The sequence below is a fragment of the Dipodomys merriami genome, unplaced genomic scaffold (genome assembly GCF_024711535.1).
Source record: "Dipodomys merriami isolate MVZ:Mamm:240054 unplaced genomic scaffold, mDipMer1.0.p SCAF_144, whole genome shotgun sequence".
Taxonomy (NCBI): Eukaryota; Metazoa; Chordata; class Mammalia; order Rodentia; family Heteromyidae; genus Dipodomys; species Dipodomys merriami.
The window spans coordinates 2,538,196-2,610,284 of record NW_027202760.1 but is presented as its reverse complement, the minus strand read 5'-3'; the positions used below and the strand labels follow the sequence as shown (position 1 = coordinate 2,610,284).

Genomic DNA, 72,089 nt, shown 5'->3' with positions numbered 1-72,089 from the left:
AATCAAGAAAATGTCATATATATTCACAAGAAAAATTCTATGCTTCCGTCAGAAAGAATGACATTGCCCCATTAGTAAGGAAAAGGAATCACTTGGAAAAAATAAGTCAAACAAGCCAGACCCAAAGAATCATAGGCTACATGTTTTCATTCATTTGGAAAAACTAGAATATGCCTAGGATATTCTTAGAAAAGATCACAATACCTTAATAGCTCTATGCATATCACCATACAAAATTATGCTTGTTGAAATGAGCTTCAAGAAATGAATACAAGATAATTGTGTAGTGAACTGTTTTCGTAATTTCTATTTACTTTTTGCTCTTTGGTTTATTCCCTGAAGTCACTGTTTTTGATTTCTGTACCCTTTGTCTTATACATAAGTTAATCTGATTTGGGGAAGAGAAGGGAAATCACAGAAATTGTGGGACAAAGATTAACCAAAGCAACAGTGATATACACTAGACACTATGTTAGAAATGAAGTTTACAACTTTGGGGGAGTGGGATGTCAAGGTTGGGGGAAGCAGGAAAAAAATGAGGAAGCAGTAACACTGTTAAAAAATGTACTCATTACTTACGTAACTGTAACGCACCTCTCTGAATATCAACTTCATAACAAAAAATACCGAACAACAAATAAGAGTACTCACCCAAATAGAAAAAACTAGAGAAAAAAATGAGACATCAAACATAAATAAGGAAAATTGATAATATTATAAGAAAGTACTTTGAAAACTGTATGCCCATCACCTGGAGAATGCTGGAGAAATTGATGCTTTCCTATACTTGAACTGAGCCAAGAAGTGATAAATAAGAAGTAATGAAAATTAAATCTCAATAAACAATTTCCCATACCAGAAATATCTAGTACTCAATGGATTTACCATGAAATTAAGGGCTGAAATGAACTTACAATATTCAGATTTAACTCTTCAATGGAATAGAAAGGGAAATGGAATTATTAAACACATTCAATGAAGCTAGAATTAGACTCTTTCAGGGGCTGGGAAGGTGGCTCAGTGGTAGAGTGCTTGCCTTGCATGCATGAGGCCCTAGGTTCCATTCCTCAGCACCACATTAGCAAAAAGAAAAAAAGCCGGATGTGGCGCTGTGGCTCAAGTGGTAGAGCACTAGCCTTGAGCTGAAGATCTGAGGGACAGCACACAGGCCCAGAGTTCAGGCCCACGACCAGACCACCCCTTCCAAAAAAAAGAATTAGACTTTCCCAAATTGATGGGAACTCATCAAAGAAAAAGAACTACGAACCCAACTCCTTGATAAGCATTGATGCAAACTTCTCAATAAATTTCTCACCAACCAATTTTAGCAACTAACAAAAAAATTATATGCTATGATCAAACAGTATTCATCCTAGGATACAATTGGATTCAATATACTTGTCAATAAACATAAAACATGACATCAGTAGAAGCAGGGAAAGAACCACATGATCATCTATATGGATGTAGAAATAGCTTTTAACAAGCTCCCGTACCCCTTTATGATTAAAGGTCTGAGAAGCTAGGAATGCATGGAGCTTTCTTAAATATAATACAAAGTATGTATATGGCAAAGAGATAATAAGTGTGTACCTAATGGTGGAAGCATGAAGTCATTAAAATCAGGAATGAGAAAAGGATGTCCACTATCTCTACTATTCTTCAATATAGTAGTGGACTTTCTAGCAAGAGCAATAGGCAACAGAAAAACATAAAGGGGATCCAAATAGCGAAGAAGTAAAACTATCCCTATTTACAGATGAAAGGATCCTATATTTAAAGGACACTATAGCTTCTTCCCCCCACTTTAGTAAAGGTGGTGCTAACCTTCAGCAATGTAGCAGAGTATAAAACTCACAAGAATCAGTAGTTTTTCTGTTTTACTAACAATGGGAAGATCCACACTTAAATCCAAAAAACCTCATATGTATTAGCTTCAAAATCCAATCAAATCTATACAAAACAAAACAACAACAAAACTAGGAATTAATAAATTTAAAATAGGAAATTTAAGGAGATTCAAGGAAATGGAATGTCTTTCAATGCTCCTGGTTGGAAGACTTAACAATTAACATTGTGAAAACTGCAATACTGCCCCCAAACAATTGACAATAAAATACCCATCAAAATCCCAACAATATTCTTCAATGCAGTAGAGAAAGCAATCTGAATGTAATAAGAAATTACAAAATTACAGATGAAACCAAAGGATTAGAAATGAACTCATGGGCCTATTGTCATTTTACACACACACACACACACACACACACACACACACACACACACACACACACACACACACACAATGGAATTCTATTCACCCATCAGAAAGGATGACTTTTCACCAGTCTTTAGGAAAATGAAAGGCTTGGGAAAATTATACTAAAACAAAGGTATGCACACTCAGAGCAATATAGTTTTCAAAGATTCATTCATTTATGGTAGCTAGAAGGTGCCTACAAATCTACAAGTACATGACAGATTCTACATCGCCCCAGATAGAATGGCGATTATCAAGAAAACTAACAATAGCGAATGCTGACAGGGATGTAGCCAAATGGGAACTCTATTACACAGTTGGTGGGAAATTAAACTTGTTCAACCACTCAGGAATGCAGTACGGACGTTCCTCAAAAGACTAAACATAGATTTCCCTTAAGACCCAGTAATTCCTGTCTTGGGCAGTAATCCAATAAATAACAAGCAAGCTCACATGAAAGCTACCAGCATAACTATGTTCAGGGACCCGACCCAGAGTTCAAGGACTGGAAAACAAGTTACCACTGCTGGTATTTTTTCCCCAAATAGGAACCTTTTTTTTTGGGGGGGCGTCTGGTCATGGGGCCTGAACTCTGGGCCTGAGCGCTGTCCCTCAGCACTTCAGCTCAAGGCTAGTGCTCTACTACTTGAGCCAAAGCGCCACTTCCAGCTTTTTTTCTTTTTACTTATGCAGTGCTGAGTAATCAAACCCAGGACCTCAGCATATAAGGCAAGCCCTCTACCACTGAACCACCTTCCCAGCCCTAAATATGAATCTTTTGACCTAAGATAACAAACCATTCTATTTGCAGCAGCTAGGATAGGACTTAAATGTAGTGGGTGATAAAATGGCTTCTTTATTGAATGTTAGGAAAAGATGTAAGCAGTCCAAGAAAAGTGTGATTTGTTGTTGTTGTTGTTTTAGGGGCTTGAAATCTGGGCTTGGGCACTGTCCCTGACCTCTTCAACTCAAGATAAGGGCTCTACCTCTTGAGCCACAGTTTCTGTTTTTCTGGTGGTTAAATGGAGCTGAGAGTCTGAGGGACTTTCCAGCCCAGGCTGGCTTTGAACATCAGTCCTCAGATCTCAGGTTCCTTAGTAGCTAGGATTACAACTGTGAGGCACTGGCACCAGCCTAAAAATGAGAGACTTTTATAAAAGAAAATCTAACTCTTCACCTGTGTCTAAACCTCAGATATCACTATTAGAACACTTCATCCTTGACTCATTTCATCAGACATTTGTAAATTTTCTCTTTTCTTTCATGTGAGAATACTGTAGTCAATATCAACTCAGCTGTGGGACTGAATCAATTGTATGCTAATTGCTAGCAGCTAAATCAAGAACATTTACTTCAAAACATATGAAACCCTCATTTGGAATAATTTTTTTTCACTTTTTATTACAAATCTGTGCTTTATTACTTCCTAATGTGATATTAGAACCCCTAACAGAGTGATGATATTTTTTTTTTCTTCAGCAATTGGCCTTCTCCCACATGTGGTCAAATATTTAATTCAAAGATTTCCATTGAAAATTCATTAAGCTGATGTTTAAGAAAATGTGCATTTCTCAAAAAAAAAAAAAGGAATGTGGTCTGCTCTCTTCTTACATGCACAGGACTTCTATGATTTATGTGTTCTACAAGGAATACTATTTTCCAATCTTTTTGTGACCAATTTTAGTCTGATCAGTCTTTCTGACCCTCTCTCTGGAGTCTCATTTCAGTCTGCCTCATCACAAATATTTTAATTATCATCTAAATTACTCTCAGCTTCTGTTTTTTGCCTGACTTCATGTAGGCTGTGATAGCAGCCTTGACTGGCAGTGAATACTGGAGTTTTTGTTTGTTTGTTTGATGTATTATCTTCTCTGGGCCCCAAAGATTCGCTGGCCTAGAGTCAATGGGTTTTTCTCCTAAACATACAAAAACAGCTGACTAAATTCCTGTTTTAATTGTCTCAAAATGAGGCAATCTGGCATCCTTGGAAATCCAGGAATAATCATCTGTAACCACTTACAGAAATGGTCTATCAAGATGGCTTTTCAAGTTTGACTGTGAAAAATGTTCATTTCCAACTCACCACCATAAAACAGATCACATCCCTGGGAACAAAATTTTGGAAAGAAGGTTCCCCTTCCTTCCTTCTCTTATGCTAGATCAAACCATAGTATTCTGCAGTTGTGGCCAGCCTGGAGCACATTTTCCCAAGAATATTCTGTAATGTAAAAGAGGATCAACTATCCTCTTTTACTTGAAAATACTTGTCTACTACAGATGGATTTATATGGCTTATATCTGTTGATATTTTCATTACTTCAAACACATGGATAATTTATATTGGGATTAGATAAGTGGCAAAGCATTTATGGAATAAACATTAAGTTTACTTTCATATATCCAATATAATACACTTATCCTCTTTTGGAAAATTCAATCCAACTTCAGAAACAAAGTCAGAAATATAAAATAAGCCTTAATACGTATAATCTGGCACAGATACACCATCATTTACTCAGAAATTCAGTCTCTCTATAAATATTTATTTGGTACAAAATAATAAAAATTTAATTAACGAATATGACTTTTAAGTACCATCTGAAATACTCCTCATGTCTATAATTGCATATACTTGTATATCTCTCCCCTAGACAAGAATTTAACATGCATGTAGAAATCAAATTTCTAAAAAATAAGCTAGATGAGAGGAGACATACCCTCATGTAAAGTGTGGTGAATTTTTACCACAATTCTGAACCGTTCCACCTAATACCAAGAGTCATGAGCAATAATTTATTATTTGATGTTAAGGACGATTACTAAGTGTAGAATACACTTTGAATTATTACATTAATTCACAGAAATGAAACAATAATGACATATTATTTGTTAAAATTCTAATGCTTGTCAATTATACAATTCATAAAATATATTATTAAAATTAGTTTTACTTTTTTCTTTTCTATAGGTGCTGAAATAAAAATTATATATTTAACATTGAATATTACTAAATCAGTAACATACTATGAAAATGATATACTATTAAACTGTGATTTGAATTATATTTCTAACAAATTGTGATGTAAACAACATTTAATAGAATTATGGGTAATATTTTTTATACTTACCAGCTTATTTGTTTTCTAATTGTGTCATTTGTTATTGTTGGTTCAAGTCATCTCTTCACCTTAATATTTTAGTTTTCTATTTTATCTATATTGCTTTGCTGATTTTGCATTTTGTTTTCCCTTTTCAGTGACTGACATTAGGCTGTAAATCTGTATGGTAGTTTATTACTTCCTATGGTAAAGTCAAATTACTGCTCTCCACAGCTTTTCTACTATACTATACTACAGTACTTCCCCCACTCCCATCTCCTGTATTGCTGCTCTCATATACTTTATTTTTATTTAAATTTTATTGTCCAGGTAATGTACAGAGGGGTATAGTTACATAAGTAAGGTAATCAATTAATTTCTTTTCTAACTTTTTTACCCCTTCTAAAATGTCTCTCCTTATTCATTCACAACAACCCCCCCCAATATCATTTCCAACATATTGTCTTATGAGTACCATTGTTGCATAGGTTCCCCCTTTTTTCTTTGTCTCACCATTTTATTTTTTCCCTTTCGTTTCCCTAGTTCCCTAGTTTTAACACCCAGGGTATCAAAATCAAATACAATGACTACAGGGGATAAACCATTGGTGGGTAAAACACAAAAGGATGAAAAAAAATCACGTAATACATTAAGAACAACAACAATAAAGAACATATCTTGGAGTTCATTTCATTTGGAAACACCTTATACGGTCCTATGTACATAGCTATTGAGTTATTCTGCTCATCTAATAAGGTTATATGTGATGTGAACAATAATGTTCCCCTTTTTACCCAATAATCCCACTTCTGAGCATTTAACCATGTGACCACAAACAAGACCACACTGAAGCTACCAGCACAATTATGTTTATCACAGTATTATTTACCAAAGCTAAGATATGGAATCAACTCATATGCCTCTCAGTAGATGAATGGAACAAGAAAATGTGACACACACACACACACACACACACACACACACACACACACACACATACACAAATACACATACATGGAATACTATGCTTCCATTAGAAACAATGATACCACCTTATCTGTAAGGAAATAGAAGATCTTGGAACAAATCATATTAACTGAAGTAAGCCAGACTTAAAGGAACATAGGTCTCAAGGTTTCTCTTATTAGTAATAATTAGTTTACATCAAGGAAAATTTCATGTATTTTAATTTGACATTTTGTTCTATGTTGAGGATACATTATTGTTATATTGCTTGTTATTGTTTCCTTTTTTTAAGGAGGTCTAACATTTATTTAACCAATAAAGTGAAGTATGTAGGCACTGTTATCAGGTGTAATATAATGTATCTACTTAATATTTTTACTGTGAAAATATTGTACAGAGCGGTTACAATTACATAGGCAAGGTAATGAGTACATTTCTTATCAAGCATTGTTTATTCTTCTTTTGTTTCGCCTTGCCATCCCTTCCTATAAATTCCCCTGCCCCGTGCCAAAGCTGTAAAGTTTGTTTTTTGACATAACATCTTATACATCTCATTGTTGCAATGGGTCCACCTTTATCCTTATTTAAATATTTTTTCTTTCCCCTCCACAAATTATACCTAAATCAAATACAGTGCAAACAGGACTTATACCGTGGGGGAGGGACATACAAAGCAACACAGAAATATCTTATAAATATGTTAGAAACAATAGAAAGAAAGATTTTTAAAAAAACGAGTTTTTATCTTGGGGTACTTTTCGCCTAACATCAACTTATCTGACCATTTCTGCTTGTCTCAGATATATACTAGTTATTATAAATAAAGGAAACCATGGGACCTATGTTTCTTTGTGCCTCGGTTATTTCACTTAATATAATTTTTTTCAAGTCTTTTCATTTCCTGACAAATGGGGCAACAGGCAGTTATACTTAAAGAATTATGTTCATTTTATCCATTACTGAAGGAAGAACAACTGAAAGAGCAAACCCTATGAGGAAGAACAACTCCTACTTACTTATCTTCATTCCTATGTAAGGCCAGTGTTGTCCCCTGTATCCTCATGTTGTACATTACAACTCTATACTTGGTCATCCTGTATATCTACTATCTTCTACACTGTGACCTAAATGCCCCAGCAATTCCACTTTGCTTTACTTTTTAAAAAAATTCTCTCTAAATGTTTGAGATTGGTGTGTGTGTGTGTGTGTGTGTGTGTGTGTGTGTGTGTGTGTGTGTGTGTGTGTTGTTTTACAATGATTAGAAGACAATATTTTTCTTGATTTGAATACATCATTCAGGTTATTGTAAGTTGTGGCTAATGGGAGAAGTCTCTTGCTATTTTAAGTATGAAACAGAAAAATATATTTGTGCATGCACCACAGTTGCTTTATTAGTCTGTACTTGAACACTTAACTTCGATTTTTATGTTGGCTGTTGTTGTGAATAATGTGAATAATAATGAACCACAGATATATTTATCAGTTATACATAGAGAAATAATCACATGATCGGTGGATCAGATGATATTTCAAGTTTGCATTTCTTAGAAAATTGCATACTACTTTCTACCATGAGAATACTAACCTGTATGTTGACCAAGAGTGTAGAAAATTTCCTTTTTTCTACATTCTCACCAACATTATTACCTTCTGAGTTTTTTGTAAGGGCAGGTTTTTACTATGTGTAGTACCCTAGACTGGCCATAGACTCAAATCCCCTTACTCCAACCTCTCCAATGCTTGGAATTACAAGCCTTAACGACCACACCAGGTTCCTCTGATTTTTTAATGAGTATAATAGTTATGAAGTAGTATCATATTAATTTTAAATTGCATTTCTCTAATGAATTCTGTTCAGAAAGCATTAAGCCAGCATAGAAGTGGTATTAAACATAATTTTGTAAAGCCACTGGCGATTTTGAGGCTATTGGAAAACATGTCTATTCAGAACTTTTGTCCATTTTTAATCATTTCTTGTTAATCTCATCTTTAATCTCTCTATACAAAATCAAGGTTTTAGAAAGAAAAAAATTAAGCAATTACTAACATTTTTCATTTTTCAATAACATGATATTGCCTAAATCATTTTCTGTTTACACTTGAGACTATATAACTCAATATAGTTAGACCTTTTATAAGACAATATGTACTTTATTTATTTTAAGATGATTGTTCTTCCAAAGCCTGCGTGTCTAATTTCCCTTAGATTCTTTCCATCTCATGTAGTTCAGATTTCAAATTGAAGAATAAATGTAAAGAAGCAAACAAAAAAATACAGTTTCTCTCATTTGATATTGCCTCTACAAGAATGAGGAAAGAGTTCATCCTCCTAAGGACCTATGATATAATACCAAAATTAGAATTCATTCTTCTAGGTATTCCCTATTTTTGCAATGTAACTTAAACGATGTAAAACACAATACACTTTTCAGATACTTTTACGTTTTATTAGTTTTGCACATTTTCGTATGGACTTCACCTCAGTCTACAACATTCCTTCATTATTCTGTCCCTGAAATTTTTATACTACCAAGACATAAGATAACCAGGGGCTGGGGAGATGGCTCAGTGGTAGAGTGCTTGCCTTGCATGCCTGAGGCCCTGGGTTCTATTCCTCAGCACCACATAAGCAAAAAAGAAAAAAGCCGGAGGTGGCGCTGTGGCTCAAGTGGTAGAGCGCTAGCCTTGAACTGAAGAGCTGAGGGACAGCGCCCAGGCCCAGAGTTCAGGCCCTACGACCGGACCCAAAAAAAAAAAAAAAAAAAAAAAAAGACATAAGATAACCAGTTTGATTTACAGCATGAGAAGTTATCGAACTAGCTTCCTTGGAAACAGAGCATGGTCAATAGATAACATTACTTCTGGTTACTCACTACCTGTAATTGTTTTTGTAATACTTATTGCATTCTATTTAGTATTTAAAAAACTGCTGGCTAAACTCAAAGCTCATTCATAGAAATTTATGTTAAACATTTCACAAGTTTTATTTCTCTCAATTCTTAAGGGAACATTTGCGATAATGCTAATATTATTATCATTCTAGTGTTGGGAAAAATTGTAATTAAAGGCACTAAGTGAATTGTCCAAAGACAAACAGTGAGCAAGGAAATAAGTTAATGTTTCCAAAAGTCTTTCAACAATATAAAAAAGGTAGGTAAAACCCCCATTCTCTTACACTCTCAATTCAATATTCATGTTGTCCAAGAAAAAATAGCATAACAATTACTGCCCATGGAGATTGCTTTCTGTTACAGTTTATCTTCAACACAGACTGTGTTGGTGACATTGGGTTATCCCGAACAGAACTGAACTTATAAATTGAGGTCCAAAGATAGTCAAATTTCTTCTGTCACTCAGTTCCAATAGCCTTTTTTAAAAAGTACTAAAATTTTAAATAGCTTCACTTACTGTCTTTTAAGAATCCCAAAAGGAAATAAATTCACATATATTCACTCCAAAATGCTTTAATAGTAGGAGATGATAAAACACGCCCCCGAGAAGTAAATTTTCTCCTACGTTTAAAATTATTCTGAAAGCCTTGTGCTGGCTGGTCACATCTGTAATCCTATCTACCGTAGATATCTACTCAGTAGCCTGAGATCTGTGGATAACAGTTGGAAGCCAATCAGGGCAAAATAAATTCATGAAATTATTTTTCAAAATTTATAGTGAACTAGCAAAGAGCCAGGAATGGAGATGTAGCTCATATAGTGCTCACCAATCTAGAGAGAAAAGGCCTAGCAATACCTTGAAGGACTGATTTCACTCTGAGCATGCTAATACACAAGCATGTGTGTTTGTGCACGTGTGGGTGTGTGCGCACACACCCACAGACACACCCACACATTTATTCAAAATAACATCATATCAGTGTTCTACATTAATTTCTTTGTTAATGATATTTTTTTTAAATTGTATTTTATTTTATTTGAGAACATACTGTACAAAGGGGCTACAATTACATGGGCAGGATAATGGATACATTTCTTACCAAGCATTGCAGCCTCCTCCTTTGTTTACCCTTCACTTCCCTTCCCCGCCTCCCCCCTCCCCCCACCCAATTTTACCCCCCTCCCCCCACCCAATTATACCCTCCTCCCCCCCCCACACCGGCATTGTAAAGCTGGTTTTGACATGACATTTTGTACTTCTCATTGTTGCAACAGGTCCACCTGAATCCTTAAACGACTTGTTTGTCCCCATCTACTCCACATGTTATACTGACATCAAATATAGTGAAAACGGGGGTTACACTGTGGGGGAGGGACATACAAAGCAACAAAGAAATAATCTTATAAATGCATTAGAAATACATGCATGAAAGAAACGAAAACATTAAAATACATATTTAAGGGTTCATTTTCCTAGCATCACATTATCTGACCTTTTCCGCTTGACTCATACGTATACTAGATATTGCAAATAAGGGAAACCATGGGACCTATGCTTCTTTGGGCCTGGCTTACTTCACTTAATATAATTTTTTCCAAACCTTTCCATTTCCTAACAAATGGGGAAATGTCATTCTTTCTGATGGAGGCATAGAATTCCATTGTGTATATATACCACATTTTCTTGATCCATTCATCTACTGAGGGGCATCTGGGTTGGTTCCATATCTTAGCTATGGTAAATAATGCTGCAATAAACATAGTTGTGCTGGTAGCTTTAGTGTGGTCTTGTTTGTAAACATTTGGGTAAATGCCCAAAAGTGGGATTGCTGGATCATAGGGGAGATCTATGTGAAGTCGTTTGAGGAACCTCCATACTGCTTTCCAAAGTGGTTGAACAAGTTTACATTCCCACCAACAATGAAGTAGGGTTCCTTTCTGTCCACATCCCCTCCAGCATCTGTTGTTATTGGAGTTCTTGATTTTTGCTGTTCTAACTGGAGTGAGGTGATATCTCAATGTTGTTTTGATTTGCATTTCTTTTATGGCTAGGGATGTTGAACATTTCTTCATGTGTCTATTGGCCATCCTTCTTTCTTCTTCAGAGAAGCTTCTCTTTAAGTCTTTCGCCCACTTATTTATTGGGCAGTTGTTTCTTTGAGGATTTGTTGTTGGGTGGTTTAATTTTTTGAGTTCCAAGTATATTTTAGATATGAGACCCTTGTCCGTTGTATGGCTAGTAAAGATCTTCTCCCAATCGGTGGGTTTTCTATTGATCTTGCCAGCTATGTCATTTGCCCTGCAGAAGCTCTGCAATCTTATGCAATCCCATTTGTCCAACCTTTCTTTGATTTGTTGTGCTTCCGGGTCTCTATTCAGAAAATTTCGACCTGAGCCAAGGAGACCTAGGGTTTCTCCTATTCCATCCTGTAATGTTTTCAGAGTGTCTGCTTTGAGTTCAAGGTCTTTGATCCATTTGGAGTTGATTCTGGTGCAGGGTGATATATAAGGATCTAGCTTTAGTTTTCTACATGTAGTTAACCAATTTTGCCAGCACCATTTACTGAAGAGGCTGTCTTTCTTCCATTCTATTGTTTTAGCTTCCTTATCGAAGATTAGGTGGCTATAGGTCTGTAGGTTCATTTCTGGGTTTTCAATTCTATTCCATTGGTCCTGAGGTCTGTTCTTATGCCAATACCAAGCTGTTTTGATTACTATGGCTTTATAGTAGAGTTTGAAATTTGGTATTGATATTCCTCCAGCAGTGTTCTTTCCGTTGAGGAGCGTTTTTGCTATTCGGGGTCTTTTATTGTTCCATATGAATTTTTGGATTGCCTCCTCTATTTCCTTGAAGAATGAGGGTGGAATTTTCATAGGAATCGCGTTGAATTTGTAGATAGCCTTGGGAAGTATTGCCATTTTCACGATGTTAATCTTGCCAATCCAGGAGCATGGGAGGTTTTGCCATTTTTTAAGTTCTGTGTTGATTTCCTTTTTCAAGATTTTAAAGTTTTCATCATAGAGGTCCTTCACTTCTTTGGTTAAGTTAATTCCTAGGTATTTTATTTTTTGTGGGGCTATTACAAATGGAGTTGCTTTCCTAATTTCAGCCACACTTTTCTCATTGTTGGCATATAGAAAAGCCATTGATTTTTGGGGGTTAATTTTATAACCTGCTACTTTGCCAAAGTTTTGAATCAGCTTGAGTAATTTGGGAGTGGAGTCTATGGGATTCTTTAAATACAAGATCATGTCATCTGCAAAGAGGGAGAGTTTTATTTCTTCTTTCCCTATTTGGATCCCCTTTATGTCTGCATCTTGTCTTATTGCTGTAGCTAGGCATTCTAATACTAGATTGAAGAGAAGTGGAGAGAGTGGGCATCCTTGTCTTGTTCCTGAGTTAAGAGGAAATGGCTTTAGTTTTTCACCATTGAGTATAATGCTGGCTGTAGGTTTGTCATATACAGCCTTTATTATATTGAGGAATGTTCCATGGATTCCTAATTTTTCCAGAACCTTCATCATAAAGGGGTGTTGGATCTTGTCAAATGCTTTTTCTGCATCTATTGAGATAACCATGTGGTTCTTATTCTTGCTCCTGTTGATGTGATGAATAATATTAATTGATTTGCGTATATTGAACCAGCTTTGCATCCCTGAAATGAATCCTGTTTGATCATGGTGTATGATTTTTTGGATGAATTGTTGAAGTCGATTGGCCAAAATTTTGTTGAGAAGTTTTGCATCAATGTTCATCAAAGAAATGGGTCTATAGTTCTCTTTCTTTGATGAGTCCCTGCCTGGTTTTGGGATGAGGGTTATGATGGCTTCATAGAATGTGTTCGGTAGTGAGCTTTCTCTTTCAATTTCATTGAAGAGTTGGAGGAGTATTGGTGTGAGCTCTGCTTTGAAGGCCTTGTAAAATTCTGCTGTAAAACCATCTGGTCCTGGACTTTTCTTAGCTGGGAGGTCTCTTATTGCTGTTTCTATTTCGATGCTTGATATGGGCCTGTTAAGCTGGTTTAACTCATCTTGGTTTAGTTTTGGCATGTCAATATTTGCTAGGAAAAGGTCCATTTCTGTCAAGTTCTCAAACTTATTAGCATAAAGTTTTGAGAAGTATTCCCTTATAATGTTCTGAATCTTGGTTGTTTCCGTGGTGATGTTTCCATTCTCATCTCTGAGTTTATTAATTTGGGTGTGTTCTCTCCTTTTTCTGATAAGGTTTGCTAAGGGTCTGTCAATTTTGTTAAGTTTTTCGAAGAACCAACTCTTTGTTTTGTTGATTCTTTCTATAGTTTTTTTGGATTCTAATTCATTTAATTCTGATTTAATTTTGATTATTTCTTTCCGTCTACTGGATTGGGGTTTATCTTGCTGCTCTTTTTCAAGGAGGTTTAGATGTGTCATTAAATTATTAGTTTCCGATCTCTCCAATTTGTTGATGTAGGAGCTCAGAGCTATAAACTTGCCTCTGAGTACTGCCTTTGCTGTGTCCCAGAGGAGCTGGTAATTTGTGTGTTCATTTTTGTTGAATAGCATGAACATTTGAATTTCCTTTCTAATCTCTTCCATGACCCACTCATGATTCAGCAGTGTGTTGTTCAGCCTCCATGTGATACCGGACTTTCTTTGGTGGCTTTTGGTGTTGAGTTCTAATTTTATTCCCTTGTGGTCAGAGAGAATGCAAGGTATAACTTCAATGTTTCTGAATTTAGACAAGTTTGCTTTGTGGCCTAAAATGTGGTCTATTTTAGAAAACGTCCCATGTGCTGCTGAGAAGAACGTGTATTCTGATGCTTCTGGGTGAAATGTTCGGTAAATGTCTGTTAAGTCTAGTTGATCTATGCAGCTGTTTAGATCTGCGGTTTCTCTGTTGAGTTTTTGCCGAGTTGATCTATCTAGTGGGGAGAGTGGTGTGTTAAAATCCCCAACGATTAATGTCTTTGGATCTATCTGGGATTTGAGGGAAAGTAGTGTTTCTTTGATAAATTTGGGTGCTCCATTGTTTGGCGAATAGATATTTAGAATTGTAATATCCTCCTGAAGGAGAGATCCTTTAATTAGTATGTAGCGACCTTCTTTATCTCTTCTCACGAATTTTAATTTGAAGTCTATTTTATCTGATATTAGGATTGCAACTCCCGCCTGTTTATGAGGGCCGTTTGCTTGGTAGATTTTGTTCCAGCCTTTAACCTTGAAAATATGTTTGTTTTTACGGGCAAGATGTGACTCCTGCAGGCAGCAGATAGAAGGGTCTTGTTTTTTAATCCAACTAGACAGTCTATGTCGCTTAATTGGAGAGTTCAGTTCGTTAACATTAAGAGATAGGACTGAGAGGTATTTGGGAGTTCCTGCCATGTTATCCACCTTCTTGGGGGCTGTGAAAACTGGGTTCTTCCTAAGGTTCTTGGATTCTCAGTTTGGGTGCAGTTTCTTGGCCTTTGTTGCGTTCTTGTTGGTTTTCTATGTGTAGGACATCTTTAAGAATCTTTTGCAGGGCTGGTTTGGTGGAGATGTATTGTTTCAATTTTTCTTTGCTATGGAAGGTTTTTATTTGGCCTTCAGTTATGAAGGAGAGTTTAGCTGGGTACAGTATTCTTGGTTGATAGTTGTTTGTTTTTAGGGCATGGCATACATCATTCCAGGCTCTTCTTGCTTTGATTGTCTCTGGTGGGAAATCTGAGGTAATTCTAATTGGTTTCCCTTTATAGGTGATTAACCTTTTCTCCTTGACAGCTTTAAGGATCTTTTCCTTGGTCTGGGTTGATCCTGTGTGGATTATAATGTGACAGTGGGATGTCCTATTCTGGTCTGGTCTATTTGGGGTTCTAAAAGCTTCTTGTATCTGAATAGGCCTATCTTTTTGTATGTTTGGGAAGTTCTCTGCTAGGATCCTGTTAAACAAATTTCCTAGACCATTAACTTCGGTTTCTAGGTGCTCCTCTACACCCATTATCCTTAGATTGGGCCTTCTGATGGTGTCTTCCAGGTGTTGGATAGACCTATCATATTTCTTGGACTTGTCTTGGATGGTTGTATGTTCTTTCTCTATAATATCTAGGCTGTCTTCAATCCCTGAGATTCGATCTTCTGCATGGTCTAACCTGCTGTCAAGACTCTCTACTTTGTTTTTTATCTCTTTTCCTTCTAATTGGTCAGCTTTGATGGCTTCAAGTTCTTTGTTGAAGCTCTGTTTTAGGTCTTGTATGAATTTCTTTACTTCCTTAATTTGGTGTTCAGTGTTTGTTCTCAAATCACTTAGTTGATTGGTTATGGTTTCTTTGGACTCCCATTCCTTCTGTTGGGTTCCATTCAGCCTTCCCTTTGTGGTCTCCCTGACTTCCTTCAGCTCTTTGTTAATGGATTCCATGAATGTCTTTAGTGATCTTTGTGTATTCTCTACCTGGTCTCTTAATTCGTGAATTACTCTTTGATTAGTTTCCTCCCTTCTGTGGGATTCCTGCAGTTCTCTTTGAGTGTTCTCTGCCTGCTCACGCCATTCCTCGCTTTCTCTTTGAGTATTCTCAAGTTGTTCACGCAAATCCTGTATCAGTTTTTGAGAAGCTTCCTCACGCTTATGATGTTCCTGTATAAACTTCTGGGATGCCTCCTCTCTCTCCCTATCACGCTCATACAGAGTCCTTTGTACATTGTCAAACTTCTCATTTATCATGTTTGCTATTAGTGTTTGTAGAGGTATTTGGGAACTCTCCTCTGGATTATTCTTTATCTGTTCTAATCCCTGATTATCAAGGTTGGGAATTGAGATACCCGAATTTGCCATTTTTCTTGTGTTTTTCCGGCTTACTCGGCCCATTTGAGATACAGATTGCACCCGTTTTGTGCTAGAACACTATCTTAAGGCAACCATCAACCAAAGTTTGCATTTGTACAGTCAATAGTCTACAGATACAATCTAGTTCAACAGATACATCTATTCAACATCAAATGACTATATGTTAAAGGACTTCGAACCGCAGAAAAGAATTTGGAAAACCAGAAATTATTAGGATTAGGGAGAGATGTGGGTAAAAAATAGGAATAGATTGGTGTGGGGAGGCACAGGGAGAGTTAACTATGTCCTAATCACAGTGCAGGAAATGGGTTGGGTAGGATGCAAGTAGAGAGAGAGAGAAAAAGAAGAGATGGAAAGGGGAATAAAGAGAGACCAGAAAAAGAATAGAAACGTAAAAATTAATGTTATTATAGAGGTTAAAAGACCGTCTATTTAGAGAGGAATGTGAATATGTTCAGAGAAGGGGAGGGACATAGAGGAGATGTGGAAAGCTTTAAGGATGGGAAAGGGAGAAGAAAAGATCAGAAGTTCAGTAGAGCTAGATAAAAAACAAAAAGATAATTAAGAATGAAAGAAAAAGAGAAAGAAGACAAGAAAAGAAAGGAAAACTCTCATTCACGTATTCCTAAAATAAAAATTATAAGATGAGAAAAAAAAATTACTGGAAAACAATTATTTTTTCAGAAGAGGCAAAAATTAAAGATTAATAAAAGTTTTAGAAGGGAAAAAATTTATATATATATATATATATATATATATATATATATATATAAGGTAACAAAAAACAAAAAACAAGCAAAAAAAAGAAAAGAAGAAGAAGAAAAAAAAAAAAAGAAAAAAAAGAAAAAAAAGTCTTTTGATTTTTTTTTTTGGGGGGGGGAGGAGTGGGAGGAATCCTGTATCTCCCTTTTGTCTGTGACCAGTCTCTTGTTGTAGTCTCTGGTCAGCTTGAGGTCCTGTGGCTTGATTGGTTTCTTAAGTCGGTTGGTTGGAAGAGGCAGAAAAATGCTCTGCTTTACCCAAGATTTTGAGATCCCCCTCCCAGGTTAGTTTTCTGGGAGGGTGGTCTGCTTTGAGAGTCACAAAAGAGGGGGATGTGGTTATGAGGCTAGGTTCTGGGTAGGGTTGAGGCCTTTCAACAAACAGTAGCTTTTCCCTGGGGCTATTTTGTGATAGAGCTCACAGCGCCCAGCCTGGAGCCATTCTCAGGGTTTCTGTTTTTCAATTGATTGTGGTGGCTGCTAGAGGGAGGGGCAGCCTCTGGCTCTGGTTACCCAGTGACGCTAGGCACTCCGATGGCTGGCGCCTGAGCTGGGTGACTTTTCCCTGGATGGAGCTGAGTCTGGCAGGTCACTTCGGCGTTAAGTTCTTGTGACCTGCTAAATGACTCGTTTTATTCCAAGGCCTGAGCTGGAGCTAGCAGCAACTCCGAGCTTTGTCGGTATCCAAGATGGAGATCACTGGTGCTGGGGGGGGAGGGGTGGCCTTCCCTCCTCTGCTCCCTGAGGAGTGAGGATGTCGGGCTTGTACTCACGCCGAGTCTTGGATCCTGGGTCGTCTCTGGTCTGCAAACAGCAGGATGAAGATGTTCGCTCCTTGTCGGTTATTGTTGGTGTTGACTAGAATCCACTCGTCCGCTGTGTCTGGCTCCTTTGTCCCCGACTCTCTGTGTCTCAGGTATGACTCCCGCGGCGGTGGTCGCCGCCGCGACCCCGCCGCCGGAGCGGCAGCTGGTGCGTTTCCTTGGCTTCCCCTCTCTTGTCTAACTCTCTGTCCTGTGATGGTACACTTGGTGTGATTCTCTGGCTTAGGACTGTTCACTGGAACTCTAAACCTACTTTCTATGCGAGAGCTTGTTCAGATTCCAGCTTCTCCTCCGCCATCTTCCCGGAACCCCTGTTAATGATATTATATGGATAAAGTAGAGTAAATAACCCTTCCATCTCAGAAAATTTGTATACATATTTTAATTGTAAAAATACTTTACAAAGGGGTCACATTTACATGAGCAAATAATGAGTACAATTCCTAACAAGCATTGTTACATCCTCCTTTATTTTTCCCCCATCATCCCTACCCTCCCACCTCCACAAATACACCCCCCTTCCCTGGCCTAAATTGTAACGTTCATTTTTCAACAGAATGTCTTGTGCATCTCATTGTTACAATGGGTCAACCTGTATCCCTATTTAAGCATTTTTTATTTCCCTTCCCCTCCCCAAATTAGTGAAACATATACATAGGATGTAGGGGCACCAACTTCAAATACAGTGAAAACCGGGCTTATAGTGTGGGAGAGGAACATACAAACAAAGAAAAAATATCCCATTGCACATTATAAGTACGTTAGAAACAATAGAGATAAAACTCCTTGTGTCCCTATCTTGGGGTTCATTTCCCTTAATATCATCTTATCTGGTCATATGCACATGGCTTTTGACCTTTTCTGCTTATCCCACACATATATTAGTTATTGAAAATAATGGAAACCATGGGACATATGTTTCTTTGGACTTAGCTTACTTCACTTAATGAATTTTTTTTCTAAGTCTTTGCAATTCCTAAAAAATTGGGCGATGTCATTGTTTCTGATGGAGGCACAGAATTCCATTGTGTACATATACCACATTTTCCTTCATCCATTCATCTACTGAGGGCCATCGGGGTGGGCTCCGTATCTTAGCTATTGTAAATAATGCTGCAGTAAAAATAGTTGTGCTGGTAGATTATTTGTGATCATTTGGTAAAATCCCCAAAAGTGGGATTGCTAGGCCATAGTGGAGCTTTTTATGGAGTCTTTTGAGGACCCTCCATACTTTCCAAAGTTTACACTCTCACCAAGAATGCCACATCCTCTCCAGCATCTGGAACACTTCACGAATTTGGGTGTCAACCTTGCGCAGGGCCATGGTAATCTTCTCTGTAATGTTCCAATTTTAGTGTATGTGCTGCCGAATTGAGCACAAAACATTTTTTTTTTTGGTCCGGTTGTGGGGCCTGAACTCTGGGCTTGGGCACTGTCCCTCAGCTCTTCAGCTCAAGGCTAGCGCTCTACCACTTGAGCCACAGCACCACTTCCGGCTTTTTGTTTATGTGGTGCTGAGAAATCGATCCCAGGGCCTCAGGCATGCAAGCCAAGCGCTCTACAACTGAGCCAACTTCCCAGCCCGCACAAAACATTTTTTATATATAAAGTGCAACTGATTTTCTTAAACTAGATAATTCAAAAAAGTAAGTTCAAAGGAATTTTCATGAAGTTTTAGAACCATGTATTTCTTACATAAGCACACATTTAAGAATAAAGTCAAGATTGACATGTCAAAAATTAAATAATTCCTGATAATTGTTGTTTGAGATGTGTGGGAGGAGGAATTCCATTATTCTATACAAGGCACCTGTCATAATGAACATGGCAGCAAGTGTTCAGGTTTGTTAAAATTTTAATGTTTTAAATGTATTTAAATTTGAGAATTTGCTTATATATGCCAAAATTAGGACGGTTTGGCAGGTCATAAAACTTTTCTATAAAGTATTTAAGATTTATGGTAGCAGTTATATGCTACTAAGTATGTACATTTCAGAGTTTATAGAAACATTACTAATGAGAATTTGCAAAGGTTTTGTGTAAAGAAGCAGAGTGAAGATTTAAGACTTTGTTAACTACACAGTTTCTGTTAAAACTTTAGAACTTCCATACATTACTTTATAAGTTCGTGAGGAACAAATGATGATACAAGCCATATAAAAAAGATGAGATGAGATGATCCATAAAAAGTAATCTTAGTGGGCAAATTTAAAGATTACTCATAGTCTATAAAACGCTTGTTCAACATCAAAATCTTAGCCAGTGTTAAATGTACAGGAATATGAGAAAATAGTAAAATCTAATTTGTAGTACCCTTCAAATACTTAAAACACTGATAATTGTTTTTTATTTTATTAATTATTAATATTTAATTATTAGTTTTCTTATTTGTGGCATTGTTCCCCTTGTAATATAATACAACTTTTTGTAAGTCGACATCAAGAGGTACTTTGAGAAGGTAACTGGGATGGCCAAGCCATTTTTTAATAGGTGCATGTGAATTTACAAAGAGGAAAATAAAGAACAAAATATTTATTAAAAATTTATCAAGTACAGTCTGAATCAGGAGGGATGATAAATGTCCACACCTAAAATCTTAGCCCTAGGCTGAAGCCGCGGTATTACAGAGTTCAGGTCACAAAAGTGAGAGGCTATGTTTTGTTTTGTTTTGTTTTTTATTTTGATTTTGTTGGTTATGGGGCTTGAACTCTGGGGCCTGGGTGCTGTCCCTCAGCTCAAGTCTAGCACTATCACTTGAGCCACACCACCGCTTTTGTCTTTTTCTACTTATGTGTTGCTGAGGAAACAAACCCAGGGCCTAATACATGCAAGGCAAGCTCTCTACACTGAGGCGCCTTCCCTGCTCCTGAGAGACAGTGTTTTAAAAAATCATCTAAACATTTGCTTTCTGCATTGGGTTATATAATGAAATATATGAATATCTTTTTATGTTTTTTGTAAATTGGTATACTTCTAAATTTATACTAACTTCAGCCACTTAATCCTTCTCAAAGTCATGAAATATCTCTGAGAGTTTGCTTCTGTGAAGATTGCTTTTGCATTTATAATTTCTCCTGAGTCTTTTTTATTTTTATCAAAATCATTTTATATTTTATGTTGATGGGTTATCATATATCAAATACCTTCAAATGTACATGAAGAGTTTAAAGATAGCAGTATGAATATTCTCATACAGCTCTTGTTTATCTGTTATGCATTTTCAGTATTATGATATTTCTCTCTCTCTTTCACTCTCTCTCATTTTCTCCCTTTCTCTTTCATGCTCCATGTCTGTTACTTATAATTCCTGCTGTCTTACTATTGTCCTTCAGGATCCACTGGTTTTGTGGGAACATGATAGGGACCAACAGTTTCCCCTGCATTCTTTAAGAATTATAAGAGTGACGTGATATTATTCTTTGCCATTCTAAATGGCAAAACAACATATCTAGGAATTCTTTTTCACTTTTACTACTATTATAAATTTTATTTCATATAAATCATAGGAACGGATAAGATACTTTAACTTGTGACCTAAAAGTTCTTTTTTCTTTTACAAACAACCTTTTTCTTTCATTATCAATAAGTAACTACATGTAGTGAAAACAAACCTATCCTATGGAAAGTAGAGTGAAGTTTTTCACAGGGATGAAAAACAAGGTAATGGGGGGGAGTTCTGGGAAGATGGCGGAGGAGAAGCTGGAGGCTAAACAAGGTCTCGCATAGAAAGCAGTTTTATAGTTCCAGTGAACATTCCTAAGCCAGAGAATCACACCAAGTGTGCCATCACAGGACAGAGTTAGACCAGAGAAGAAAATTCAGGCAAGGAGACAGATCTGAGCTCTTGACAGCAGCTGCCACTGAGACGGCAACGGTGGCAGCGGAGGCCGTAGCCACCATACCTGCAACACAGAGATTTCAGGACGAAAGAGCCAGACATGGTAGGCAAGAGGATTCTATTCAACACCACCAAGAACCGACAAGGAGCAGATACCTTCATCCTACAGTTCACAAACCAGAGACAACCCAGGAACCTAACGTCCTCAGAGGAGGGAAGGCCACCCCTCCCCCCCCACTACCAGAGATCTCCATCTTTGATACTGACAAAGCTCGGCTGAGCTGCTAAATCCAACTCAGGCCTTGGAAGAAAACTAGAGTCATTTAGCAGGTCACAAGAACCTAACTGATCTTCCAGACTCAGCTCTACTTAGGGAAAAGTCACCCAGCTCTGGCCAACAGCCCCAGGAGTGGGATTCTTCACTGGGTAATTAGAGCCAGAGGCTGCCCGATCCTTTAGCAGCCTGGACAACCAATTGAAATTCAGTAAACATAAATCCTGAGAGTGGCTCCAGGCTGGGCTCTGTGAGTCTCTCACATTCTAGCCCCTCAGGGGAAAGCTATTGTTTGCTGAAAGTCCTCAACTCTACCCAGAACCTAACCTAATCACAGCAACTCCAAACTTGAGGAAACACCCATCTCCCTCTTTTGTGATACTCAAAGCAGTACTCCCTCCCATTGAACTAGCCTGGGAGGAGGAACACATAATCCTGGGTAAAGCAGAGCATTTTTCTGCCTGCTCAAACAAATTGACTTAAGAAACCAACCAAGCCACAGGAAAATCAAGCACTGCAAGCAGACCAGAGACTCCAACAAGTGGCTGATTATGACACAAGGGAGATACAGAATCTTCTCAAACCTCCCAAAAAAAATCAAAGAACTTTTTCTTTATTTTTTGTACCTATTATAAATTTTTTTTCTAAAAGTATTTTTAAATTTTTAATTTTTACTTTTTGAAAAAAATTGTCTTCTAGTACCTTTTTTTTCTTCCTCTTATAATTTACATTTTAGAGGTTTATGTTTGTGAGCGTTTTTCTTTAATTTTTTTTACTTTTTTTCTTTTATGTTTAGCTCTATTGAACTTTTGATCCTTTTTTCTTTCTTTTTCATTCTTTTCAACTTTTCACTGTTTCGTTCTTCTTTGTGTGACTTAATTGTTCTGTTCATCCTCAGATATACCCGTAGCCAATTATTAGACCTTATCCCCCATTGTGTACACACTTAATCCACAAATTTATTACTCAATTTAAAACCACTTGGACTTAAATTCCTTATTAGGAGTACTACCTCTTTATATCTATATAATATTTTTTAAGTATCTTTATTATTAAGTTTTTCACATCCCCTTTATATCCCTCCCCCTCTCTCATTATATCCACATTCTTCTCTGAATATTTTGTTTTCATTTATGCATAATTTTTAAGGATTGCAATTTTTAATTTTGTGTTTTGTATTTTGTATTTATTCTTGTCTATTTTTCCCTTTTCTCTTTCTTCTTTTTAAACTCTACTTTCATCCTATCCAACCTATTTCATGCTTTAACATTAGGATTTAGTTAAGTTGTCTCCCCGTGCCTTCCCACATCTCTCTATTCCTATTTTTACTGCATCTCTCCCTAAATCTCATAATTTCTGGTTTGTCAAATTTTTCTTTGTGGTTTGGAGCCCATTAAAATATAGCTCTTTGATGTTGAATAGAAATATCTGTTGAACTAGATTGTATCTGCAGATTTTTGACTGTGCAACTACAGACTTTGGTTGATACTTGCCTTAAGATAGTGTTCTAGCAGAAAACTGGTGTTATTCTAATCCCAAATGGGCAGAGTAAGCCGGAAAAACACAAGAAAAATGGCAAGTCCGGGTGTCTCAACTCCCACTCATGATAATCAGGGGACAGAACAGATAAAGAATAATCCAGAGGAGAGTTCCCAAATAACTCTACAAAAAATGCTGGCAAACATGGTAAATGAAAAGTTTGAAAACATACAAACTACTCTGTATGAGAGTGATAGCGAGAGAGAGGTAGAAAACCAAAGGTCAATACAGGAAAATATTGAAAACCTACTAAGGACTCTGTATGAGAGTGATAGGGAGAGAGAGGAGGTAAACCAAAGGTTAATACAGGAATATCATGAGCATGAGGAACTACTCAGAAACTGATATAGGAATTGCGTGAGCAGTTTGAGAACACTAGAAGAGAAAGGCAGGAATGGCATGAACAGGCAGAGAACACTCAAAGAGAACTACAGGAATGGCATGAATGTGAGGAAGCTAAGCAAAGAGTAATACAGGAATTGAGAGAGCAGGATGAAAATACACAAAGAACACTAAAGGCATTCATTTAAACAATTAACAAAGACCTGAAGGAAGTCAGGGAGACCACAAATGTAATGGTGAATGAACCCCAACAGAAGGAATGGAAGTCGAAGAAAACCATATCCAATCAACTAAGTGATTTGAGAATAAACACTGAACAACAAATTAAGGAAGTACAGAAGTTCATACAAGATCTAAAACAAAGCTCCAACAAAGAATTTGACAGTATCAAAGCTGACCAATTAGAAGGAAAAGAAATAAAAAACAAAGTAGAAAGTCTTGACAGCAGGTTAGACCATACAGAAGATCGAATCTCGGGGATTGAAGACAACCTACATATAATAGTGAAAGAACATACAACCATCCAAGACAAGTCCAAGAAACATGACAGATCTTTTCAACACTTGGAAGACATCATCAGAAGGCCTAATCTGAGGAAAATGGTTGTAGAGGAGCACCTACAAACAGAAGTTAAAGGTCTACGAAATTTGTTTAACAGGATCCTAGTAGAGAACTTCCCAAACATGCAAAAAGATAGGCCTATTCACATACAAGAAGCTTTTAGAAGTCCAAATAGACCAGACTAAAATAGGACATCCTACCATCACATTGTAATCCACACAGGATCAATTCAGACCAAAGAAGAGATCCTTAAAGGAATCAAGGAGTAAAGATTAATCACCTATAAATTGAAACCAATTAGAATCACCTCAGATTTCTCAGCAGAGACAATCAAAGCAAAAAGAGCCTGGAATGATGTATGCCATGCCCTAAAGACAAACAACTATCAACCAAAAATACTGTACCCAGCTAAAATCTCCTGCATAACTGAAGGCCAAATAAAAACTTTCCATAGCAATGAAAAACAAACAACATTTGTCCAACAAACCAGGGCTACAAAAGATTCTTAAAGATGTCCTACACATAGAAAACCAATAAGACCACAATGAAGGCCAAGAAACCGTACCCAAAAAGAGAATCCAGGAACCATAGGAGTAATCTGGTTGCTGCTGCCCCCAAGAAGGTGGATTATATGGCAGTAACTCCCAAATATGTCTTAGTCCTATCTCTCAACATTAATGGACTTAACTCCCCATTTAAGTGGCATAGACTGTCTAGTTGGATTAAAAAGCCTGATCCTTCGCTCTGCTGCCTTGAGAAGTCACACCTTTCACATAAAAACAAACACATTTTCAATGTTAAAGGCTGGAACAAAATCTACCAAGCAAACGGCCCCCATAAACAGGCGGGAGTTGCAATCCTAATATCAGATAAAATAGACTTTAAATTAAAATTCGTAAGAAGAGATAAAGTAAGTTGATACATACTAATAAGGGATCTCTCCTTCAGGAGGATATTACAATTCTAAATATCTATTCGCAAAACAACGGAGCACCCAAATTTATCCAAAAAGAAGTAATTTCCCTCAAATCCCACATAGATCCAAAGACATTAATTGTTAGGTATTTTAACACAACCACTCTCCCCACTAGATAGATAAACTAGGCAAAAACTCAACACAGAAAATGAGACCTAAACAACTGCATAGATCAACTAGATTTAACAGAATATTTCACTCAGCAGCATCAGAATACACATTTTACTCAGCATTACATGGATCATTTTCTAAAATAGACCAGATTTTAGGCCACAAAGCAAAGTTGTCAAAATTCAAAAACATTAAAATTATACCTTGCATTCTCTCAGACCACAAGGGAATTAAATTAGAACTCAACACCAAAAGCCACCAAAGAAAGTCCAGTAACACATGGAGGCTGAACAACACACTGCTGAATCAGGAATGGGTCATGGAAGAGATTAGAAAGGAAATTCAAATGTTCATAATATTCAACCAAAATGAGCACACAAATCACCAGTTCCTCTGGACACAGCAAAGACAGGACTCAGAGGCATGTTTATAGCTCTGAGTTCCTACATCAACAAATTGGAGAGATCTGAAACCAAAAATTTAATGACAGATCTCCTTGAAAAAGAGCAGCAAGATAAACCCCAACCCAGTAGTCGGAAAGAAATAATCAAAACTAAATCAGAATTAAATGAATTAGAATCCCAAAAAACTTTAGAAAGAATCAACAAAACAAAGAGTTGGTTCTTCGAAAAAATTAACGAACTTGACAGACACTTAGCAAACCTTATCAGAAAAAGAAGAGAATACACCCTAATAAATAAACCCCGAGATGAGAATGGAAAAAACACCACAGACACAACCAAGATTCAGAACATTATAAGGGAATACTTCTCAAAACTTTATGCTAATAAGTTTGGGAACTTGACAGAAATGGACCTTTTTCCTAGCAAATATTGATATGCCAAAACTAAACCAAGATGACTAAAACCATCTTAAAAGGCCCCTAAGCATTGAAATAGAAACAGCAATAAGACAACTCCCATCTAAGAAAAGCCCAGAACCAGATGATTTTACAGCAGAATTCTACAAGTCCTACATAGCAGAGCTCACATCAATACTCCTCCAACTCTTCAATGAAATTGAAAGTGAAAATTCACTACCGAACTCATTCTATGAAGCCATCATAACACTGATCCCAAAACCAAGCAGGGACTGGTCAATGAAAGAGAACTATAGACCTATTTCTTTGATGGACATTGATGCAAACTTCTCAACAAAATTTTGGCCAATCGACTTCAACAATTCATCCAAGAAATCATACACCATGATGAAACAGAAATCATTTCAGAGATGCAAAGCTTGTTCAATATAAGCAAATCAATTAATATAATTCATCACATCAACAGGAGCAAGGATAAGAACCGTATGGTTATCTCAATAGATGAAGAAAAAGCATTTGCCAAGATATAACACCCCTTTATGATGAAAGTTCTGGAAAAATTAGGAATCCATGGAACATTCCTCAATACAATAAAGGCTGTATATGACAAACCTGTAGCCAGCATTATACTTAATGGTGAAAAACTAAAGCCATTTTCTCTTAACTCAGGAATGAGACAAGGATGTCCACTCTCTCCACTTCTCTTCAAGCTAGTATTAGAATGCCTAGCTACAGCAATAAGACAAGATGCAAACATAAAGGGGATCCAAATAGGGAAAGAAGAAGTAATACGCTCCCTCTTTGCAGATGACATGATCTTGTATTTAAAGAATTCCACAGACTCCACTCCCAAATTACTCAAGCTGATTGAAAACTTTGGCAAAGTAGAAGGGTATAAAATTAACCCCCCAAAATCAACAGCTTTTCTGTGTGCCAACAATGAGAAAACTGTGGCTGAAATTAGGAAAGCAATTCCATTCGTAATAGCCCCACAAAAATAAAATACAGAGGAATTAATTTAACCAAAGAAGTGAAGGACCTCTATGATGAAAACTTTAAAAACTTGAAAATGTATATCAAAACAGAACTTAGAAAGTGGCAAAAACAGCCATGCTCCTGGATTGGAAAGATCAACATCGTGAAAATGGCAATAATTCCCAACGCGATACCTATGAAAATTCCAACCTCATTCTTTAAGGAAATAGAAGAGCCCATCCAAAAATTCATATGGAACATTAAAAGACCCTGAATAGCAAAAATGATCCTCAACAGAAAGAACACTGTTGGAGGAATAGCAATACCAAATATCAAACTCTACTATAATGCCATCGTAATCAAAACAGCTTGGTACTGGCACAAGAACAGACCTCAGGACCAATGGAATAGAATTGAATACCCAGAAATAAACCTGAAGACTTATAGCCTCCTAAACATCGATAAGGAAGTTCAAAAAATAGAGTGGAAAAGACAGCCTCTTCAGTAAATGGTGCTGACAAAATTGGTTAACTACTTGTAGAAAACTAAAGCTAGAACCTTACATATCGCCTTACACCAATATCAACTCCAAATGGATCAAAGACCTCGGAGTCAAAGCAGACACACTGAAAACATTACAGCGTGTAATGGGAGAAAACCTAGGTCTCATTGGCGCAGGCTGAAATTTTCTTAATAGAGACCCAGAAACACAACAAATCAAAGAAAGGTTGGACAATTGGGATTGCATGAAATTGCAGAGCTTCTGCATGGCAAAGATCATAGGTAGCCAGATCAATAGAAAGCCCACGGATTGGGAGAAGATCTTCACTAGCCATACAACGGACAAGAATCTCATATCTAAAATATACTTGGAACTAAAAAAATTAAACTTCCTAACATCAAATTTTCAAAAAACGCCTGCCCAATAAATAAGTGGGCTAAAGACTTAAAGAAAAACAATTCTGAAGGGGAAAGAAGGATGGCCAATAGACACATGAAGAAATGCTCTAACTCCCTAGCCATAAAAGAAATGCAAATCAAAAGAACATTAAGATACCACCTCACCCCAGTTAGAATGGCTAAAATAAAGAACTCTAAAAACAAAGATGCTAGAGGGCATGTGGACAGAAGGGAACCTTACTGAGTTGTTAGTGGGAGTGTAACCTTGTTCAACCACTTTGGAAAGTAATATGGAGTTTCCTCAAAAGACTCCACATAGAGCTCCCCTATGATCCAGCAATCCCACTTTTGGGCATTTACCCAAATGTTCACAAACAATACCACACTAAAGCTACCAGCACGACTATGTTTATTGTAGCATTATTTACTATAGCTAAGATATGGAACCAACCCAGATGCCCCTCAGTAGAGGAATGGATCAAGAAATTGTGGTATATATACATAAAGGAATTCTATGCCTCCATCAGAACGAATGACATTGCCCTATTTGTTAGGAAATGGAAAGACTTGGAAAAAATTATATTAAGTGAAGTAAGTCAGGCCCAAAGAAACTTAGGTCCCATGGTTTCCCTTATTTGAAGTATCTAGTATATGTCTGAAAAGGTGAGATAAGGTTATGTTAGGTAAATTAACCCTAAGATATGTATTCAAATGCTTTTTTTCTTTCATGTGATTGTATCGAACACATTTATAAGATTATTTCTTTGTAGCTTTCTTTGTCCCTCCCCCACAGTATAACCCCTGCTGTCACTCTATTTGATGTCGGTATAATTTGTGGAGGGGAAGGGGGAAAATCAAGTCGTTTAAATTGGGATACAGGTGGACCCATTGCAACAATGAGAAGTAAAAGTCGTTATGTCAAAAACGAACTTTACAACTTTGGTGGGGGACCGGGGAGTATTGGATGAGGGGGTTGGGGGAGGATGGGGAGGATGTGAATGGGAAACAAAGGAGGGGGCTGAAATTCTTGATAAGAAATGTACTCATTATCTTGCCCATGTAATTGTAACCCCTCTGTACAGTATTTTCACAATAAAAAAAAAGAAAAACATGGTAATGGGGGAAGTGAGTACAAAGGATAGACAACAGAGCAGTTTATTTTGTACACTTTGTGAGAATGACTATGTACTGGGAACTATATATTACATCATTAAACATATATTTATATATGTATATTTATTTATATATGCATATATGTGTGTATTTCCCCTTATATATGTACACATGTATATTACTATACACACAAATACATACATATATACATGTATACATGCACAGATGGAGAAAGACACATAGTTACAGCCAACACAATTTTCACTAGTTGTTGAATATACCTTAGATGGAATGCTTGGAACCAAATATTTTGAATATGTATTTGTCTCTAAGAGTTCTTTTACCACTGTTCTCATCTCTTAAAACTGGTAGGTTTTGACAGATTCGACTTACAAAATGCAGTACAAGATATAGCAAATCACTTGGAAATCTCAGTATGCAAAATCATATGGTGTCTCCCTGCTCTCCATGGAATGCTTGCTCTTATAGACACTCTCAAAAACCAAAGCAGCAGGAGAATACCCTGGTAAATAATAAAGTTACACGGCTTTAAATAGCATCCTTCCTTGAGCCCTTTTCCAACAGCCAGCATCAATTCCTAAGCAGAATAGTGTGTCCTCAGAAGACTGGACCTCAGGTCAACATTTAACAAACCCATGTGTTAAGTCCTATGAGAGAAATGCTGACTGAGGTGTTGCTGATTTCCTGGCCAAGAAAATAAGAAAAAAAGAAATTATTTTTAATGTATTAAAGTTTGAGAATAATTTGTAACCTGTCAATAAATGTGTAGAACACAACTGTACCAACTGGCAAAAAATTACGTGTTTCATTTATGTGCTCTTAGACTTGGCGAGCGATTTTAAGTGTGTCTACACAAGTAGAATAAGCATAAATCAAGCCAGCATTTCTTCATTTAAGATACAAGGTTGACCCATTTTAACGATGAGATGTACAAGACAGTCTGTCAGAAAGCAGGTCGAGAGATGATTTGGGGAGGTGTGAAGAGAAGGGATAGTAGGGGACAAAATGATAGGGTAAAAATGCTCAATGAGAAATGTACTCATTTTATGCACCAGTGGCTCATGCCTTTAATCATAGCTACTCAGGAGTTTGAGATCTGAGAATCCCGGTTCAAAGCCAACCTGGGCAGGAAAGTCCGTGAAACTATTATCTCCAATAAATCACCAGAAAACCAGAAATGTAGCTCAAGTTGTAGAGTGCTAGCCTTGAGCTGAAGAGCTGAGGGGCAGGGCTCACGCCAGATTTCAAGCCCCACGACTAACAATCAAGAAAAAAAAAGAAATGTACTCATTACCTTACTTACGTAACTATAACCCCTCTGTACACTATATTTAAAATAAAAAATTGTAAAGATTAAAATATTAAAAAGATAAAAGGAAAACTTCTGTTCTTAGAGGAAGTTGTATTTGTCAATCAATATCAATAAGGTATTGGTTTTAGGACCACAAGCATATTAAAACTTTGTATACTGAAATTCTCTACATAAACACAGTATATTATTTACATTAGAATCTGCCCACAAACTAGTGCAGTGTAATTGCTATGAAAATTTTTATTACATTCTATGTTTGTTTTTTTTTTTTTTTTTTGGTCGGTCGTGGGGCTTGAACTCTGGGCCTGGGCGCTGTCCTTCAGCTCTTCATCTCAAGGCTAGCACTCTACCACTTGAGCTACAGCGCCACTTCCGGTTTTCTGGTGGTTTATTTGAGATAGGAGTCTCACGGTTTCTCCTGCCCGGGCTGGCTTTGAACCGCGATCCTCAGATCTCAGCCTCCTGAGTGGCTAGGATTACAGGCGTGAGCCACCAGCGCCCGGCTACATTCTATGTTTGTAATGAAAAAATGAAAGTATATGCACTATCAACAGATACAAATGTTTTCAGATAATTTTTGTCTGCATTTTGTGGATGGAATTGGGAGAGGAATTTTGAAAAGCACAAATTTCATCACCAAGACCGGTCTGCAAAATGTAACAAAGGGCTAATACAGCATCATTGAATAGTAAGGAACTCCAAGGAGATATACTTTATTTATCAGAAAGTGTAACAACCCAAGGACTTTTTAGAAATGCAGCTGCTAGATTTCTCATAGAGAGCTTTGATAACACTTTGTGAAATACAAGTCAGAAACTCACTGAAGTGTAGATGGTTTTCCCTCACTTTCTATCATGCTCAGTTATTATCAATCTACATATAGCTAATCTTGAATAATCCTCTAAAAACAAAATGTAGATGGAGTGTTTATATGCAGAAAACCTTGGAAGGCTAACTTTTTCCAATTAGCACAGTCTGTATTCTATGATCCAGCAGAGAAAAAAATAGGTAAGTATGCCTTCTGAATAATTCTTATTCTGCCCACATCAGTTATCTATCCTTACCTGTGCCCGAGTGAGAGGATTTTAAAAGACTTAAGTGATTTAAAATTTAAATTTAAATGTGGGATGAAATTAGTTCCAATTCATTACGTTAAGATATTTAGAGAGAATTGAGAAACCTAAAGGTCTATAAAAATTTTTTTAGGAAGTGAAGTGGTATTGGAATTTGGTTCTCTATATTTTTAGCAATTTGCAAAAAGAATTGGCAAAATAAAATTTACCTTTGCAGCAGACTTGACACTTACTAAATTTTGTATATTGAAAAGAGCACAAGCCTAAACAATTTGTCAATGCTATCCTTTCATTTATCTCTAAAGGTCTATACATCTGGTCTCTTAATATTAAAACCAAATTTTTTTAATCTTTAGCTAGTTGTGCAATAGGGTTTTGCTTCACCATATCAGTGTGGAATAGAGGGTATGTACATTTCATTGTACAATACATCTGAATCATTGTCAATCTTTCCACTTTTCTTCCTTCCCTTACCCCAACCCCACCTATCCTTTCATGTTTCCTACCTATATTCTCACATATGTACATTGAGTGATATGACTGTAACAGTCCACCATTTCCCTCTCCATTCGTCTGTGCTACTCCCTTTAAGCCCAGCTCCTTACTTAAGACTTATTTCAAATTCATAGTATTTTGTTAAATATCTCTGCCTTTGGCGTTTGGCTTTGGACTTGCCACATCTTCACGTCCATCTTTGACCTACATAAATGAGAATATTTCTCCACATTTATAATCTGTGAATGGCTGATAGGTCTCCTTTACTATTCACCTTCTGACCTAAATTCATAATTGGACCTTCAAGGCCATCCAATAGAGCTTTTTTCTTCTCTACACTCTGAAGATGGAAGGAAAATAATTTCCATGAATATCGAGGGTAATTTACCTAGTATTGGAAGTTTAGGGACGATTTTCAATTTCTGATGATAGAAGCAGGAGTACGTTTTAATTATGCAGATTTTACTATGTAGTGAGCCCTGTAGTCTTCTAATTTTTCAATAAATTATGAGTAACCTCTTATCAATAATTTAAAAAGTTTTATTTCAATATTTTAAATGCTGTACCAATTATCTTAAAACTTTCACATTAAGTTAGACTGAACCCCCCCTCCACCATTCCATCACTAATTCAGGTTAAGTCTCCTTTGGCTTTATTGTTTGAGGGGATGAAGGTAAACAGATGAGGGTAAACAGAAAGATGATCCTGACTCAGATATCTCCTTCCTCTTCTGTTTCTGCTATTCTTGTTTAGAAGAAGACTGGAGCAGGGAACAAGAGTAATGTTTGGGCAAGGGAGCATTCCTGGCACATCAATTATTGTTTCTCAGTATCACTTAAACTGAGTACTCTTGCCTTCTCTGTAACAGTAACCTAACTGTGGCTTCCTTTGTGAAGGGGTAAGCACATTAACAGGTGATTAGAAGTAAATTGATATTGTATATCTCAGCTTACTACTACCAAAAAAGCTTTGGCTACATAAATGCAAAGCCACTGATTGTTCAACAATAACTTAGTGAGGAGTAGACAATTCTACTCAGCTCCCCCTCCTCTACTATCCTCCCTTCCCCACCCCTCCTCTCATTTACCATCCCTTCCCTTCTTCTTTCTTTGTGTCTCTCCTCCATATTCATCTCTAACTTCTCTCTTTTTCTCTTCCAGTAGCAAGTGACTTGGTTTATCTGACAACACATAAGTAATTGAACAAATATGTTGTCTACTCTTTTTGTGAATAATTATTCTTTTTTTTTGGGGGGGGGGGCGAGTCTGGTCATGGGCCTGAACTCTGGGCCTGGGTGCTGTTCTTGGCTCTTCAAGGCTAGCGATCTACCACTTGAAGCACAGCACCATTTCCAGCTTTTTTTTCTATTTATGTGGTGCTGAGGAATCGAACCTCATGAAGGGCCTCATGCAGGAAAGACAAGCGCTCTACCACTGAACCACCTTCCCAGCCCCGTGAATATTTATTCTTAAGAAGTGAGTTCTTGCAGGGCACCAGTGGCTTACAGCTAGATACTAGGTAGGTTCAAATTTGAAAATTGCAATTCAAAGCTATTCCAAGTAGATAAACCTAAGAGAAGAATTGAAATGTGGCTCAGGTGGTATAGAGTAAACATTGAGAATTAAAGCCCAGATTGTTAGGTTTTTAAAGAGAGGTCAAGTAAGAACCACACCACACAGGTGTTATTCAGGGAAGGGGTAGGTTTATTCATCATTAGGGCTGGCACCAGGCCATCTTGGCCCTCCATGCATCTGGGAAAGGCCTGGGAAAGACCTGGGAAAAAGGGTGTCTGGGCTTGGGCTAGGCCTTATCTAGGATATGGGTGGAGAAAGGTGTGGCAATATCAAATTCAGATGTGACCTCAGCAGATGCAGCTGTAACATCTTCCAGGTGTGCCAGTTGCCTAGGTAATGCAGGTACTGGGTGAACAACTTGCTTCGAGGAGGATAGAGTCTGTTCCTCATCCAGGAATGGACCTTACACAGATAGAGCTCAAGGCCAGGAGTTCAAACACCAGTACCAGCACAATATAAAAAAAATCAGTCCTTGGTCTTTGAAAAGGGATATTTCTCCAAAAATTCATATCCAGGACAATTTTCAAGGCCAAAGACTCTTTGAAAGGCTCTTTCACATCTTAAACTGATTCCTCTGCTTGATTTACATTATGTAAAATAGGAGTCACACTTCACATTAAGAAGTATGCACACTGTTAAACAGTTCTTACCATTTTCAATGTAAAGGAAGCATGGGAGAGGAATTCACCTCACTTAGGTGAATGAAGTTTGACTCACTGACAGACATTTGCAAGTAAATGAGGGTCTGTTTACATGTAAAGAAGTCTACACAGATGGTTTTCTAGGGGAGAGAACAAGCTAGCTGCTGTCCAGGTTTGAATCAGAGTAAGTTTATTCCTATGATATGGCAAAGAGAAGATAATCTCTTAGAATTCTATGCAAACAGCAATTTCAGAAGGTTAAAAAAAACCCATGTCTACGTTGTGAACAGCCAAGTTTTCACAAACAAAAGAGTTTCCTGAGCCAAAAAAATATGTTAGAGCAAAACGGACTATGTTAAATATAGTTAATGTCTGAGTGACAGGTGTAAAAGAGTTCTGTAATCACAACTAAACTATAAATTTTTCATTATGTCCCTAACAAGAATTTCCAAGATAGGCCTTGCTAAATCTGTCATAGATGACTGGGTTTATGCAATTGTCAGTTTTGTGTAGGGCCCAATATCTTCTAGGGTCGCTTTGTTTGCAAATTGTTCACACCATATGCAGTGTCTAGAAAAATGTGCTGTCTTGCAAGGCACCTAAGGGATTTTTGTGCCACTGTGAATATTTATTGTTTTAATTCTTGTAATGGTACCTGTCAATGTGAACCCTTTTGAGGTAAGAATAATAGTTTCTGTAACCTTTGTTCCACTAACAAATCTCAGATATAAATATAGATAGGCACCAGTGGTTCACGCCTGTAATCCTAGCTATTCAGGAGGCTGAGATCTGAGGATCACAGTTCAATGCCAGCCCAGACAGGAAATTCCACGAGATTCTTATTTCCAATAAACAACCAGAAAACTAGAAATATTGCTATGTCTCAAGCGGTAGAGCACTCACCTTGAGCTGAAGAGCAGAGGGACAGCACCCAAGTCCAGAGTTCAAGCCCCACTCTAAAGACTCAGGGTCTATGTTGAAGAGGCAGAATGATGCAGGCTCCAGCCTTAGGATTATCTGAGGACTGTGTTTGAGTATTAGGAAAGCTCTTGGCATGCCGGGCTAGAGAGGGAAAATGTTCTCTCTCCCTATCTCAAAACACATGTCACAGCCTCCTGGGAGCTGAGGAAGTAGCTCTTCTGCTTGCTTAAACATAGATGAACAGCTGGTCAAACATTTTCCTGAGATTGGAGAATTGGTTTGAGCTTGCTCTAAAATAGTTTAGATATATACCAAGACATTGTCTCATAGGTTATGTAAAAATGTATCAGTTGAAATTTTTTGTGTGAATGTCTTCTGACTAAATCTTGGCAAAGATCATGCTTGCTTTTCTTTAAATACCCACTAACAATAAAGCACAGCCTGCAGTGGCAATTGCTGTTTGCACTCTGCATCCCCTGTGTTCTGGTGATTTCGTGACCCTTACCCAGGGACCCCAACGCACTAGACGTTGACACCCCCTGACGGACCAAAAAAGTGAAAATATATATATATATATATATATATATATATACACACACACATATGATACGATGAATTACACTTAAATATACATGAATATTTTTGGTACACATTTAAATATAATTAATGTATATTTCCCTTATATACATCTATTTACATATATAAGATAATATTATATCTGTATGTTTATGAATATATTTGTAATTAATATCCATAGAGTGCATCTGAAGATTTTGGGGGAAATGTAGAGTCCCTAATGGCTTACTACCGACCCATCATACTTTTAAGCATTTTTTCCACTTATTACAATGTCTGGAGTACTAAGATTGGATGATTATGAAACAGAGTAGCTGTTTTATTCCTTATAATTTTGGATTAGAAAGATCTACTTACTTGGTATGAAACTTACCAAAATATGATCTTGAAATCACACTCCACATACTGGACATATACATCAATTTAGCAACTTATAGGTCTGAAACCTTTATTTGAATCCTATATCTCATATAAATTCAGTTTTCTTAGAGTCAGCTACATCTAAAAACATGCATGCATTTTCATGCTCACATACATCCCCACACTCACATGACATGCTAAATGTATCACTGTAATAAGTAATAATATAGATACTGAAAAAGAACATCTTTTCAAATGTAATTACATTTTATTTTTTAGATATAATACATTATTGAAAGAGTTATAAAAGAGCAGCTGAGAGGATGTTTCAAATAGTAGAGTGCCTGCCTAAAGAACATGTTTCTCAGTCCAAACATCATTATTTCCATCCTTCCTTCTCCCACATAAAAAACATAAATAACTACAGAATTAAGCTACATGTTCCTTAATCATTAATTGAATAAAGAAATTGTAATATAGATGCATATATACACAATGATATATTATTTAGCCAGACGTAATAATGAAATCATAGCATCTTCAAGAAAATAGATAAAACTGGAAACCTTCATATTGAAGCAAAAAGCCATATTGTGAAAAAGAAATATTAGATTTCTCTTATGCAGACTCTGGACCCAGAAAATAAAATGAATGACTAAGGTATAAAATATGGAACTGATTAAATTTAGAAAAAAGTAAGAGAGATGAAGAGAAATATTGTGGAGTATATATTTTCAAATAGTTTATGATAGTATGATGGCATAATAAAAGTATAAAATAGGATAATGAAATTAATAAAATGAATAAAATTTAGCAACCTACATTATATGGACCTGTTTGTATAACATAATAACATACATTTGAAATTAATATTTGCTAATAAAAACACAAATATTCATTCCAGTTGTTATAGATTTATATGTTAATTTCCAATTTTTGTTCAGTTATTTCCCTAATAAAGTAAAAGGAGATATTGGTTTTGCTCCTTTAGAAAGACATTCTTGTCGTTTTAGCATTAATCTAGTTAATTGCTGTCAATGTGAAATTGTTCAATCCAATTAATTATTATATTAGAATATTTTCAAAATATTATCCCTATAGGTATGTACTTTTTGCTATTCATTGAATATGTTTTCATTACTTAATCGCTATATACCATTTTCTGAATGTAGTTTGGTATTTGCAACTAGGATACTTTATACCTGACATGGAAATCAATTATTCAAACAGTTTTTATCCAAAAAGCCTATAATGAAATAAAGAGGTAAATCCAAATTATTTTTATTTGAAGACAATTCTTGGTTTGTCTTCTTCTCACATTCCCCTTTCCCTTCTTGAGAATAATACACAGTGTAAGGAAATGCGTAGAATGTTTTGGAGAAATAGGTTGACTTTAAAAAATCAGTTACTCTATGCTGCATTTTTCTTTACTTTATATCCAGAAAAGCTAAATTCTTACCTTATCATTTTCCTTAGGTTTTATACTCAGGTTTAATCTCTGATGAGTGACAAAGATATAAACATTTTTTAACAGTGATTAAATTTAGGCTGAGGAACCTATGCACAACTATACTCATGCAGATCTGCCTCATCAGTCATGAGACCATGATATCAAAATGTTAACCTATGCTTACTGAAATCATGCTTATGAGATTCTGTGTATTAGAAACAGTGGTTATTAGCATTTGTTTTGTAATCAACATCATTTCATGAGTTAGCAACTGAAGTGAGACATTATACTCAGAACACAATTTAAGGAAGCATCCAAAATTAGTTACCAAGTTATACACCATTTAACACAATGTTTTAAAATGCAAGCTAAAGGAAATAATTTATGGAAAAAATTATTTAAAATAAATACAGAATTAGTATGATTGATTTTTCTTTTACGCCAGTTTGCAATATGGCTTGCATGATAATTTTTCTGATTATATATTTAGTTAGGTCTTGATATATAGTTGGAGACGTTATGTTCTTTCATATATTCATTTGTCAGATCAAAGAGGAAATGAATGCCAGAGTCAAATCCATAAAAATGTTACAGTTGTATCATGCTACTTTGCCAAAGTTTCAAATCAGCTCGAGTAACTTGGGTTTTTTTTGGATATAACTAAGTAGTTGTGCAATATTGTCAGTACTAGAAAGATTTTGACCACCATTTATGAAAGTAATATTTTCCAGAAACTACTTCTATTCTCTCTTTTCATTAGATTTTTTAAATTTCATTTATATCATGTGTTGATGGTTTCCTTTAGGTAACCCACATTCAGTTTTCTACACTTTAATTTAGTGTAGTTTTAAATTATGTACACTCATGTATGCTGCTCAGATTCTATCATTTGCTCATTTTGTTCTTTTTAAATCAGTAGTTAGTTCTCAATATGGATACTATTGGATTTATTCATTGCATTTCTGAAGTTTTCAAGTAAGTCATGCTGTTTGCGATTTGATATTGTAGCAGTTTTTTTCTTTTAAATATGTGCAGATCTTACTTCCCTTACAATTACCTTTGTTTTAAACAATTTGATCCATTCAAGGGATTTGCTATATTACGTTCATCCAGATGAATTTAATTACAAATTAACACAACCTTATTTCTGAGAGACAGTTATCCTTATACTCTACTCAAATTAACATGTATTTGAGGTTTTTGTACTTCAAAAAAAACGGGTAAAACATGTTTTTGTTCCTGGGGGAATTCCAATCTTTTTGGTTGTTTTTCCAGCTGTGGTGACTTCAACATATGTGTGCATTTTAATTCAACTTTTTTGTGTCTAAATTTTGTCTCATATAACACAAAGCAGAAAAAGAATCAGTGATTTAGAACTTTTCCACATAGAATTCTAAGAGAGACACTTGAAGTTTTGTGACAACTGGGACCAGGGAGGTCTTGTAGGTGGAAGACGTGGGAGAATAACAGATAATGTTTGATGTGATTTGAATTCGGCCTCCTCTTGCCTCATTATTTCCAATTGTAATAATTTTGTCTGTATGAACTCAGAATTTTTGGTTTACTTGGGACACACTACACATTCATATTGGATTTTAACTCTAAAATATTCTTTCCTTCATTTAAAACCACAGATGTGAATTTATAATGCTACTAATTTATATGAATCTACTAATTTATATGAAATTTATAATGCTACTAATTTATATGAATCTACTAATTTATATGAAATTGTTCAAACTATTTTCACTTCACACTATATGCAATATAAAATGTAATAATAATAGTGTGAGATAGTATGTAATATTTGACTTTGGGGAAAATCAATTACACTGGATTTTTGTGAGATACTTAGTAATAGTAAAAATTATATTTGTTTCTATTAAAAAATCCGAGTTACATCTAAAAATAACTCATAGTTAAACTAATGTTAAAAAATATTTTTATTGGAAAAAAGCCAGAAGTTTCAATAAGATTGCTTGTTTAAAATTGAATTGAATCTGGGATTTGGTGGTTCATGCCTATAATCCTAGATACTCAGGAGTCTGACATCTGAGGATAGTGGTTCAAAGCCAGCCTGGGCAGAAAAGTCTGTGAGAAAATTGTCTCCAGTAAACCACCTAAAAACCAGAAACAGCAATGTGCCTTAAGTGGTACAGTGGTAGCCTTGAGCTGAAGAGCTGAGGACAGTGACCAGCCCCAGAGTTCAAGCCCCACGACTGACAAAAAAATTGACATGGACTTGTACTTTATTATTTCATGATTTTTTATGAGTGGTTGTTCAGTGAAAATGTAATTAGTGTTTATATTTTGTGTTGGCATAAAATGAGCCTACTATTGTGTTAATTTATTTAAAAAAACTCTCTGATTATATGACAGCATCAATTTTGTGGATAATGATTAAGACCAGGTTGCCTTTCTGGAAAAAAATATTTATATCACCACCACAAAAAGAAAAACAAAAGAAAATATATGCCAGGAAACTTATTCTGTGAATCATAATGGACTAATATTCTGTTATTGGTGAAGATGTTGCCATTTGATTTTAGTATGCCCCAGAAAGACCTATGTGTGAAAGAAAAATGGCTTTCCATTCCCTCCCAGACTGTGGAGAATACTTGAATAGTTCTTCTGGAGATTGAGTTCTTCAGAGTGAAACCATGAAAACATAGTCTCTCATCTACTTTCTTCTTTTATATTTTAATCATTTTAGGTCAAAAACATTTCTCTTTGACATACTTTCCACTTTGACATAGTCTTGTCACAGACCACCAAAGCAATACAACCAACTGAACATACGTTGAAATCTTCAAACTTGTATATCTGAGTAAGCCTTTCTGCTTAATACATGGACAATATCACTTATTATGGTAGGTTATAAAGCTAACACAGAAGTCTAGTCTTTCTAACAATGGAGATTACATAAAAATGTGCCTCATTATAAAATATCTACTTCCAAGTTGTATTTTGTGTTTTTGTTTCTTTTGATCTAGGGCTTAAATTCAGGGTCTGGCTGGTGCTTTTATGGTCAAGGCCAATGATCTACATACAATTTGAACTGGAAATCCATTTGCCCCTATGGTTAATTGGAGATAAGTGTCTAAGGAACTTTCCTACACTTGCTGGCTTCAAATTGTAATCTTCAGATCTCAATCTCTTAACTAGCTAAGATCAAATCCTTGAACCACCAGAGCCTACCCATGCTGCATATTGTGTGTAATTCCAATTTTCAGCATTGTATAGATGTTCCTACTACAATGTAAAAAAACTTAAAACGTACTAAGTACATTTGTAAAATATATTATGAAGAAAGAATTTTCATCCTTTTAAAAAATCTATGCAAAATCTATGCTAACTAGTGATATTTTACTGTACCTTTCCTGCAACCAGTTTTATATAATTTAATAATTGTCAGGCCAAGTTTCTCTATATTCAACTGGAGATTTACTATTTCATCCATGCATGTAAATGTATATGTATACGTATCTATCTATACATCTTCCAATACGGATCATCAGATTTGATACTTAGCTTTGTTTTGCTGTTCAGCAGTTGAACCTGGTTGGCTCATTCTGTGACAATATCTGTGCTCATTCTCATCATTCCTTATTTACCACACCATCAGCCTTCTAAAATCAGCCTCATTTCCTGGAGAAGGTAACCAATCAGTCCAACCCACAGGGTTGTAATAAAGCAAGTTTTAAGAAAGGAAGTTAACATGAAGTGACAACTACAGAATTTCTACAGAGACTTAGTAGGTTATCAAAATTATATCTGACATCTTTCCATTTCTGCCTTTCTTCTCTTCTCATACTTAAGAAAGCATTGACTAACACTATAAATATATTGCATTTATAACTTAAGGATCAATTGTTTTCCAATCTGCAGCCTTTTTTCTGTGATTTTTGGCATAAACATTTGGGAAATTTTTTTGGATTGTTATGGGATTCCATCCAAAACAAAGCCATGTATATCAAGTAAGCCGATGTTTTCAACTCAGAGTATTAAACAAAAGAGGGAGAAATTTAAGGTTAGTTATGTATGTTAATCACAAATATGGGCAATATCAAGATATTTTCAAATCTTATACTTTTACTGGACCAAGTGGCTCAAACCTGTAATCTTATCTACTTGGGAAACACATTAGAGAATTCCAGTTCCAGGCAAGCCTACATACAAAAAGAAGTTTCAGGAACTATAACCATTTGCTGGGTGCAATCTTTTTGCTTGTGTTAAGATTACTACAGTCCAATCAGGCCCAGGCAGAGTGATACTACCTCAAAATAAGCAATCTAATTACAATCTGAAGGTATAGCAGTAATGGAAATGCTGTTTCACAAGTATAGGGTTTTGGGTTAAATCCCCCAGTACCACTAGGAATTTAAGTGTGTGCCAGGGTAAGAATTGGGCATGTCTAAGGTCAATACTTCATACTGGTTTTACAAGCTCTAATAAAACCTTTACCTCTCTTGCTAATTGTCTTAAAATACAACCATAACTTCCATGCCCAAACCAAATAATATCTTGTGAGAGATTTTCTTCTACCCATTAAATAATTTGTTTTGTGTTGGACACTGTCCCACTGAAATCATACTAAAGATCAAAAACCCATTGCCTCAGAAAGTGACTGCATTTGGAAACAGAATCTCAAAGGTAGCATTTAAGTTGAAGTTCCCTCCAAGGGAAGCAGAAGGCCTTGAATATGCCAAGGAAAGAGGACTCAGAAGAAGCCAGCTCTGACCTTGGAGTTCTAGTTCCACAAACTCAGAGGCAATGTATTTACAGTGTTAACGCTACCCAATCTATGGTAGTTTATTATTACAATTACTAGCAAACATGTGGAATCTATAAGACATGAAATGTCATTGATTCTTGGGGTCCACGACTCATCTCTATAATCCTAGTGATTAAGAAGGATAAAACTTGGGGGATAATGGTTTTCAGTCTGGTAGTAAAGTTCATAAAGTTCTATCGCCAATTAACTACAAAAATTTCTGGGCTGGAGAGATGGTTCAAATTGTGGACTGACTACTGTTAGCAAACAAACACAGCATGACGTATGTTGAAGCCTAAATGGGAAGAAAGAAAAAGTCCTTAGAAGAATAGTATGAGAAACAGAGTTATGAATAGGAAAGCAGAACCAAAAGAAATAAACTTATTGATACAGACAAACCTTCCCAATGTGAAATACGGCACAAACTGTAATATTTAGGGTTTTCCTTCCTATTTTGACAATGAAACTGTATGCAATAAATAATCACATTCCTTTTATGTTTCCATAATTTAACTGGTTTTCCTACAAATTTATAGAATACTGTAGCTATGGAAAAATCAATAAATATTGCATTTCCATATAGGATTACATATTCTTGCAAGTGTTGTCTAAAATTGATCTACACTGAAAAGATTGCCATTGATATCTTTCTGATGATTCCAAATGTTTATAATTTCAGCTGACCTTTCACAAAACTCATATGCGAAACATAACTTTTTAGTTTGTTCATGCAATCATATGAACACAAACATATGGCGCAAAATGTTAATTACTTTTATCTACTGTCATTAATGTACTATACCTAATAGAATTAAATATATACCCTGAGCGTAATAAGATTCTTCCTTCTAAACACAGACTTGCAGGCACACACACACACACACACACACACACACACACACACACACACACACACACACACACACATTTATCACTCTGAGTAGGTTCCTTACATTGGATATCAGACAATGTTCTAATAATCATACTTTCCTGCCCAGACATAAAATACATTCATAATTCCACACATGCAAAAAACCAGATCATTCAAAATAATGAGAATATTTAACAAACCCAGCTCCTGACCCATCTACTCCCTGATTTCATTTATTCATGCCGATGCATTTTTCATGTCATATTTAAAAATATTTTTGAGTCTCTCTGATTAGCAGACAAAAATATGCTATCATATAATAGGAAATGTAGGTAAAATTACTTGTCCCTAGATAATCTTTAATATCTTAACAAAGACTTCTGTTTATTTCTTGCAGAGTCTTTTTCTGGCATTTTGCTCTAATGTCTAATATTAAATTACAAAGTACATGCCGTATTCCTTAATTCATTTTTCCTAAAGCTTATGGTATGGAGTTGAATCTGATTTGTTTGCTGATTGTAAATTAAATTTTCTCAAAAACTGGAATTATTGTTTATGTTACTCCTAAGCCATTTGAAATATCTAAAAGAACTGCAAATTCACCTTGGCAATGATTTGTGAATGGCAGTTAATGGTTGTGGAGAGATGAAGGACTTGAATTATCTAGAGTGCCTTAAAAATGGCACTGTCACTTAAAGGGCTGATCGATTAGTAAGCTTTTAAAGTGTGGTTTTCATATTTCATCTAAGTAGATAACTGTATGCTTTTCATCACATTCTTGCCTGAAAAGAAGTAGAATTATTTCTTTCCACATTTTATGCTCTGCTGCTATTGTATTGAAACCAACAAACAACTGCACAGCTGTGTTAGCTCTGTTAGCTGCTCTAGATTTTGAAATTTTCTTCCAGTGGCCCTAGTGTTTTGAACCCAGATTCATGGGATAGTCACATAATCCACAATTACAAAGCACCACAATATAAAAAGACCATTTCAAAATGAGGTTCAATTTTTATGTTTGTTGTTTCCTTTCTTATTGATTTCTTTTAAGGAGCTAGGGGCTAATTATTTCTCATTGTTGATGTGACTTAAATAAATTTACCAGATTTTTGCAATAAAATAAAGAGATATAAAAAGACATATTTAGTCACAAAATAAAAGTAAATATTTGAGTGATTCTTTCCATTCTAGTCCTATTCTCAGTTATCTTCAAATAACGTTGAGATGAGCAAAGCATATGTGTAAATTGACATATATCAAGCACACAGGACTCTGGAATCTTTGGGCTTTAATTTATCAACTTCACCTAGAAAAGAAAATTATCACTTGTTTCAATTCTTAAGTAATCTCATTAAAATAAGTTTTATTAATTTTATCAATAATTCTCATAGCCTATGTAATTGATGCATTGCAATATTATTTGATTTATAACTTCCACTAAATTAATATTACATTTATAATGCAAAGCACTCTACCCCTAAGACACATTCCCAGCACTCCATGTCAGGTTTCTTGATTTCTTTTCTTATATTTGGAGGAGTTAAAGCCTTGTCCTAGGTGCTGTCTCTTAAGCTCTTCAGGTCAATTCTAGCACTCTACCAATTGAGCTACAGTGCCCCCCTTCAGGCTTTCTGGTGTTTCTTTGGAGATAACCATCTCAAGGAATCTCCTGCCAAGGCTGGCTTTGGACCCTGATCCTCAGCTCTCAGGCTCCTGAATAGCTAGGATGAGAGGTGCGATTCACTGGTGCCCAGCTTCCAATTTAAGTTTCTAAGTGGTGAATAGGAGATAATAGTCTCATGGGACCTTTTGTTTCTGGGATAGTTTGGAACCCAAATCCTCAGCTTCCTGAGCAGGCAGGATGATAGACCCCAGCTAAAAACACCTAAGCCGTGATACTTTGCTGCAAGGGGGTCTTTGGCTCCGCGTGGTAGATTACTAGCCATGAGCAAAAGAGGAAAGTCAGCACCTAGGCTCTGGGTTGAAGGTTCATGATGAAGAAAATGAAACCAAACCAATTGTCAGCAGGAGACAAGTCACTAGATTTCAGTACATATATAAATTTGGCCTTGCCTTGGGGACATACCAGAGCCTCAACTTTCTCATCTGCACAATCATCTAACTTGTGGAGCTCCAACAAGGACCAGATGAAAGAATAAACCCCATAAAGGACTCAGCGCATAGCATCCTGTGAAGGACTGAGCACCAGCACCCCAGGAAGGGCTCATCACATAGCTCTATCCCACAAACTGTAATTAGAATTCGGGTGTTTTCATCAGTATCACCATTCTTTCAGAAAAACGTCACAAATCACAAAAGTTCACATCTAATGGTGTAGAGGGGTGGTTAATGGTGGGGAGGGTCCTCAGCCTTGGGGATTGCACGCATAGGTTGAGGGTACTCTCCTAAGACCTTTTCCTCATGGCTAGAACTCTACGACTTTCAGCGTCAGGTCAGAGTCTCGCAGACTTCTTGCCAGGGCTGAGTATTCAAACCACCAGTTTCAGAACTCATCCCTGAGCAGCTACGGGTGAGCCAGCAGAGTCTGGTTCCATGGAGTTGTTTTGCAGCTGTTGACCTGTGGCTAAGTCAGGTTAGATGGCAGCCAACAGCTTCAGATTCCCGGCTTGCTCTGTCATGAGGTATTTGAAGTCCTGGCATTCTATAGTTACAGTCACAACTTTCTAACTTGTTTTTGGTGCTTCAGTGACAGCACCACTTCTGGCTTTTTGTTTGCATGTGATAGTGTGGAAATGAATCTAGTGCTTCATACATACTAGGCAAACACTCTACCACTGAGTCCCTGTAGTGACAAGTGTAGAAATAGATATGGTTTGTTTTATATATAGACATATATATACATATAAAACAAGAAAGGGATGTCTTTATATTAAGTCATATATACTATTTTACTACCAATTATCAATAATTAAATTATTTCTTCCTTTATTTAGGTATCATGTTTAAATTCATAATAAATTATTCATTGAAAATTAGCCAATGTACTATGATTATTGTGTATAATTTTATAATATAAACATACACTACGTACTAATGTAATTGTTAATTTTACAACATTCCATTCACATGGCTGTCTATCGGAATGCATTTTTTAGGATCTCCTGACATTCGTAGGTGGCAGGGATTTGAACCCCGGACCTAGTTTGCTGGTTTGGGCTATGGCTTCCCTGACAGCCCATCAAACTTCAGCAGTGCAAGGTCACGTACACATTCCGGTCCCTGTCATTTAGACCCAAGATGGTCACAATTCAAAGGAAAAAAAAAAACTATGTAAAACCACCTTCTGGAACTTCCCAGTTTTATCCTTCTCCTTCTTTCACCTTTTTTTTGTATGTTGTCAGGCAGAAGTCTGATTCTGTGCACTGTCCCTCAACTCTTCAGGTCAAGGCTATCGTTCTACCACTTGAGCCATAGCAACACTTCCGGCTTTTTTCTGCTTATGTGGTGCTGAGGAATCCAACTCAGGACATTATGCATGCAAGGCAAGCACTCTGCTACTGAGCCACCTTCCCAACTTTCACCTTTTGCCGCTCCAATGATTTGAACTCAGGTCCTAGGATCTTAGGATGGGCTGTGGGTCCAGAGGCTGCACCCCAGCCTAGAGTGATTAAGGCTAAGGCAGAGTTGCCACAAGCTGAGTTCAAGGCTCGGGCCTGGCCAGAAAAATTAAGGCCCTGGCTTGGAATTTGCACCATTTTTCTGGCAGGCCTGGGATTTGAACTCATGTTCTGAGGAACTCTGTGGCACTGTGTGGGAGGGGAAGCTCACCATCTTTGAAGATAAGAATATCAGACCAGTTTCAAGGGCCTGAATTCAAGCCCCATCACTGGAAAAATAATACTCATATATAAGATTTTTACAAAGATGGTTATACTCCATATGACATTTATTACCCTTTTTTATTCATTGTTTATTTTATTTAGCATTATTACATATATAACTTTTTCAGTTATTATATCTTATCACATGGATATATTTGCATGTGGATTATACATCATACTGAGACACAGGACTTTTACAGAGAAGGAAAAAATGTGTCAAAATTGGCTTCTTACTGCACATATAAACTTTTGGCAATGCTGGGATTTGAACTCACAGCCCAAAATGCATAATTTATGAATGGGTCAGTTGTAGAACAAAAGCCTTTGGCAAACTGAGCCACCAGCCAGTTCTGAGGACCTGTGATTTATCCATAGTAGTGGGCTATATATATATATATATATATATATATATATATATATATATAGAGAGAGAGAGAGAGAGAGAGAGAGAGAGAGAGAGAGAGAGAGAGAGAAAGAGAGAGATTGTTAGATATAGGAATAGATATAGATATGGAAAGATAGATATAGATAGATAGATCGATCGATTGATCAATAGATAGATAGATAGATGTGTAGTTTGCTATATATAAGCGAGAGACAATGTGAGGATATTAAATTATATAAATTATGAATTATTAGTAATTAAATTAAGTCTCCATTTAATGCAGTATCATTGTTGAATACTTACTAAAGTATTAATGTAAAATAAGTCAGTATTCTAATTAGGAGAACCAAACCAGGGTGTTAGAATGGAAGACATAATCCAATAATTTTTGTGTGGCATTGTATAAGAGAATCATGAACTAACTGTCAATTTAATTGTAACTTTTATAAATTCAATTAAGCATTACCATGGATAGGAATGATTTTCTTAAGATCTCCCTCCATTTGTAGGTGGCGGTCCTGGCATTCCAACTTCAGGCCTGAGTAGTTTACTCAGAAATGCAAACCATTAGAATGACACTGTGAAGATTTCAGATTCTCATGAGGAAAAACAGAACAAGAAGAAAAGAAAGCCAAGTGTCAGTGGATCCTGCCTGTAATCCTAGCTCTTCAGGAGTCTGAGAGGTAGAGAATGACAATTTGAATTCAGTCGGGACAGAAAAGCCCAGGACAATCTTATTTCTAAGGGATCACAGGAATTTAAAAAAAAAAAAAAAAACATGAGTGGGGCTCTGACTCAAAGGCATAGCACTACCCTTGAGCAAAAGGAGCTCAGGGACAGTGCCTAGGCTCATAGTATAACACTCAGACTTGCCAAAAACAAAAAAAACAAAAAATAGTAACTCCATGTCTACCCATGTATGTATGCATGTATTTCTATTGGTGAAGATCCAGAGTCCCTATGTTGAAAGGCACTCAGCTAGGAAATTTGCTTTGAATAAAATGGTTTCTTAGCACAGAGAGTGCTTTCAAGACAGTGCATATTCTGGGGCTTCCCTCATTGTTCTCAATGTAGCCTGAGGGTTTCTGCGCACCTCAGGCTGCTGGAGGAAGTCAGACTCATTGTTGGAACAGGCAGACAAAAGGCCTCACTCCTGTACAGTTGTGTAACAAACAACTCCATCTGGGCCAATTAGTGAGGATGATTGTGGGCAGGCTCTGAAGGCCAGGATAAAAAGGCCTCTTTGTATCCAAAGCTATCTCTTTCCCCAGTGCTCTATTTGGACAGGAAGCCTTCATTTGTGCCACCTCCTGTGGCAGGCCAAGTTCCTTGTACTTACCGTGTCTTTGTTAGACTATGTCCCAGTGTTGAAACAAACTGCCACAATTAATTCAAGGGTCCTTCTGGCAGACAACTAGAGAGCTGAACCAAATTAAAAGATTCCTAATTGGCAAAGTTGCCCCCTTAGGTTTCCAGAAGCTCGCTGAATCTAAGCACATGGGTAATATCACAATGCTTCCTGTCATCTAGGCCTGGTGAAGCTCACCAGGTTTTGAAACCTTTGACCTCTCCTAGTTGAGCGCTGGATGGCTAGCTTTAGGGGTTGAACACAGGGCCTGGGTGCTGACTATGAGCTCAGAACCAAAGCTCAGTTCTTTACCACAGTTTGCTGTCACAGCTTCACTTCTGATATCTCTCTGTGTGTGTGTGTGTGTGTGTGTGTGTGTGTGTGTGTGCATACACTTGTCATGGAACTTGAATTCAGGACCTGTGCACTGTACCTGAGTTTCTCCTGTACAAAGATAGCACTCTACCACTTGAGCCACAGGGCCACTTAAGGCTTATTTTTAGTGATGTGGTACCGAGGAATAAAAACCCAGGGATTCATACATGCAAAGCAGTCTAACCCCTCCTCTTCAGGTTTCTTTCTTTCTCTTCTTTTATGTTGGAGGATTTGAAGTCTAGGCCTGGGCGCTATCCTTCAATTCTTCAGCTAAAGCCAAGTGTGCTACCACTTGAGCTACAGCATTTCTTCAGGCTTATGTTGGGTCATTGGAGAGTACCATCTAACTCAAAAATTTCCTACCCAGGCTGACTTTGGACCCTGATCCTCAGCTGTCAGGTTCCTGAGTAGCTAGGAGGACAGGCATGAGTTAGTGGTGCACAGCTTCCACTTCAAGTCTCTAAGTGGTGAATAGGAGATAATATTCTCATGGGACGCTTTGTGTCTGGGATAGTTTGGAACCCAGATCCTCAGATCTCAGCTTCTTGAGTAGGCAGGGTGACAGACCTCAGCTACAGATGCCTAGATCTTAACACTCTGTTGCAAGAGTATCCTTGGCTCCACATGGTAGGGCATTAGCCATGAGCCAACAGGGAAGGGTCAGTGCCTAGGCTCTGAGTTCAGGGTTCACGACTGAGAAAAATAAACAATTGTCTGCAGGAGACAACTCTCTAGATTTCAGTACATACATAATTTTGGTGAGCCTCAAGTTTCTCATCTGCACCATCATCATACTTGTGGAGCTCTTACAAGGACCAGATGAAAGAATGAACCCCATGAAGGACTCAGCACACACTTCATGAAGGACTCATCACATAGCTGTATCCCACACACAGTCATTAGAATTAGAGTATTTTCATCGGTATCACCTTTCTTTCAGAAACACGTTACAAACCACCCAAAATTCACATCTAATGATTTAGAGGGATGGGTTTTTTTGGGAGGGCTGGGATTCAGCCACATGGAATGCACTTGAAGGTTGGGGGTACTGTTCTAAGATCTTTTGCTCAAGGCTAAAGCTCTACCACTGTGATCCACAGCTCAGAGTTTTGCAGATTTCCTGCAAGGGCTGGGTTTTAAACCCACCAGTGTCAGATCTCAGCCCCTGAGTATCTTGGATGACAGGGCTGAGTGAGCCAGCAGCATGTGGTTCCGTGGGGCTGGGTTGCAGTGGTTCACTTCTGGCTAAGTCAGGTTAGATGTCAGCTGTCAGCACCAGACTCCCGGTTTGCTCTATGATGAGGTATTTGCAGTCCTATCTTTATATCGTTGCAGTGAGAACATTCTATTTTCTTTTTTTTTTTTTTGAGCCAGTCCTGGGTCTTGAGTAAGGGTCTAGCCACAGTCCCTAAGATTTTGTGCTCAAAGCTAGTGCTCAACTGCTTGATCAACAGCATGACTTCCAGATTTTTCTGTGTACGCGGTAGTGAGGAATCGAACCCAGTGCTTTGTACTTACTAGGCAAGCACCCTACCACTGAGCCCTGGGAGTGACAAGAGTATGAACAGATAAATGTGTACATTGGTTGACAGATAAATGGATGTATATGTATACAACAAGAGAGAGATGTCTGTATACTATGTAACTTCATATAGAATATTACTACCAATTATTCGCGATTAAATTCCTTCCTTTTTAAAGTATCATGATTGAATACATAATAAAATATTAATAAAAATTAGTCAATGTGGTATAACTGTGTATAATTTTATAATACAATCGTACACTAACTACTAATTTAATTGTTACTTTTATGACATTCCATTCCTATGGATGTATATGGGAATGGGTTTCTTAGAATCTCCCACCATTCATTAGTGGCAGTCCTGGGATTCGACCTCCAGACCTAATTTTCCGGTTTCCGCTGTGGCTTCCTTAATAGCCACCAAACATCAGCAATGCAAGGTCATGTACATTTTCTGGGCCTTGGCATTTATACTCAGGATGGTTATAATACAAAGGAAATAAAAAGGTAAAACTACCTTCTTGAACTTCTCAGTATTATGCTTCTCCTTTCTATTTTTTATATTTTTTGCCTGTCCCGAGATTTGAACTCAGGTTCTAGGATCGCAGTGCTGGCAGTGGCAGAGATGCCAAGACCTGACATCAAGCTCCGTACTTGGCAATAATAATAATAATAATAATAATAATAATAATAATAATAATAATAATAATAATAATAATAATAATAATAAAATAATAATAAGACCCTGGCTTGAATTTGCACAATTTTTCTGGCAAACATGGGATTTGAAGTCAGGGTCTGGGTAACTCTGTGACACTGTGGGTGAAGGGGAATGGCTCACTGTACTTGAAGACAAGAAATTCAGACCAGTTCTTAGGTCCTAAATTGAAGCCCCAGCACTGGAAAAGATAATGTTCATATATGAGATCTATTTACATACATGGGTTTACTGTGTTGACATTTATTACCTTTATTTATTTTGTATTATTACACATATAACATTCCTTTTACTATATCATATCACATAGGATATATTTTATACATCATACTGAGGTCAAGGACTTTCGCAGAGAAGGAAAACAATGTGTCAAAATTGGCTTCTTACTACAAAGAATAAATTTTTGGCCTTTCTGTGATTTCAACTCACAGACTACAATGCCCAATCCATAAATGGGGTCACAGTCTTAGAAGACCAGACTCTGGCAAACTGAGCTACCAGGAAGTTCTGAGGACCTATGATCAAGCCACACTAGTCCCATATATATATGCATATATATATATGCATATGTATATATATATGTATACATATATATATATATATATGGGACTAGTGTGGCTTGATCATAGGTATATATATACATATATATACATATATATGTATATAAGTGTATATATATATATATATATATATATATATATATGGGACTAGTGTGGCTTGATCATAGGCATGATGATATATGTATATATATATAAATATATATATGTTGATAGATATGTAGATTGAGATATATATGTATATATAAATATATATACATATATTAGGAGAAAGAGGGACTGGGAGGATATTAAATCATATATATATATTATTAACAACTATTAGTTATTAAATTATCTTCCATTTTATGAGCATTAATTAAAAATTAGTCAATATCCTTAATCATATCCTGATGCTAGAAATGAAGATATAAATCCAATAATTATTCTTTGACATTTTAAAATAGAATCATGAAGCAACTGCACATTTAATTATTACTTTTATAACATTCCATTAGCATTCACATGAACAGGAATGAATTTTTCAGGATCTCCCTCCATTTGTGGGTGCAGACCTAACATTCAAACTCCAAGCCTGAGTAGTTTAATTTGAATGAAAACCATTGGAATGACACCGTGAAGATTTCAGATTGTTACGATTTAAAAAAAGAACAAGAAGAAAAGAAAGCAAGTTGTCAATGGTACCTGCCTATAATCCTAGCTCCTTAGGAGGCTGAGATGTAAGGATTGCCAATATGAATTCAGTCAGGGTGGGAAAGTCCATGACACCTTCTTTCTAGAGGTCACATGAAAAAGAAAAACCATGAATGGGTCTGTGGCTCAAAGGCAGAGTGCTACACTTGAGCAAAAGAAGCTCAGAGACAGAGCCTAGGCTCATAGTACAACCACAGACCTGCCCAAAAAAAAAGAGAAGACAATAACTCCTTGTTTCTTTGTATGGATGATGAGCATTCAGTAGGTTGCCCATGCCCAGACACCCAAACTGGACAAGCCCTCAGAGAGTACTAAGTCTGAGCCGGCAACTTGAACAAAGCATCCTTCTCTGCTATTTAAAGAACTGAAGCCTTATGTTCTGGTCGAGGACACCTAGAAGCCAGAAACTGCCTCCAGGGAGACCACAGTTCTAGGCTATAGGAGTTGTCGAAGGTTCTGGCTTCTTATACTCTCTCCCTCTGTATGATGTGAGCCTAGACCTCCGGGGCCTGGTGGTTATCACTCATTTATCACTCCTCATTGCCAAGTCACAGGCTGGTCCCAAATATTGGCAAAGATATGAAATAGTCAGCAATTTCTACAATGAAATAGGTAAGCTAATAAACCTCACCCTCATAAATGCCATTAGAAGTGAACCTTGGGTTGTGTATGTGGCTTAGTGGTAGACTGCTTACATAGCATGCATGCATGAAGCCTTGGGTTCTATTCTTCAGTACCACAGAAACAGAAAAAGCCAAAAGTGGCACTGGGGCTTAAGTGGTAGAGTGCTAGCCTTGAGCAAAAGAAGCTCAGGAACATGTGCAGATCCTGAGTTCAAGCCCCAAGACTGGCAAAAAAAAGTCAGCTTGGTGAGATATATTGTTCTGGGACTCAGAGGAGGGCCGAGGTTATACGTAAGAGGTAGGGTAGAGGACAGGTGCTAGTGGCTCACCCCTGTAATGTTAGCTACTTAGGAGGCTGAGATCTGAAGATGACAATTGTAAGCAGGAAAGTCTATATGAGACACTTTTCTCCAATTAAACACCCAAAAGCCAGAAGTAGAGCTGTGGTTCAAGTAGTAGAGCGCTAAACTTGAGCACAAAGGCTCAGGGATAGAATACCATCCAGGCCATGAAAGCAAACCCCAGGAATGGCACACACATGCACACACACACACACACACACACACACACACACACACACACACACACACACACACACACACACACACACACAAATCCAAACCGGAGACAGAAGACTCATCAATGTAGCACTTGCAATTTACCACCTGATCATTCTCCTCTCCTGAGCACCGTCAGGCTTTACAGGAAGAAAGATGATCTCTCTCTCTCTCTCTCTCTCTCTCTCTCTCTCTCTCTCTCTCTCTCTCTCTCTCTCTCTCTCTCTCTCTCTCTCTCTCTCTCTCTCTCTCTCTCTCAATCTCTCTCTCTCTCTCTCTCTGTCTGTCTCTCTCTCTTTCACTCTTTCTTGCACACACAGACTCAGAGCATTGTCTCTCCTGAGTTAGTTGGTTCCTCATCTGGGAAATGTCCAAACTTGAGCATGGGGGTTCCCTGGTCAGAACCAGGGGATCCCACCAAGGGGAACATTGCTCTAATATCACAGAACCACCCTGCCTCTCCCTTTCTCCAGGGACAGACACTTCCCATTGGGAACAACCAGCCTTGAATCCCCATTCACTAAAACCCTATGCTAGGACTCTGGGTGAAGGAGTCCTGAGACAGGTAGCTCCTCAGAGCCAGGAGAGGAAACAAAGAAGGGGGTCATGATGCCTCCAGAGGGGTGTCTGACCTGGGGTGGGGGCATGGTTGGGGAATTTGATGGGTTGCTAAAGGCTATATACATGGATGGACTCCCTACTTCCAGCCTAGATGCTTCTGGGTGACTTGGTGGATTCTTGAGGTGGACAAGGAGACCAGATGGACCAGGAGCACTAGCAGAGCTCGCAGAGCTGGGAAATGTAATTACCCTGGGAAAACTGCTAACAGCTGGGGGGTAGGTGGTGCTGGGAGAGAGTAGAGTGGGCAGAGCTCAATTCACCTGCCGATCAGTGCTTAACCAGCCCGTGAAGGCTCAGGTGAATGATAGGGTGTGACCTTGACAGTGATTGGTTCCTCTTCCTCCCTTACCATGCCATCCACCATTTTTGTCTGTAAAAGGGGCTGCTCTCTGTTAATAAATGAGATTTTCTACCTGCTGGATTTGGCTCCCTGCTGTGTCTGATTGTCTCCTGGGCTGAGGGAGTCTGGGGAATGGGCAAATGCCACACTTACCTTTCCTCGGACCCCGTCCGTCTTTTGTGGGACGGACGAAGACCCAATATCTGACACCCAACGTGGGGCATGAAAGGAAAATCTACCGGCCGAGGCTAAGCAGTCTCTCAGGGTAAGTGAAACCCTATATATGGGTAATGCTATATCACAGAAGAAGGAGGAGGAGGCAACGTTAGGCCTAGAAGGAGTACAGGAGGACTTGGGAAATGAGAAGGAAAAGGAAAGGGTCAAATCAGTTCGAGAACGCACTGAGATGCGCACAGTAGAAGTCAAAACGAGGGTAAAAATTACCCCCTCTGACCCAGCTGATACTGATGTTCCTAGGCCCCCTCCCTATTCTCCCGATTGGAGGGGAGGTACGGCGCCCTACGAGACCTGCGAGTGGGACTTGCAAGACCCAGACCCCTACCAAACTTCATTGGAGGGGCCGAGGGCCGGGAAAGTAACCTACTCAGAGACCTCCTCTGGAAAGGAAGGGCCACTGGAGAGCCCATACTCTAGGCCACAGGATTCCCTTCCCCAAGCGTATCCGGTCAACCTGGCATCAGGGGCTAACAGGCCCCTGGAATGGTATCCATGGGAAGCTAAGGATCTTAAAGAGCTCCACAAGGCGGTGTCAGAGGATGGCCCAAACTCTCCCTGGGCCCAGACCCTATTACAAGACATTGCCTAACACCCGTGTGTCCCTAAGGACTGGATGGATGTGGCCAAAGCCGTTCTTACTAGTTCTCAGTTTATTAAATGGTGTGCTTTCTTTAAGGAGGAATGCAGAGTGCGAGCAGAGAGTAACCGACAGGCTCAACCCGCAATACCCATTACTTATGCCATGCTAGCAGGGACGGGGAAAGGGCACTCTACCGGCGTCCAACAGGCTGCAATACCTGCCCCATACCGTGACCAGGTGAGGCAAGCAGGACTTGCCGCATGGTACAAACTAGATGATGGGCCTACTGAGTCCCCCATAGCAGGAGTGAGACAAAAATCGGGTGAGCCTCTACCTGATTTCATAGATCGAGTCCAACAGAGCATTCACCCCAAGCTGCCCGCAGGGAACCTCCGAGATCAGTTTGTTAAGCTTGGAAGGGATGAATGCAGACCACCGCATGGCCTGCACGGGATTGAGAGAGAATTCCCTGAGCAGATGGGTGGTGGCCTCACAGGATGTGGGAACGCAACAGCACCAGTCCCAATCACTAGCTTTAGCTTTACAGGCTCCGGCATCTACAATGACTGAGGCTATTACTCAGGCGCTGGCACCCCAGGGCCAAAGAACTCCAAGACTATCGGGGAGAGTGACTTGTTTTAAATGTGGGCAGGAGGGGAACTTTAAGAGGGACTGTTTACAACACTCCCCCACCAACCGGCCTGAAAGCAAACCGCCCCCTACACCCTGCCCCAGGGGCATGGAGGGATACAAGTTTGATTTAGATGGGAAGCCTTTAAACTAGAGGAGGGGCATCCTCTAGCCCCATTAACTCAAGGAGGAACCCCCTCTGCTGTGAGGCCCAGGCAGCCTCGTGGCAGGGTGACCCAGGCCCATTGGACCATCCCCCTGGTGGATGGACTCCACCCTAAAATGAGTATTCTCATAGGCAGAAAGAGGTTTCACTGCTTAATTGACACTGGGGCAAACCAAACCATACTCAGGGAGGAGGAAGTGCCCTTGGACTGGAAGCTTGCACCTGGGCCCCCAATATTGGTGGTAGGGGGCAATTCCCAGTCCAAAGAAACAGTTGCCCTTATGACATGGACTAGCCCAGATGGAGAACAAGGAAATATACGCCCTTTAGTGGCAAAGAACCTCACTGCCAATTTACTAGGGCAAGATATGCTAAGACAAATGGATGCCATGGACACTACAGAACATCGAGCATCATATGATGATATCCTGGATAGGGAAGAAGCTCAAAGGCTTAAACAGGATCTAGAGGGAGTTAAGGAAAGGGATTTTTTTAACTTTCTTAATTACAGAGAAGAACATAGGGGACCTGCTCGGGTGCACCCCCAATCCTAAAGGCCACTGCCCCCGAGTACCTCCCATTAGTTGGAAGCCAGGAAGCCCAATCTGGGTGGAGCAGTGGCCATTGACCAAACCTAAACTTGAAGCCCTCCACCTTCTGGTGGAGGAACAGATAAGCCTAGTGCATATCCGCCCTTCTATAAGTCCTTGGAACACACCCATATTTGTTATTCAAAATGCCTCCTGGGCTTGGAGGATGCTCCAAGACCTAAGTAAGGTAAATGAAAGGATGGAGCTAGGAGGAACACCCCTAAGAGGCATGCCCTGGACTCCTGCTATACCTTCAGAATATACCTTGGTTGTGATTGATATTAAAGATTGTTATTTTTCCTATCCCTCTGCATCCAGATGACTGCGAGAAGTTTGCTTTCTCTACACCTTTTCTTAATTTTTCCCAGCCTGATCGGAGGTTTGAATGGATGGTGCTGCCACAGGGTATGGCCTTCTGCCAACAATACTTGGCCACACTTTTAGAGCCTCTGCTGGGTTCAGATACCTCCCTTGTCTATGCCTACATGGATGATATGATTCTGGGCCTACCCACCTCTGACTAAAGCCATCAGGTTCCCACCAGGGAGAGGAAGGGTGCAGATATGCGGCTGTGTGGCTCCCACTGCTCTAGGCTCTGTGGTGTCCCCTCCTCACCCATTTCTTCATCTCCCCTTTTCCTGGGGACATTGGCCACTAGGGATGGGGGTGGGATCCCAGGGTCGACACCACACCCCAGCAATTGGGTCTCATATGGCAGAGCCAGGGCAGACTGTGGGGCATGAGGGAGGTGCGGGTGGGACAGGAGAGGGGAGGCGGGAGGCACAGGTCTGGGTCCACTGGCGGGGTGACAGGGAGTCACGAGCTACAGGGGTCACGGGGTGTGGGCCAAAGGGGCAGCACTTACGTGTGCTGCTGGGGAGAAGTTGTAGGTGGTGGCTCTTGGTGCTTGCAGGCCCTGGAGTCTGAGGACCCGGGGCCAGGATCAAGTCAGGGCTGAAAGCAGGTTAGGGCCGCACCATTTCCGCCAGGCAACTGAGAGAGGCACCAAGGATCCAAGCTGGCAGCACCATGTGTGAAATGCGCCACTGCTGGGAGGGGGCGGGGGCGTCTGAGGGTGCCTGGCAAGGCTGTGAGCTTCTTCTGCTCCTCCTCCTCAGCTGCTGCTGCTGCCAATTCCTCAGCAGTCCTTGCCAGCAACTCAGCGGCCTCCTTCCCAGGAACCGCTACTTCCACCACCACCCCAGCCTCAGCAGCAACTGTCTCCATTGCTGCACCTCAGCTACCGCTGCCTTGCTCCCTCTGCCAGGATCTCAGACTCAGGGGTGCCATGGCTGCCTCGCCTCCATGAGACTGCTTGGCAATGTGCCTGCCGTCCTGGCTCCACATGCTCTCTGCTCCTGGCCAGGACCCACACTATGATCCAAGTGGCCACCAGCCGCTGAGGCCACTTCCCCTCCTGCATGTGCTTGCTCTTCTCTCTGACCTCACTCTCTGCCCTCCACTCCTCTCCTCGGCTGCCCCACCCCCGCCCTGCATGTACGCCCACCCCCACTGGTCCCTGGCCTTGGCTGCCACTGCAGTGTGCACCTGGGCCCCCCTTTCCCTGGGTTTGCCCCCTCACCCCTGACTGCAATCGCAGCACTGACTGGGCCCTGAACCTTTCAGGCCATGGAATCTTCCAGGCCATGGCAATTGCAGCCTCTCCTCAGCATAGCATTCCCCACCAACTCCAGTTCCTTCCTCGGGGGGAACTAATCTCCCCTCAGCCCTACCGCTGGAGGAAACTCTCCCCCATCCACTCCACAAACCAAGCTGGTGCATGGTGACCCTCGTGTGTGTATGTATGTGTGTGTGTGTGTGTGTGTGTGTGTGTGTGTGTGTGTGTGTGTATGTGTGGAAGGACCCCCTGACACAACAATGGAGAGGACCTGACCCCCTAGTTACTATGATCAGGGTATTTGGATGTGTTTTTCCCATAGGGGAGTCTGCTCCCATTTGGATCCCTGCCAGGAACCTTACGTATTTTCTCATCTCCTCTATACAAGAGGATGGCCAAGAATAAGCTAACCAACAAATCCCACCTAATTTATGGTACCAGCAAACTGAAAAAAAATCAAACTTGTGCATTTGTATAATTTTACATGAGCACATATGTTCTTAGGTATACTTCAAAGCTATGTTTTTAATAATATGTGTATATATATAAATAATGTATATATATAAATAAACTAAGAAACCAGCCAATGAACAAATACGTCTGAATTAGTGCCTTAACTATGGCATTATGAATTATTTGTTCAAAATCTATTATCGAAGTTTCTTTCTTTAGAATCAATCTTAAAATGTTTGTTCATGTACCAGGTGTCAGTGGCTCAGACCTATAATCCTAGTTACTCAGGAGGCTGAGAGGTGAGGATGAAGGTTCAAAGCAAGCCCCGGGAAACTCTTACCTCCAATAAACCACTAGAAAACCGGAAATGGTGGTGTGGCTCAAGCTGTAGAGTGCTCACAAAGAGCAGAAGAGCGCAGGGATAATGCCCAATCTCAGAGTTCAAGCCTCACCACCGACAAAAAAACGGAAAGAAGTTTGTTCATACAAAATGCTAACATTCTGAGCTTTAGGAAACTTTTCTTCCAGGGTCTTATGCTTTTTAGGCAACTATTCCACTACTGAGCTACATCGTAGTACCAATGTTTTTGTTTTTCATTTTAGAATCCAGTTTATTCCCAAAATGCTTACAAGTACCTATTGCCCTCACAGAAGTGAGTGTTTATTCAGAAACTCAACCTTTGGTGGTATGAGGACTCCCCTAGTCTATTTCGTGGTAGGCACTGAGGAAAACTCACAGGACACAATTGCAGACATTTTATAATTATAAAAATAACTCTAAATAGAAATAATATCAACTACCGGGCATGGGTGGCTCACGCCTTTAATCCTAGCTACTCAGGAGGCTGAGATTTGAGGAAGGCCACTCAAGGCCAGCCAGGGAGGAAAGTCTGTGAGACTCTTATCTACAATAAACCTCTAGAAAACTGGAAGTGGTGATGTGGCTCAAGTGCTTGAGCATTTGCCTTGAGCTGAAGGGCACAGGGCAGCACCGAAGTCAAGAGTGCAAGCCCCACGACCGACAAAAAATAAAAAAATAGAAAAAATAAGAAATAACATCAACTGTCCCAACCTCCTAGGGAGAAATGATATCCTCATTTTCATTCTTACTATTCATGACAGATGGTCAAAAACAACAATGTGCTGTGCTGAAATGTAAAAGTTTAAACCTCTTTTTTGAAAAACTCTCATGTTATAACATCAAAATGTTTCAAATAAAGGCAAAGTGAACTTTAAAAAATATTTAAAATGCTAATGAAACTCCTTGGCTTGGAATGTGTGATTTTTTATCTGCGAGGCATCGGATTTAAACTTAGGGACTAGGTAACTATGTTGCACTCTGGGGGAAGGGGAAGCTCACTATGCTTGAAAACCAGAAATTCAGGCCTCTTCCCTAGGCCTGAATTTATGCTCCTGTCATACTCCTTATATATATTTTAAAGATAAGATTGAATTTCCATATAAATGTTCAGTCTATATCATGTTTGGTGTGGTTATTCATTGTATTTGTTGTTTTATTCATTTATTTACCATTTATTTTATTGACTGTGAGGACACCCAAACATGTATGACATTGTTTACGTACTATCACATTGCATCTAGATATGTAGACTTGTTCTCCATCATGCCTGCCACCCAGCACTCTCCCAGAAAAGGAAAACAGGTGTCACACTTGGCTTCTTACTCGAGGATGAAATTCTTGGCAGGCACTGAGATCAAGACCCGAGGTGGACAAAATAGCCATACATGGATAGGCAGGTGGTAGTATGCAAATAAATTCATATTAGTAGAGAGTGCCAGAGCCATGTGTCTAGTATTCAATGATATCTACTATGTCTTAGGCATTTACACAGCCTAGATATTATAGAGAAAGAACATACAACCATCCAAGAAAAGTCCAAGAAATATGACAGATCTATTCAACATTTGGAAGACACCATCAGAAGGCCTAATCTGAGGATAATGTGTGTAGAGGAACACCTAGAAACAGAACTTAATGGTCTAGGAAATTTGTTTAACAGGTTCCTAGCAGAGAACTTCCCAAACATGCAAAAAGATAGGCCTATTCAGATCCAAGAAACTTTTAAAATTCCAAAAATGACCAGATCAGAACAGGACAACCCAGCTTCACATTATAATCCTCACAGGATTAATTCAGACCGAGGAAAAGAACCTTAAAGCTGTCAAGGAGAAAAGATCAATCACCTATAAAGGGATACCAGTTAGAATCACCTCAGATTTTCATCAGTGACAATCAAAGCAAGAAGAGCCTGGATTGATGTATGCCATGCGGTAAAGACAAACAAGAGTCAACCAAGAAAACTGTATTCAGCTAAACTCTCCTTCATAAAGGAAGGACAAATAAAAACCTTCCATAGCAAAGAAAAAATGAAACAAAAACCAGCCCTACAAAAGATTCTTAAAGTTGTCCTACACATAGAAAACCCACAAGACCACAAAAAAGGCCAAGAAACCGCAGCCAACCTGAGAATCCAAGTACCATAGAAAGAACCCAGTTACCACAGCCCCCAAGAAGGTGGATAAAGTGGCGGAAACTCCTAAATACTTCTCAGTTATATCTCTCAACATTAATGGACTTAACTCTCCAATTAAGAGACATAGACAGTCTAGTTGGATTAAAAAGCAAGAACCTTCTATCTGCTGCCTTCAGGAGTCACATCTTGCCCATAAAAACAAACACATTTTCAATGTGAAAGGTTGAAACAAAATCTACCAAGCAAACGGCCCCCATAAACAGGCACGAGTTGCAATCCTAATATCAGATAAAATAGAATTCACTTTAAAATTAGTGAGAACAGATAAAGAAGGTTGCTACATACTAATTAATGTATCTCTCCTTCAGAGGATATTACAATTCTAAATATGTATTCAACAAACAACAGAGCACCCAAATTTATCCAAGAAACCCAACTTTCCCTCAAATCCCACATAGATCCAAAGACATTAATTGTTGGAGACTTTAACACATCACTATCCCCACTAGATAGATCAATGGCAAAAACTCAACAAAGAACCTCCATATCTAAACAACTACATAGATCAACTAGATTTAACAGACATCTACCGAAGATTTCACCCAGAAGCATCAGAATACACGTTTTTCTCAGCAGCATATGGAACATTTTCCAAAATAGACCACATTTTAGGCCACAAGCAAACTTGTCCAAATTCAGATACATTGAAGTTATACCTTGCATTCTCTCAGACCACAAGGGATTAAAAGTAGGACTCCACACCAAAAGCCACTAAAGAAAGTTCTGTAACACATGGTGGATGAACAAGACACTGCTGAATCAAGATTGCATCATGGAAGAGATTAAAAATGAAATTCAAATGTTCAAGATATTCAACAAAAATGAGCACACAAATTACCAACTCCTCTAGGACACAGCAAAGACAGTACTCCGAGGCAAGTTTATAGCTCTGAGTTCCTATATCGACATATTTGAGAGATCTGAAACCAACAATTTAATGAGACAACTGAGCCTCCTTGAAAAAGAGCAGCAGGATAAACCCCAACCCAATGGACAGAAAGAAATAATTAAACTTAAATCAGAATTAAATGAATTAGAATCAAAAAAGCCATACAAAGAATCAACAAAACAAAGAGTTGGTTCTTCGAAAAAATTAACAAAATTGACAGACCCTTAGCAAATTTTATCAGAAAAAGAAAAGAACATACCCAAATAAATAAACTCAGAGATGAGAATGGAAACATCACCACGGAAACAAACAAGACTCAGAATATTTTAAGGGAATACTTCTCAAAACTTTATGCTAATAACATTGAGAAGTTGGCAGAAATGGACCTTTTCATAGCAAATACTGACATGCCAAAGCTAAACCAAGATAAGTTAAATCACCTTAACAGGCCCATATCAAGCATTGAAATATAAACAGTAATAAGAGATCTCTCTTCTAACAAAAGTGCAGTTCCAGATGATTTCACAGCGGAATTCTACAAGGTCTTCAAAGCAGAACTCACACTAATACCCCTCCAATTCTTCAATGAAATTGAAAGAGAAAGTTTAATATGGAACTCATTCGATGAAGCCATCATAACCCTCATCCCATAACCGGGCAGGGTCTTATCAAAGAAAAAGGACCATAGAACTATTTCTTGGATGAACATTCATGAAAAGCTTCTCATCAAAATTTTGGCCAATCGACATCAACAATTCATCCAAAAAATCATACACCAAGATAAAACAGGATTATTTCAGGGATGCAAAGCTGGTTCAATATACGGAAATCAATTAGTATAATTTATCACATCATCAGGAGCAGGGATAAGAACCACATGGTTATCTCAATAGATGCAGAAAAAGCATTTGACAAGATCCAATACCCCTTTATGATGAAGGTTCTAGATAAATTAGGAATCCATGGAACATTCATCAATACAATAAAGGCTATATATGACAAACCAACAGCCAGGATTCTATTTAATGGTGAAAAACTAAAGATATTTCCTCTTAACTCAGGAACGAGACAAGGACGTCCACTCTCTCCACTTCTCTTCAATCTAGTATTAGAATGCCTAGCTATAAATAAGACTAGATGCAAACATAAAGGTGATCCAAATAGGGAAAAAAGAAGTAAAACTCTCCCTCTTTGCAGATGACATGATATTGTGTTTAAAGAATCCCACAGACACAACTCCCAAATTAATCAAGCTGATTCAAAAATTTGGCAAAGTAGCAGGGTATACAATTAACCCTCAAAAATCAATGGCTTTTCTGTATTCCAACAATGAAAAAAGTGAGGCTGCAATTAGGAAAGCAATTCCATTCGTAATAGCCCCACAAAAAATAAAATACCTAGGAATTAACTTAACCAATGAAGTGAAGGACACTTATGATGAAAGCTTTGAAAACCTGAAAAAGCAAATCAAAACTTAGAAAGTGACAAAAACTCCCATGCTCCTGGATTTGAAAGATCAACATCGTGAAAATGGCCATACTTCCGAAGGCTATCTCCAAATTCAATGCAATACCTATCAATATTCCAAACTCATTCTTCAAGGAATTAGAAGAGCCAATCCAAAAATACATATGGTACAGTAAAAGACCCCGAATAGCAAAAACAATCCTCAACAGAAAGAACAGGGCTGGAGTAATATCAATACCAAATTTCAAACTCTACTACAAAGCCCTAGTAATCAAAAGAGCATTGTACTGGCACAAGAACAGACCTGAGGACCAATGGAACAGAATTGAAAACCCAGAAATGAACACACAGACCTATAGCCAACTAATCTTCGATAACAGAGCTCAAAATATAGAATGGAAGAAAGACAGCCTCTTCAGTATATGGTGCTGGCAAAATTGGTTAACTACTTGTAGAAAATGAAAGCTAGATTCTTATATATCATTCTGCACCAGAATCAACTCCAAATGGATCAAAGTCCTCAGAATCAAAGCAGACAATCTGAAAACATTACAGTATGGAATAGGAGAAACACTAGGTCTCCTTGGCACAGGATGAAATTTTCTTAATTGAGTCCCAGAAACACAACAAATCAAAGAAGGATTGAACAAATGGGATTGCACAAAATTGCAGAGCTTCTGCATGGCCAAGTACATAGATAGCAAGATCAATAAAAAGGCCAGAGATTGGGAGAAGATCTTCACTAGCCATACAACCGACAAGGGACTCATATCTAAAATATACCTGGAACTTAAAAAATTAAATTCCCCAAGAACAAATCTCCAAAGAAACAACTGCCCAATAAATAAATGGGCTAAAGACTTACAGAGAAACTTCTCTGAAGAGGAAAGAAGGATTGCCAATAGACATATGAAGAAATGCTCAACCTCTCTAGCCATAAAAGAAATGCAAATCATAACAGCATAGAGATACAACCTCACCCCAGTTAGAATGGCAATAATCAAGAACTCTAATAACAACAGATGCTTGAGGGCATGAGGAGAGAAGTGAACATTGGTGACAGTGAAAACTTGTTCAACCACTTTGGAAAGCAATATGGAGGTTCCTCAAAAGACTCCACATAGAGCTCCCCTATTTGCCAGCAATCCCACTTTTGGGCATTTACCCAAAGGATCACAAACAAGACCACACTAAAGCTACCAGCATGACTATGTTTATTATTGCAGCATTATTTACCATAAGTAAGATATGGAACCCACCCAGATGCCTCTCAGTAGATGAATGGATCAAGAAAATGTGGTATATATACACAATGGGATTCTATGCCTCCATGAGAAATAATGACATTGCTCCAATTGTTAGGAAATGGTAAGGCTTGGAAAAAATTATATTAAGTGTACTTGTTAGATTAGTAGTCAAATGATACTATTGTTAATATTAATTTTAATGCAATTTCAGGGAACTCTCCTGTCTCTGACCTCCTAACACTTGTATTTTGGGATTTGTCTCTGGACATCTAGGATTTAGCAGGACTCAAAATAAACCAAGATCTTGCCCATGTAATTGTAACTCCGTTGTGTGGTATTCTCACAAGTAAAAAAAATAATATAAGCCAAGAGTATTTGAATTCTACTATTAAGGTTTAATGATAGATCTCTATTGATCTTTCTCTTAAGTGTGTTGGAGAAACCATAGCTGAAATTAACTTGGACTTTTGTGGTGGATGTAAATGCCTTAACTACCATCTCTGGTAGCAGGTATCATTAAATTTCAATTAGCCATCACAGGGTCAAGCCTGTAATCCTAGCTACTCAGGAGGCTGAGATCTGAGGATCGTTATTCGAATCCAGCTCAGATAGGAAAATCCATGGGACCCTTACTCCAATTGACTGCCAAAGAGGCTAGAGGTGGAGATGTGTCTCAAGTGGTAGAGTGCTAGCCTTGAGGGACAAAGCCCAGGTTCTGAGTTCAAGCCTAGATTCTGACCATCAATGAACAAATTCAGAGGTTCCACTGTGAGTGTTATATTTTTTTAGAGACTGAAGTATTTTTTTCGCAGTCTTTCAAACATCAGCATCTCTAATGGAGAATCATTCTAGATACTTCTTTTCCACTTGAATAATTGTTATTCTCCAGGAGTAGAGTGGCCAAGAGGCTTGCAGATCAAGAACTCAGACATTAAATTGGCTAAAAAGAGATCAAATTAAAATTTATTCTTTGCTTGCAAATACCACATTTTTGGTATGTGTTTGCTAGCCCTGACACTTGAACTGAGGGCCTGGGTACTGTTCCTGAGCTTTTGTGTCCAAGACTAATGCTCTACCACTTGAACCACAACTCTACTTCGGGCTTATTGGTGGTTAATTGGAGATAAAAGTCTCACAGACATTCTGGTCTTGGGTGGCTTCAAATTAGAATGCTGAGTAGCCAGCATTACAGGTATATGCCACAAGCATCAGGCTCAAATACCACCTATAACGTTAAAAGTCAAGGGTTAACATCTATCTCTGACAGATATACACTGTTTTACTCCTCACTGAATGAATGTTCCTTTGAAAAGTATTGCATCAAATGGAGTGGACTCAAGTTAGGTCTTGAACATGAACAATCTGGTTTAGTGGAAGTGGCCTTGTTTTTCTACACCCTATTTGGCCATAGGTGTGGATTGTAGAAAAAAAATTCAGTAAAAACAAATTCAAATAATCTGAGACACTTGCACAAGTTCTGGACATCACTTCCTCATGGGCTGCTGTTGTACAGGCCCAATATTTGATCTGAAAAGAAACTTGGAATTACAAAAGTTAAAACCCAAAATCTAGTAACTTTTAAAAGGCCTGTCTAACTCCTTGGTCCTCATACCTGATACTGTGACTTAGTGGGAAAGGCAAAGGGCAGATTTCTAGCTATTGCAGACTTCTCCCTTAGTGATCAATAAGTTACCACCTCCGGTTCTGGTTCCAGCACAGACTTGGCTCAGGTCTGTGAACCTGAGTGTAGACGTTTGAAAATCCATAGTGTGAATGGAAAATTGGCCTCCAACTAAGATAGCAGTTTGAGGCACTTGGATAACTGTGGGCAAGTCTCTTTTTAAATAGCCTGTTCTTTGTGCAAATTTGGTTTAGATGAAGGGATACATAACTAACAATTCGCAGTGATCACCCCAGGGTAGAGCAAGAGAGACAGAGTAGAGGGACAGTGATCAAGCTCATGCCATCTGCCATTTTATGCTGCTTTAATTCACATGTTCTTCATGTATTTTAGTAATTCAGGAATAAAAATTAACATTACATGTAGATTTTTAATTGCCTCTTTGTTTCTGACAAAAATTAAAAATAAAAATGAATTCAAATAGAAAGGCAGTATGGTAAGAGCAGGGAAAAGGAATGGAGCAATGATCATGAGCAGCTCCTGAAGGCCAATCTGGAGGCTTTATTTACCAACTTCGGGGAATAAAATGAAACTATGTAAAAGACAGGCCTGCCTGCTTTTTCTCAGCAACAAAGCAGCCCTGTCTGCTTTACTTAGCAACACAACAGTCCTGCCTGTTACCCTCATTTATGCCAGAGTCAAAGGGGTTAATAGACTATGACTAAGGGAGGAAATTAGAGCTGTCATTGAAAGATCAAAAAGAACAAGCCCTGGATATGTCTGGAAACCTATAAAGCATCTGAAGCCTTAAACACTTAGGCCTTTCCGAGACCAGTCTTTCACAGAAACTAAGTATTCAGAGAGAAAGCCAAGATGTGCTATGAAGTCTGTAGATTCCCTTACACACAGAACACACAGACCTCCCAATGACAGAATCATCCCTGCCAACAATAGAACTTCCTAGTGAGACTCAGGGAATAAAACACACATTAAACTTTTCTCACTGCCAGAAACCAGCACACACTCTGAGAGCACCAGGACAATACCGGAGGGAGGGCTCAGCCCTATTGCAAACAATGGATGAAGCTCAGAGTCCCACATCTAATCTCATGATGTACTCAGACCTCCTAATTGTCCAAACAGCTTCCAGATGGTACCCGCAGCCCGTCAAAAAGATCTGTGATGCCAGGACCCTTGAGCTCAGCTTGTGCTCCTGAACCTGCCCATGTATTCTGTAAAGAGCTCAGAGAAACGCTTGGCATTTGTTGTGCCCCAGAAGTCAGAACATAGTGAGGCTTCTGCTTCCCCCTGCCTTGCTCCAAGCATAGCCACCAAAAAGGGAACACCCCCAGGATCCACCACAGATATCTGATGAGTAATTAAAGGCTGTGCTTGGGCTAGCAGTCACCAGTCAGCAGTCCAGGCAAAAGGGCATCTGCTAAAGACACCCCAAGTAGCTGTGGGGCTCTGACATCAAGACAGAGGGAGGCAGGTGCACCCATGCAGACTGCCTTTGAGAAGCTCCTCTTCCAAGTGGAGGTCTGCCTGGTGGCTTTTGCAGCAGAATATGACACTGTAAAATTTCACAGCACACTAGAAGAACCCGAGAAGCAATGGCCGTGTGCTCAGAGACCTAACCAAGGCAAGAAATGAGAGAGAGAGAGAGAGAGAGAGAGAGAGAGAGAGAGAGAGAGAGAGAGAGAGAGAGAGAGAGAGAGAGAGAGAGAGAGAGAGAGAGAGAGAGAGAGAGAGAGAGAGAGAGAGAGAGAGGCTATCTGTGCTTAATACCTATTTCAATATCCTTATCGAGTAATGCAAATTTTCATCAAGAAATAAAGAGGGAAACATCAAACTCTAACTCTGATGGAGTAGCTAGGATCAATCTAAACTTCCTAACATAAACAATGACAAAAGTGGAAGCTATGTGAAACTATATATGTATATAAATGCATATATAATATGAACATGTAGGCATATATATGTATATTCACATATACAATGTATATATATAATGTATAATGTATATATATATATGTATAGAGGGAAAAATAAAAATACATGGTATTTGAAGGAATAAAAACCAATACTTCCCAATTTTGATTGAAAGCATGAACCCTTCCATGCAGGAATCTATCAGCTCAAAAAAGTCAATTAACATAATTACACAGGTCCACATTAAGACATTCTAATTAAACAAATTCAGAAAACTTCCCATAGCCCATAGACACAACTCATCACACACAAGTAATCTTCAATGATGTTAAGACAAATATCTCATCAGAAACTAGATTCACTATTAGACAGCAAGGGCTACAAATTTAAAGTGTTAAAAGGACATATCTAAAACCCAACTTTCTAGCAAATATACTTCCTCCAAATGTAAAAGATGAGCTAAGTACCCACCAATGGCTCAGGCCTATAATCATAACTACTCAGGAAGGTGAATTGTGAGGGTGGTGGCTCAAAGCCACCCTGGAACTTGTCCCCTCAGGAGGAAGTTGTAGGACACAGCTGTCCTTGAGAAGGACAGAGGCCTTTTTGCAGTGCTATTGCTGGAAAAAGACATTGGATAAGGTGGCCATCAATAACGGAGGCTATTAGCTAGTGTCTCCAGAGAAGCAATTTATTAGATTCAGTATTCCTCTAGAAAATCATAGGATTTTGACCACTGTCCTAGTGGTTTCAGAAATGCCACGAGAATGACCAGAGGAATTTCAAGCCACATGGATTCCTTAGCAACAGTCTTTGAGGTCTAAGAGCTACAGTGTCAATGTTGGCAGGCTGTGATTGGTCCACAATTTCTCTGACCTCACTGGACCAGACTCTGATTGGTCCATTTCATCTATGATATCACTATGCCTGGTTGTGATTGCTCCATTGTGTGAGGGCATGAAGGATATATAGAAAGCCACTGTGCTCCAACCTATGTCAGTTAACAGAGCTTGGAGATCTTGCTTGATGACCCGCTGGACTGAATCAAACTTAAATGATTTTTTTGGTAGTGGGGATGGGCTGTTATTTGGATTTTGGTATTTCTTTTTGCTCTTTCTTGGTTTTTCCTTAATTTTATTTAATTTATTTAGGTAGACTTGCTACCTGCCATTTTAGCAGAAGGATGGAAGTACAGAAAGAAGCAATCTCAAGCTCCTTGAAGGAGGAGATCAAACAATACCAGAAGAAAGAGCTCTTCGACACAGGTACCTATGGAAAAGTGAAGCTGGCCCATTCCTTCCTCACAGACAAGACGTGGCATTTAAAATACTCTGGAAGTGAGAGTCATCATCATTGGATAAAGAGTGAGGTGGACATTTTTAAGAAGGTATGGCACAAACACATCATCAGGTTGTACCAGGTAATGGAGAAGGAAGACTATGTGTATCTCATCATGGAACTGGCCACTAGGGGATACCTCCTGGGGTGGATCTGAAAATTCTGCCGCCTATACGAGAATGAAGCCAGGAGGCTTGTCATACATGTTGTAAGTGCTGTTCACTACTTACACCAAACAAAATCAAATCATACATGAAGACCTTAAGTCCAACAATATCCTTTTGGACACCAAAGATTATCAAGGTCAGTGGATTTGGTCTGAGCATCTGGCTCACCCTAGAGCAGTTGCTAATGAATGTATGTGGTACAGTGCTATTCCATCCCCCTGAAATGTTATTGGAAGAAATGATGGCCTGGTGCAGGTGTCTCACACCTGTAATCCTAGCTATTCAGGAGACCGATATCTGAGGACCATGGATCAAAGCCAGCCCGTATGGCTCTACACTCTGAGCAGTTTCTGATCATATTAGATTTTGGTCATGTCAGTTTGGATTTAATATTTACATGAGTTTAAAAATTTTTCCTTTTCCCCTTACTCTCAGTATGTCATTTTGAAACTTTGTAGTATGTTGTTTGCTGCACTTAAAAAATAACTGTTTTCCTTTGTATCATATTAAACATGATTTTTTTTCTATTACAATTTATTATTTATTTTTGAAATTTTTTATGTTTTTTTTCTCCATCTAGGGACTGGCAACTTTCTCAGCGCCCTTATGTTTATTAGTTTTTTGAGTCAAGGATTATGTTTTACAACAACCATAGCTCTACTCCTAGCTTTTTGCTGGCTTATTGAACATAAGATTTTAATGTACTTTTCTGGGTAGTCTGGCTTCAAACCATGATCCTCAGATTTCAGCTTCCTGAAGTACTCCAATTATACACATGAACCACAAACCGATTGTTCATTTAAAAACATGAATATGTTATTTTTTCCAATTTTTCTTTTTAAAATTTTCCTTGTTTGTTATTTTTGTTTATGTGCTAGTCCTGGGCCTACAAAACAGGGCCTGGATACAATACCAGAGATTTTTCGTCAAGACTAGTGGCTTATCACATGAGCCAAAATATAACTTGTGGCTATAATTGTTTTGTCTTGGTGCTTGAAATAAGGCCCTGAGTGCTGTCCTAGAAAGTGATTGCCCAGGGGCTAGGAAGGTGGCTTAGTGGTAGAGCGCTTGCCTTGCATGCATGAGGCCCTGGGTTCCATTCCTCAGCACCACATAAGCAAAAAGAGAAAAGCCGGAAGGGGCGCTGTGGCTCAAGTGGTAGAGCACTAGCCTTAAGCTGAAGAGCTGAGGGATAGTGCCCAGGCCCAGAGTTCAGGCCCTATAACCGGACCCCTCCCCCCCCCCAAAGAAAAAGTGATTGACCAGTTTGCCACTTGACTCACAGCTCAACTCCAGTTTAATTTTTATTTTTAATTCTTGGTAGCTAATAGGAGATACGAGTCTTATGCAAAGCCCAGCATGAATCAGTTTTCAGAAATCTGAGGATCATGGTTCGAAGCCAACCAAGGCAGGAAAGTCCATGAGAGTCTTAGCTCCCATTAATCAATGAAAAGCTGGGAGTGGTGGAGCTCTATCCTTGAACAAAACAGCACAAGTTCAAGCCATAGGACAGCACACTTATGCACACACAGAGAAAGCCTCATGGACTTTCTTGCATGGGCTAGCTTTGAACCATGAACCTCAGATTTCAGCCTGTCTTCATCTTCTCTTTGAAAATTCTATTGGTCCTGTGCCTTGACCTCTAACTCTGGGGCCTATGCTTATGCTTTTACACTCAAGGCTTATGCTTTTACAACCTCAGCCACAGCTCAAGGTTTTGTGCTGTGTAGCTGAAGATGAGTCTCAAGTACATTCCTGCCCACGCTGATTTGACACTGCAATCCTCAGACGTCAGCCTCTTCTATACTAAGGATTACACACATGACCAGCAACATTTGGGTCATTTTAAAACTTTAATATGTGCTTGCTTCCACCTTCTTTTCTTATTTTCTTCATTTTTGC

General features: G+C 38.4%; 1 non-coding gene across 1 annotated transcript; it reads right to left on the bottom strand.

The window, feature by feature from the left end:
• Positions 1-18,872: 18,872 nt before the first annotated feature.
• Positions 18,873-18,978, bottom strand: LOC138826578 (U6 spliceosomal RNA). Its single transcript, XR_011371760.1, has one exon. It is a non-coding gene; the product is annotated as a U6 spliceosomal RNA (small nuclear RNA).
• Positions 18,979-72,089: the final 53,111 nt, after the last annotated feature.